General features: G+C 36.2%; 1 protein-coding gene across 3 annotated transcripts; it reads right to left on the reverse strand.

Annotated features, from left to right (window-relative positions):
• Nucleotides 1-11052: 11052 nt before the first annotated feature.
• LOC125823414 (general negative regulator of transcription subunit 3) lies at nt 11053-44699 on the reverse strand. Of its 3 annotated transcripts, none has more exons than XM_049502794.1 (17): nt 44549-44699; nt 44341-44472; nt 41921-42058; nt 39556-39606; nt 36422-36511; nt 36191-36337; nt 35837-35947; nt 32921-32989; nt 26378-26546; nt 25800-26281; nt 25067-25237; nt 23313-23421; nt 18986-19131; nt 12712-12996; nt 12501-12635; nt 12236-12414; nt 11053-11359 (listed from the first exon to the last, which is right to left on the reverse strand). In XM_049502794.1, exons 1-17 carry the CDS (start codon nt 44639-44641, stop codon nt 11293-11295), a joined length of 2574 nt encoding a protein of 857 aa, XP_049358751.1. In that variant the 5' UTR covers nt 44642-44699; the 3' UTR covers nt 11053-11292. The 3 variants fall into 3 exon arrangements, with proteins under 3 accessions (XP_049358751.1, XP_049358752.1, XP_049358753.1); XM_049502795.1 differs by having other exon boundaries at nt 12712-12990; nt 44549-44698; XM_049502796.1 differs by having other exon boundaries at nt 25800-26267; nt 26376-26546; nt 44549-44698.
• Nucleotides 44700-72089: the final 27390 nt, after the last annotated feature.

The following is a 72089-nucleotide window of genomic DNA, read 5'->3' on the forward strand; positions in this document are numbered from 1 at the left end:
GAAGCCAATTTTGGAGAAATATTATCGTATTAGCTGCCTCAGCCCAAAAACTTTTCGGCAACTCTTTTCATACAACATGCACCGCGATATCTCCATTATATATCTGTTTCTCCTTTCACTAACTCCATTTTGTTGTAGATTATATGGAGCAGTAAGCTGATGAGTAATACTCGTTTTCTCACAAACGTGTTAAATTCTTCAGAATTATACTCTTTTCCATTGTCAGACCGCAAGGATTGGATTCTGCAACTACTTTGATTTTCTACCATCTTTTTGAACTTCAAGAAAATTCCAGCCACTTCTGATTGAATCTTGTATAATCGTCAATGAATATAACATAGTATAGACTACCATTAAGGGATGTTGTTCTTTGAGGTCCTGCAACATCTCTGTGAATCAGTTGCAACCTTTGAGAAGTTCGCCATAGTGCTTTAGGAAATGACTTCCTATTCTGCTTACCAAATTGACAAGCTTGACAACTTAGTGAGTGATCAACTAGAGTTGGTAGTCCTCTTGTCATAGCTTCCTTCTTCAGCAACAATAGTGCTTGTAGATGACAATGGCCAACTCTCTTGTGCCAGGTTTCTATTACACTTGCCTTCATGGAATAAGCCAATTGCTCTTTCTCTGTTGTATCAAAGGAAAAACTCCTTCCTCTCATCCTCACCCTTAAAATTTCATTTCCAGTAGTGTCACTGATTTGACAGTGATGATCTTCAAAGAAAACTGTGAATCCTTTTCCATAAGATGTCCTACGCTTAGCAAATCCACCTCTGAAGTTTTCTCGGTGCCAGTGCTCGTTTTGATATCTATAGTTCCAATTCCTTTGAGAGGAAGGTGATCTCTATTTCCTATCCGAACCATGGAAATTTCAGTGGGCTTCAACTACTTGAATAAACTCTCGTCATGATTAATGTGGTTAGTGCAACCACTGTCAATTAACCAAGAATTTGTTGTGCTCTTACTTGAAAATCATGTTGCAACAAAAAGATGATCCTTTTATTTTTGATCAGTAACTTGAGCGTTTCCTTCTTACGGCAGGGCCTTATTCTTGCAAATCACTGCTTCGTGTCCAAGCTTATTGCATTTCTTGCATTTAGCATCAGGTCTCCTCCAACACTTGAATGGTGGGTGGCCTTTTCTTCCATAGTGGTGACAAAAGGGATAACTTTTCTTCACACTTCCTCCCTTACTTTTGTTGTTGGCAGGTGTTTCTCCTTCACACACAGTTTGATTTTTTTTCTTTCTTCTAAATTTTGTTAACCTGATACTTACTGACAAGAGCCCCTTCTAGGTAACTTCCTATCTCTTGAGTCTTCTTTGCTTTTGAGCTTTCAGGGAATTGAGCAACTCTGTCAAACTAATCTTTGACAAATCCTTAGTATTTTATAAGGTCGTAATTTTTGCTTCATACCTTTCAGGAACTGTTACAAGAATCTTCTCAACAATTCTTGAGTCTGAAAATGTAGAGCCGAGTAGCCTCACCTTATTTGCAATATTTAGAAGTCTGTGTGAATATTCCTTCACTGTTTCAGATTCCTTCATTTTTTGCAATTCAAACTCCCTAATTAAGTTTAAAACTTGCATACCTTTTATTCTCTTATATCCAAAATATTATTACTTGAGATAATCCCATACTTCTTTAGCAGTTTTTAGAGACATTATTCGCGTGAAAACTGTTGATGATACAGTAGAAAATAAACATGCCTTGGCCTTGTTTTTCTTGTGTGCTTTAATCTGAGCAATGGTAGGATTATTTGGTAGGGCTTAAATATTGTAATCCTCTTCCACAACTTCCCAGAGGTCCAAAGCATCCAAGTACGTCTCCATTCGTACTGCCAAAATATGATAATTATCTCCATCAAAGACTGGTGTAGCAATTGGTGAGAAACTTGCTTCAGCATCCATGGCTTCTCCAACTCGATCACAGATCCCTTAAGATGAAAGCTCTGATACCAACTATAAGTTTTAATAAGACTGATGGTTGATAACACAATGAAGACAATGTCTAGTTTGCTACAAAAAGGAAAGCAGGAGAATACAAGGAACTAAAAGTGAAGATGACTGAGAGAAAAACTTATGCAAAGAGTTCTTAATTCTGTAAAAAAAAAAATCAAAAATACATAAACATATAATTAAAGAAACTTATATAGATCATGGTCCTATTTTTAAGTCATGGTTCTAACCATGGTAATTAAGTACCCCTAAAGTTATTGAAAATAGAAATACATAAAACTTAGAAATAGACACTGCAATCCTAAAACAACTAACTAAAACACTCTGATTCGTGTTACATATACCAAAGCATCACACAACTTGTTGCTTGGACGTCTTCAAGTTCATGAAAATGGAGTGGTGCCATCTATTTTGTATTAATGCATGAGGTTTATGAAAGATGATGAAGTAGTCAAGAATGATGCAACCATCAATCATTTCACCGAGATGGAGTCATACTTTGCAGATGCAAAATTATATTTAGATTTGGGAAGATAAAATATGGAGAAACCCATACAAGCCGACTCAATTGATGTTGATTCAGAAGAAGAGAGTGAAGTTTAATGGACCACTATGAAGATGTCTAAGAAGAAAATAGAAGAGGTCTCCATTAAGCCTACACCATCTAAAGGAGACATACAGACAAATATTAATAATGAGTAATCAGATTTTTGCTACATTGCATGTGAGCATTGGAAAAAGGGACAATTCCTGCTAGAGGAATGTACTCAATAAGTTCACCCTCTAAGGCAAGAAATGAAACACTCAACATTCCAAGATTTAAAGGAGAAAATGATTGTCCTAGTTGCACAAATCTTATATATCACTTTTGAGTCTTCGAAAGGCAATATTAAGATAAAAAGGCACTTTGATCAATAGGTCTTCACACTATTTGAAAAATCAGGTTACAACTTCTCAAATCTAGCAAGGCTGGGAGATCTCAAACATGAAATCACAGGTGAAAACATACATGAGCTTACAGAATCCTAGATGAGAATGAGGAAGCAAGGGAATTATGTTGTCATTCTTACGTTTGGATTAGGATTCGTCTTGATAGTGACTCTTGGAATATAATGACTTCATCATACCACACCTCATTACAAAAGACAAAAAAAAGTTGATGATAAGGAAACACAACAACAAACTCCAGTGTTTGAGTGCGTAGGAAGATTGACACCTCATGTCTCTATATTTGAAAGACTGTAATGCAAAGACGAAAGTAAATCTTCCAAACAGATAGAAGGAGGTGTCTTCATGATGTTCATATCGATCTATTAAGTGCCTATGCATATAGCATTGGGTAGACCTCATACAATAATTTTTCTAGCTTTACCATATCTTTTGTTTCATTTCTTCTGGAATAATAACAAAAAATAATATTATGGATCTACTATAAGAAAATTCAATGGGTAATCTCATCATTCAATATGTATTCTTGAAAACTCAAAAACCTCGATCTTTGATCGCTTAGGAACCAAAACGAAATCATTATCAGAGAAGAAGTTATTGGAGAATGAAATACAATATTTTTGTGAAAAGATTGATAACATAGATTTGTAGTACTTTCCCATCAATTATAAAGAGGAAGGTTGTAAATTGTAATATCAATCATGACAAATGGTTTGTTGAAGGTGAAAACAAGTACTATTATTTTAACCAACTAGTTTCATGGAGAAATAAAGGAGGAGCAAAAAGAAGCCATCACAGCTTTCAAAGGAGGTCTAAGGAAAATTCAGACTTGTGCAAACATCCTATCTCATAACAATGAGAGATAGTCCATGCCTTGATGATAAGGATGATGATGTTGAAGTGGCTCTCCTTCAACTAGAATATGACATACAACTTATTGTAGATGAACAGAAGGAACTAAATGTCGACACTCTATAATATCCACACCCAACCTTTATTAGAACATGTTTTACACCTCAGGAAGAAAGGAAATACTTCAAGCTATTGGACGAGTACAAAGATGTCTTCGCTTGGTCTATAACATCTCATAAATTCTACTCTAAGGATTCAACCCATTCTTCTTAAGTATATAAGCTTGAACCGAGTGATTTCGTATATGTACATGTGTTTTAAGGTCCATTCCAAAGAGTGGAAAGTGCATCAGAAGTGGTTTAGGATAATAAGAGACCTCTAGTACTAAGTCAAGTTCATAGTGTTCCTACCGACTAAGTTTTTACATTAGTTCATGCAAAGGTAAACTTCAAACGAACATATCTCTCAATATATAAAGAGTTAGGTGGTCCATGACCTATCAAATTAAAGGTCTATGAGCCTGAACGCCACCAAGATTGCATCAATATGAGTCTAGAGTAAAAAGTTATGACAATTTTATAAAAGACACCCGCAACAGAGTTTTTAGATTCCAATTTTTACGAGTAAAATTTATGGGTCGTAAATTGAAGTATGGGCTGTAAATGGAGCTCGTGAAATCAAGCTTCAGAAGCTGATTTTTTAACCTGATTTCTACGGACCCAATATGATGGTCATGGACCAATCTATGGACCAAAGATTGAGCCTATAAATGAAGTCTTGAATCTTGTTTTACTTGCCTGATTTTTACGGATACAAACTATTGTCTGTAAACCAGACATGAGCCATAATTAGGGGTTATGGGATGAACTTCTGAGGCTTAGATTTTAAGTCAGAATTCCACAAACGAAATCCATGGGCCGTAGATGAGACCACCGTCCGTAGATTTCCCTCGTGGCATGTTCCAATAGATTTTTAATTGGAGTTATTTCAGTATTTTCCCATTTTTCGTTAGCCTAAACCTCAATGTTTTAGTACCTGATTGGGGATTCAATCGTAGTATTACATCTGAATACTCTCATATCTTTCTCCCCAAGCCAAGAATATAAAAAAACGAACCTAAGGTTTCAAATTTGTCAATCAATCTTTCTTCAAGAACTCTTGTTCTCCCAAGTAAGTAAGACTATTATAGTGAGATATTAAGTTCTTCCTACATCTACAATTTCAACTAGCAAGATCAAAACTAGGGTTTTCCCCCAAAGTTCTATATGTTCGAACTTCTCCCTATATTCCTATTTCTTATCCTTGATTTCATTTTAGGAATTTCATTACTTTATATTATTAATGATCGTTGAAAACCCTTTAGCTAGGATTTATTTGAAAATCTTGACATACTATCTCATCTGCATTGTTTTCATGAGTAAAGTGAATTCCAAGTCTTAAAGCATTATTTCAAAAAGAGTTTCAAGAAAGTATGAATATTTTCAAGTGCATTATTTGCATAAAGAAAAGTATAATTATCTCTAAAGAAAGTGTATCTTAGTTTCAAGAAAGTACTATAAATTTTTCATAAAATTATAGTCTTTTAAAGCAAGTTCAGTGCAATTACTGTAACACCTCGCTATTTGAAAGAGCTAGAATTAGAAAGAACCATTTTTGGAAAGAATAAAAATCTGAAATTTGGCCAAGTTATGTTAAGTATGAGTTTTGGGTAAACTTCAAATTACCATAACTTTCAGTACATGATGAGTTAGGTGGCAAATGAGATATTAAATGAAAGGTCTTGGAATTATATTTCCAACACTACCGAGTTTGCTAATTTTTTAGCTCGTATGAGGGAGATATGATCATTTGAAGTCGGGTTGTCTAGATATGGAAAGTTACCAGAATTTAAGAGGGGTATTTTGGTCTTTTCCTTACCTAATTAAGTTATTTCATTTTTAGTAATTAAGTAGGGGTCTAAACTGAATTGGTTCAGTTTACGCACTCAAATTCACGCTAGGGTTTTAGAGAAAGAACTCAAGAGGAGAAAAGGAGAAGAAAAGGTCAAGATTCGTCAAGTTCTTGAAGGTTTCGTTGTGGATTTCGCCAAGGGTTGATCCCTAAGAGGTATGTGAGTTCACATAGCATTGGATTCGTTCCCACGCGCCAAATATGTTTATTTCAGCGTGAATTCGTCCTAAAAAGTTGAAAGTTTGAGTGTTCTTGATGTGTGTTCTAGAATTGCTTTCGTTCTTGAATTGGGATGAGATTAATGAGTTTCTTGAGATAATTGTGTCGATTAGTAGAGTTGTTTTGAGTTAGATTCTTGTGTACATGTTTTGGGTATCTGAATCTAAAGAGAAATTGAGAAAAAGAATCCAATGTAATCGAATTAAGATCAGAAAATGAGTTGAAAAATTCATCAGGAATGCATGGGGAAAGGTTGGCACGGCGCGCCCCAGATGCGCCAGAGTGGCTGGGGCAGCGAGCCAGTAGTGTGCCATTTAGTAGCCTCTGAACTTTGGGGCTGACGCCCCGCACCAGCAGTGCGCCCAGGACGTCTGCCCGTACCCATTTTTTGTCGTTTAGCCCGTTTGAGTCCTTCTAAAGTGTACTAACACTTCCTATCGATTCTAACTATTCTAAATGACTTCTAAACATCTATAAATCATCCAGAAATATGAATCATAACCTTGAATCCATAAATTCAAATTCAAGGAAAGTTTAGAGCCAAGTCTAGAGAGTTCTTAAAGCCCTTTCAAGAAGTCATTTGCAAATGTTTTAAACTTGTTTTAAGACTTGAGTTTTGAGTTGAGTAAGAGTAACATATGAAGTTCATTTTCTTCAAAAGAGTATATGGGAATTAAGTATTCCCAAAGAGTAAATATTTTCACATTTAAGCAAGAGAGGAAACACCGATTTCCAAAAGAGCCTTTGAGATAGTTTTTGAGTAATTATCTCAAACTACAAAAAGAGTTATGTTTTTAAACATATGAGCTAGTTACATTTTGGGAGTAGTATTGAGCACTGATTTGGGGACAAGTTTAGGTCAGATAATTCAAAGTCTCCATAAACCATGTGACCAGCATGGGTAGAAAAGGGTCATACTTTTTAGATGATTCCTTAGTGTTTTTTAGCATAGACTAGTGATCCACTTAGTAGTTAGGTTATATACCCCCGGTAAGGTATAGGACGGACCTGGCAACATGAGGCAAAACAATGTATCATCACATAGCTCATAATGATTGTTGTCGGTTAGAGAAACTCCCACAGAGATATTTTTGTATTCTTATATATACAGAGTTATTTGTATTTTCATATACAAACAGAGTTTAAATTGTATCTTTGCATACAAAAGAAGTTACTATTGTATTTTATTCAGTACATAGAGCTATTATCCATATGTTTTAAAAGTTTTTCTTTATATTGCATTTATATTACTGTTTTTTATTGAAATTAGTTGAGTTGAGTTGAGACCAAGTATGGTCCTTCAGTTCCTTTCAAGCTTATGTCTTGTTTTAGAATTTCCCTCGCATGCTCGTACATTCAATGTATTAATGCTATTTGTCCTGCATCTTTTATGATGCAGATACAGGTAACCAGGATTAGCATCCAGCGCTTCGTTGATCCAGTTGAGCTTCAGAGTTGTTGGTGAGCCTCCTTGCTTCCGGAGGATCCCCTTTTTTATTACTTTATCATTTTAGTTCATTAGGATGTCGTGGGTCTTGTCTCGACGTCCATCTTAGTTATTAGAGGCTTCATAGATAGTTAGTGATTGCTATAGTTCATGAGTCTTTTCCATTTCAGCATTTATGTTGAGACTTGAGTTGTCATTTTGGCTAGTTGAATGTTTCTTTTAAGAAATTCTAAGTTTATTGTATGAGTTTATCTTTTTAGACTGTTTTTTTGTCATTTAAGTCTTCCGCTGAGAGTTAAGTCAGGCCAAGGGTTCGCTTGGGGCCAGCAATGGTTCTCGAGTACCAGTCTCGCCTAGGATGTAGGCTCGGGCGTAACAATTATAAAGAGACATTTTGATTATTAACTCAAGACAGAGATTATTAGCTTTCCTGCAAAGTGAGACTTTTATCCTAAATGGGACATTATACCAGTTATTGAGAATTATTGCATTATTTTGGGAGCAGTATTGAGCATCGAGTTGGGTAGAGTTAGGTAATCTAAACGTCATAATTGTACTGCCAGTATATGATGGGATCATGTCATTGATTAGGGCGACTCCTCATAAAGCTCCTAGTAAGGGCTCAAAGATCCACTAGTTAGGTTTGTCTTTTACCCTAACAAGGTATAAAATGGTTGTGACAATGTGGTCAAGACGTTGTATCATCATGAGCTCGCGTGATGGTTATCACGAGCTCACGTGATGGTTAACATTTAGAGAAATTCCCCGAGAAAAGTAAATTACATTATTTTCAGTATTTGCTACTATTACATACATATTCAGTTTTAAAGCTTGGTTGTTAAAGTACATATGCATGCTTTACTTTTTAGTTGACTATTTTACAATCTACCTTCATACTTACTCTTTCTATTCAATTTTAGCAGTTGTTTCATTCATCTATTTTACATACCATACATTCCATGTACTGACATCATTTGGCACTACATCTTTAAATGATGCAGATTCAGGTTATAAGGTGATGCATTTTGGTCTAAAGAATGTTAGTGCTGCCTACCAATATTTTCGGAGAATGTTGGTGCCACCTACCAGCGTGCCATCTATTTTTCTTTTGTAATATGACCATATATAACATATTAAATAAAAAAACATATTTTTTAAAAATATTTGATGATGAACAGATAAATAATCAGCAGAAACATGAACGAGTTGACAGATTATATTTTATGGGCTAATTTTACCACATCTATACATGATCAAGGCAGTCAATTAATAGGCTTAATTAGCTAGCAATGTCAATGACATGTAAATACTTCAAGACATACATAAAGTTGGTTTTTATGCACAATAATATCAAAACATAAAGTCAATTAAATAACAAAGTATAGTCGACTCTTCATACACCAATCCATAGTTTTGTTACAACTTTTACACGATTTGTTAGATATCAGAACATCAAGGACAGGAATAAGCATGATAAGCATATCTCAAAATTGGATATATTTCTTTAATTGGAAATGTTCAATGGCGTAGCCACAATTTTCGTAAAGGTTGTTCAACCTTCAAAAGAAAAACTAAAATATTAATGAATGAATGCAATCGAAATTAAATCAAACTACACACTCGGATTTAACTAAATCATAAAAATAATTATTATAGAACTAACAATTGTATAAACCAAACTAGGGTATACGTTGACAAGAAATTATTCTAGCAAAGCATAATTTGAATATGTTATTCCAACCATGCGTGAGAAGGTTTCAAATATTTAAATATTTTAATAATTTTCTTAGTTAGAAATGATATTAGATATGTCTTATTTTACAAAATATACTATGAAATAAAATTTATCATTCATTATCAGATTAATATAAAACTAAAATTATCCAATATTTAAGAAAAATATTTCTCTATTGAAGTTTCAAGATACTGTAGTTAGAATAATATTTACAAGACATAATAGATTACAAAAATATAAAATATAGAGAGACCGATGTGTAATTATCACCAATACCATAAATTTACAAATAATAAAAAGATACTTTTTAGTTTGCACCTAATTTTGTTATGTCTATAAAATAATATTTTTATGGAAAAGTTAAATAGCAATAGTATCGTTCTCTTAACTTAAATTTTAGAGTCCTTGCTACTATAACTCAATGAGCCTTTAATAAGAATAATGATGTATGAAAAAATTATTCTATTAAGGAAAATTAAAAAAATGTAAAGGAGGAGAAGATATTTTAATGATAAAATTAATCAATAAAAGTAAAATTATTCAATAATTTGACATATTGGCCTTAGGATGTGATAGAATGTTTGTCATTGGTCTGTTAAGCAAGATGGGGTTTATCTTTTTAGTGCTTATCAATGTGTTGTACATTACAATTAGGCATGGGAAATAACTCATTTGTGTTGTCTAAATTAGTGTAATTGTAACAACACTTTCTTCTCTGTATTTAATTGCTTATCAAATCATTTTTTAAAAAACGGAACAGAGCATGAAAGAACTTGGCAGGGCAGGTGGAGAAGGGAAAATTCTTTAAATAATGCTAAATAGGGTAAAGCAAGACGAGTCAAAACTTAGTAGGTCAAGATCTGCACCATACTAACTCGTTCGGTTGTCATTCCTAAGCTCAACCTTAGAGTTAATGATTTCCATGGGAACCAAATTCCCGTGCTTTGGAAGCTTTAACGTCTTTAGATCGTTGTGCTAACTCTCTCTATAATGTCAAGGTGTGCAAAATTAAATATTTATCTAACATAAATAATATTTGACCTATATTTACAATATAATTTATGGGGAAGAGTGTTTTACTGACCCTGGCCACATACAAAAGCTTCTTATATTTGTTTTCAAGTATTCTCTTCAACCAATGTGATGGTTAAAGGGCATGAGTTCCATCATTATGTGGTTAAACCATGTGATGTTAATTTCCTTATATCCCACTTTATATTCTAAGGCTCTCTATTAGGATTGATGCAAGTATTGGAGTGGTTGAAAGTATTCTTGTTTCTACAAAGCTAAATATGTCAAAGACCAAAACTTATTCAGAAAAAAGATGCATTACAGATAATTCTAAGACCTTTCTACCAATTATTTGTTGAAAGAAAAATCAAATCGAAAAATAATACAACATATGCACTATACCTAGTTATTATCATCCTAAAACAGCAATTGGACAGAGTAAATCCAATGTATTGGTTCGCATTTGCTAACTTGTATGGTTTCAAAGCCTCTGATAAAAAATTGTACCAACAATCAATAGTATTGCTTAAGGCTCAAGTGACATGAAGTTCATGCATCTGCATATTTCAACCACTCAACACTTGTATTTAAAAATGGCTATAGACTAATTGACAGATTATAATTTGAATAATCTGCTCGTGCAGAGACTAAATGTGTATTGGAAACGTTGAGACTGACAATGGCACTAATTTTCCACTTTATGTGGCACTATGTTCATAAGCAACTTCCAATATTTGCAACAATCTAATTTCAACTTTCTATTTTACCCACTAATGACGTGCTTTTATGGCTAGGGAAATCTCACTGCATGGTAAAAACGACAAGTTTCTAAAGTTTTCCTTCTTAATCAAACGCCACCACATGAATTGAAAGGGAGAGGAGGGGGTGCATTTCTGAACCAAAATATGCTAACAAGAGATTAGCAGTGCCTCTGTTGACAGAATGTTTCTATTTTTCTAACGAATTTATAACAGCATGAAGAGAGGTGTGTAATCTGATACTAACTGAAATTTGAATCCTGATATCTCTGCTGGTTCTTTTAAATGAAGGCGTCTAAAGCATCAAACTAAACACGCCTTGGAAAGATATAAACTACAGTACAAACCATGTAATTTAGACGGCCAAAAGAAAATAGGGCAGATAGAAAAATAAATGTTATAGGTATAAACAAATTCTATACAATGAGCTCATCTTCAAGAAAATTGTACTCAAATGTGAACTCCTGCTTGATCCTCTGGCACCTGAGCACAAGTACAACGATGAACTCAAAGTCATGAAATCAGTTGAAACCACATTCACGTATGCATTTTACATAAATAGAGGAAATATCAAGTAAACCAAATCGCCCGGTCCCATAAGTATTCTCCTAATCTATAGGTCATTTTTTTTCCTTCACCAAGGTGCAAGGGAGCGCGGAGGGGGAGGGGGGGACCAGCTTCCTTGCGAGTCATGCCGAACTCCTAAATTACTGTGTTGAACTTCCCAAACCAAACTCGAGGAGTCTGTTTCAAACCATAGAGTGGCCGATGCAATCGACATACCGGGCTACTAGATTCATCTCGAGCAACAAAACCAAGTGATTGCTCTCTATAAACATCCTTCTCAAGGCTAAGTTGCACAAACTCTTCACTTTCGATGCCGCATCCGTGTTGGATTCTCCAAAAATACACTACTTTTGGAGAATCCGACAAGCACCTGTTGACATTTTGGAAGAGTTCGAGCAACATAGTCTCAAGGTCACCATGGAGAAAAACATTTGTAACGTCCAATTCATAAAGAGGTCAATGGTCAACAGTAGTCATGGATAGAGAAAGATGGACAAATGTCATTTTAGCCAAGGGAGATAAGGTATCACAGTAATCACGCCCAAATATCTTAGAATACCCATTAGCAACAAGGGGAGCCTTAAGCCGTAGCATAGCCTTGTTATTTTTCCTTAGTAAATCAAATGGAAAATATAACACATCTTACCTCCATTAAAACAAACAAACCAAATATAGACAGTAGCATAGGCTTGTTATTTTTAATTCCCATAAAAGTCGGTCAATTGAATATCAAAACAGAAGCATTTTGGAACACAGTAATCAAATCAAACAAAGTATTATATAGTGGCGTACCATCCATGTTGTTCATCATTGGCAATGTGGAAATCAAAGTAGACATATGTTCCCTGTTCAAAGTCATCAGTGGCAACAGTTGGCTCCTCATGCCGCTGAAACCATGTGTTATACTTTCTGTGATACCTCCAAGACTGTTTCTTCAACTCCTTAGCAGCCAGGTACTGCTGATAAGTATTCTGCAAAGGGTAATCAAAGAACAAGATAAATATGATCTCTAAGATTGAGAAAGGCCATCAAAAACCAACGCCAATTACAGTTGCACCTGTTGGTAGTAAAATGCAAAGAACAGAGTGTCAGTGCCATAGTTATCAGCTCCAAGTCTTTCCCAGAAGCCAGGATTATTGACAATGGGAGCCTGTACTTGGGGATAGCTTGAAGGGGTAACTGCAGGGTGCCTCTGAAGCAATGGCAAAAGATAAGTTCATATTAATTTATTTACCAAGTAGCACAGTGGATGAAGTATTGAAGTTTACCGGTGTATAGCTCTTTGCTCGTTCAGAATCTTTGGCCAGAGGAAGTTTGTGAAAGGCAGATTCAAGCATCTGCAAGTTATATAATTGGTCATGCATTCCTGAAGAATTTGCAGAGGACGCACTCAGGCTATCACCAATTGCTCCAAGGTCAGCAACACTCCTTCGACCAATAACCCCAAGACTTCCAGATGACTGACTGGATTGCAAAGGTTGCCCAGGAGATAGATCTGTATCCCTTGGCCTAGGGGATGCTTCAGCAACAGAGCCAGTGACTCCTCCCTGCATCTAAGAATCTTTTACAAGTGACTAACAGACTACTAATTTGGCTTACAGAAAGAAGAAAAAAGTAAAATAAAAACAAGACGGAAATGGGTGCATCAATGTAATTTAAATAAAGATCAGTTGAGTCGGTGCTCTTTAAAACAACCTAATTAGCATCAAATCCGAGACATACTTCATCCTAGCAATCCTAATTGCTTATCAATCTCATGTCATTAACCATATCCTTTACCATGCCCCCATTGCTTGTCTAATCTCAAGCCAAACACATTGAGGAGAAAAAGGAGAGAGCGAGAGAGAGAGATCAGAATCCTCAACTTCCTATCAATCACTTGAACTCCCTATTCTAAATCCTCAATCATATTCCTCCTTTCATTCCCTCATCCACCCTAAGGAAAGAAGCTTATCTATCTGTTAGGGAACACTCAACCACCTAAATTATACTTTTGGCTTCTAACAATGACCTTTTCACAATGAATTATCCTTTCACAACCATCCAATTAAAAGACGATGGACCCATGGAGCCAAACCAGTTCTACTAGATGTCAATTGGGAGTTCTTGCTGAAAATCCTTAACAGACATGGGTTCTGGTAACAAATGGGTAAACTGGATAAGATTTTGCATTTCTAATGTTAAATTCTCAGTACTGAATAATGGTGGGCCTAAAGGTATTTTTCAATCTCAAAGGGGGCTTAGACGAGGTGATCCTTTGTCACCTTTTCATTCTTGATAGTCATGGAAGGAATTAATCATATGATTAAGGTCGCACAGTTGAATGGTTGGATCAAAGGCTTTGGATCTCAACCAAGTGCCATTGAAGGAATGGAAATATCTCATATTTTGTATGGCCAATGACTCTAGTATTTTGTGAAGCTGATGTGGTACATATCAGACATCTCAGAGCCATCCTAACTATTTTTGAAGTTTTGACAGGGTTACATGTTAACTGGCAAAAAAGTCTCCTTTATTTGATCAATGATGCTCCAAATTTTCTATCTCTGGCAGGTACCATTGGCTGTCAGGTGGGAGCTCTTCCTACAATTTATTTGGGGATGCCTTTGGGGGCTAAAAACTGTTCTATCGAAATCTGGAATGAGGTTATAGAAAGGTGTGACAAAAAATTGTCAAGGTGGAAATCCCAGTATCTTTCTCTAGGTTGGGGGATTAACTCTCATTAATTCAGTTTTAGATGTTCTTCCTACTTACATAATGTCTATCTTTCCATTACTCAAAGGGGTCAAGAAAAATGACAGATTGAGAAGAGACTTTCTTTGGCAAGGCAAGAAAGAGAAGAAAAGCAATAATCTAGTTGAATGGGAGGCGATAACCTTGACCAAGAAACATGGTGGTTTGGGCATAAAGAACCTGAGTCTGCATAATAGAAGTCTGCTACAAAAATGGCATTGGAGGTTCAATAATGAGGACAGTGCACTGTGGAGGAAATTCATATCCCAGAAATATGGAATGTTGAACCTGTGGACCACAAATGATGTGAATAGTCCCTATGGTAGTAGTGTGTGGAGAACCATCATAAACCAATGGCAAAATTACTGGAAAATGTGTAGATTATTGTGGGACATGGAAGAAAAACTGATTTTGAGCTGATCACTGGATTGGGTGGAGTAATCTCAAGTCTATGTTTCCAATTTTTTATCCTAGAAGTCTCCAACAGCATGAAATGATCAACCAAATGTGGAGTCAACTAGGGTGGAATATAATCTTTACAAGAGCTCTTAATGACTGGGAAGTAGCGAGTTTCATCACACTACATCAAATATTGGGAACTTTCGGTGGATGCACTGAATCTACAGACAGACTCAGATGGAAACTAAACAGTAAAGGGGCCTTCTCAGTAAAGTCAGTGTATTGGCAGTTGAAGCAAAGAGGTCCTGTAAAGGAGAAATGGCCTTGGAAACAAGCCTGGAAAGTAAATCCCTATGAAGGTGTCATTGTTTGTCTAGTTGGCAATTAGGAAAGCTTGCCTAACTCTAGATAAGCTTCAAAGAAGAGGTCTTCAGATTTGTTCAAGGTGTCTTTTGTGTGAACAAGAGGGTGAAAACAATGAAGACTTAATCCTACACTGCAGGACAGCTATCAATCTGTGGCACATGCTCTTTCGTATTTTGGGAATAACTTGGGTAACCTAGTTCTATTTTGGCACTGCTGAACAATTGGTGGAGTATTGGAAATAGAGGTGGGGAGGACTGGTGGAAGATCATTCCTACTTGCATTTGGTGGACAGTGTGGAAATAAAGAAATGGTAGACATTTTAAAGCCCCAGCAGTTCTATCTAGAAACTTAGAATGAATTATCTTAGCTTGTCCTTTTTTGGTTTAAATAAAATATGTGTATAGGGTTCTGGGCAGGGGGGATTAAGCACTCTTTCGATGCTTGTAAAGTTTCCAACTTAGCACCTTTTTCTGGTGTGGCTAAGCTTCTTCTTTTTTTGGAATTGGTAACTTCATATACTTCCCACAAACAGTACATAGGTTGTACTGAAAACTATATTTACAAAGTTACTTCAAAATCCTGCTAACTCCTACCCAAATTGAATCTAGAACATCAATTATGGATATAGTGTCATTTGAATATGTTTAGTTACACCAAAAACATAGTAACAAAAGGCAGTGTAGCTTAATCTTTTGCATACTATTCTCTATGCTATCAAAACATCTAGCATTCACCAGATACAAGCACAGACAGTTCTCCATCTATCTCTGTTTTTTGCTTGAACACTAGCTTCCTCCCAGCTCTGGATTTTACTGAATACAACTATTACTTGTCTCAGAAAAAAAGTTCTACTAACTCATTCAGCACTAAACTACTTTTGCCTATTGATTCCAAAACATACCACTTCCAGAACTTCAAATTTTACTCGAGCTGCTCAGTCAAACTTGAGTAGTAGACAATTAATATACAGAAAAGGGTCAAATATATCCCTATACTATCAGATATAGTCTAAATATACCCCTCATTTATACTTTCAATTCAAATATACCTCTTGTGTTCTACTTTAGGTTCAAATCTACCCCTCCCATTATACTTTGGCACAAATTTAACTTTAAGGGAGGGACAGGTGTCAAGATGAAGATCAGAATCAAATGACCCGCCCCCAATTTTAAATACCCAATTTTTTTTTAAAAAACTAATCATTAAACCCGATACGTCCTAGTCTCTTTACTTTTCATCTTCTTTTTCTCTTTTCATTACCCAAAGTTTCTACTTAGACAGGGACACCCTATGTCACCTTTTTTGTCCCTACTAACTATGGAGGGTTTGAACCACATGTTCAGAACAACAAAGGTAAATGGCTGGATAAAAGGGTTAAGTGCTCAAATAGGGAGAGGTGATGATCTGGAAATCACACATCTTTTCTATGCAGATGATGCCCTGGTTTTTTGTGAAGCAGAAGTGGCACAAATCAGACACTTGAGAGCAATCCTTACAATATTTGAGGGCATTTCAGGGCTTCATGTTAACTGGTCGAAAAGTTTCCTCTTCCCAATTAATCAGGTAGACAATCTACAAAGTCTAGCTGAGAATCTGGGATGTCAGATAGCCTCTCTGCCCATGAAGTACCCAGGTTTGCCTCTGGGGGCCAAAAACAAGGAGTTGGAGGTATGGAATGAGGTGATGGAGAGATGTGAGAAAAGACTCTCAAGATGGAAAAGTCAGTACCTATCACTGGGGGTAGGTTGACTCTCATCAAGTCAGTTTTAGATGGGTTACCTACCTACATGATGAGTCTATTTCCAATACCCAAGAGCATTGTGAAGAAAATCAACAGAATGAGAAGATCCTTCATTTGGCAAGGGAAAAAAGAAAAGAAAGGCTACAACCTGGTGAAATGGGAGACACTCACTTTGAGCAGAAAACAAGGTGGCCTTGGCATGAGAAATCTTAGCATCAAGAATAATTGCTTGCTACAAAAATGGCTATGGAGATTTTGTACTGAAGATGGAGCCCTATGGAGAAGATTCATAGCAGGGAAATATGGCTTGTTTAGGCAATGGACTACTGAGGAGGTGATGGGATCGTTTGGATGCTATGTGTGGAAGACCATCAGAAGGTTGTGGCCACAGTTCAATAACAATATTTATATTATGTGGGCAATGGTCTGAAAACAGATTTCTGGAATGAAATCTGGAAAGGGGATGATAGCCTGAGGAACTTATTTCCAAACCTCTACACCTTGAGCTTACAAAGATCTGCTACTGTTGCTCAAGTATGGAGCCAACAAGGGTGGAGCTTAGTGTTCAGGAGGGCTTTGAATGACTGGGAAATTGAGGATGTGGCCAGGCTACTAGAGGTGCTAAACACCCCTCCAGCCATATCTCAAAGAAAGGATAAACCAATTTGGAAGTTACATAGCAAAGGAATGTTCACAGTCAAATCCTGCTACTGGAGGATAAATGTCAATCAGTCAGTGACTAAAAAATGGCCTTGGAAGCTAGTGTGGAAGACAAGAAGCCCATTAAAAGTAGCATGTTTTGTCTGGTTGGTCATAAGAAAAACTTGCCTTACACATGAGGCATTACAAAAAAGGGGGATGCAGTTTTGCTCAAGATGCTTTATGTGTGAGCAGAAACCAAAAGTAAATAATCATTTGTTCATTCACTGTAAAGCAGCTTCAAAATTGTGGAATATGTTTTCGTGTATACTAGGCGTTAGCTGGGTGATGCCAAAGACAACCATGGAGCTCCTTAATAGCTGGACGAGAATTGGCAACAGAGGGAAAAGTGAAGATTGGTGGAAGACTATTCCAGCCTGTATATGGTGGACTCTATGGAAAGAAAGGAATGCTAGGTGTTTTGAAGGACAAAATCATAGTTTTCAGAAGATAGAAATGAAATGCTTAAGTCTTTTATTTTTTTGGTGTAAGCAAGAGTTGGTAGGGGAAAGCATAGAGATGGTCGATTTTAAAGGAAACTTGTAATTCTGTATGGCTTTTTGAGGGTGTGCCCACCACCCTGTCGGATGTAAGTTTCCAATTCATCATCCCTTGGATGATGAATTTTTTGTGAATACAAAGTTACCCTTATCTCAAAAAAAAAAAAAAACTTGCTCTTTCATGGGTATTTTGATTTTCCTCTTCAACTTGTTGAACTTGTCATCAATAAATAGAAATACAGTCCCCTTAGATGAATATCATTCTTTAATAGGTTCTATGAGGTCTTCTGTTGTGGCACCCCGCACCCCCTTTGTTCTGAACGTGTGAATTATATGTATGGGTACCTTTCTTGTAGGCCAATTAATTTAATTTATATGTAGCTTCTTTGGATGTGGCTCATTTTATATTTTTGGGTTTGCAAATTGTTTTCTAATGGCAAGCTGCAATCAGCTGATAGCTACAGTTTCAGTTATATTTCTGATGTTTTGTTCATTTATTAGTGCTTGAATGTAAATGCTGCCAATATTTTAAAAAAAATTGAAGAAAAAACTGAAATCCATCAGGAAAGAACAAAATTTGAAGCTTTGGGTATTGAAAAGAGGAAGAAGATGAAAAGAAAACAAAATAGGGCAGGTCGGGTTAAACGGGTGGGTTTCTTCAAAAAATTGGAATATAAAATTGGGGACGGATCATTTGATTCTGAGCTTAACATGTGTCCATTAAAGTTAAGGACAAATTTGTGTCAAAGTATAATGGGAGGGGTATATTTTAACCAGAAGTATGACGAGAAGGGTATATTTGAACCGAAATAGTGAGGGTATATTTGAATTAGTACTGATAGTATAGGCGTATATTTGACCCTTTTACAATTAATCTATTAGACAACCACATTCTCTCAAGTGAATAATAGGCCTCTAAGATATGTTATTCTGAATCACTAATAACAAATTATTTGAAACAATATTAAAAATACAGTAAGTTGGGAATTAACATGTCCATCAACTAAAATTAAATATCCATCTTCCACTCTATCAACAATCACATGGGATAAAGTTAATCAATTTAATATTGGAAGCCAGATCAGTGAAGGATATTTAACTCACTGGGGTATCTAATCCATATGAAGCCTTCATATCATCCTCATTCAAAAGATTTTTCCCGAGCCCAGCATTTACAGAAGAATCGGCAGAAGAATCCTCAGGCAAAATCTGTTGTTGCTGCAACTCTTCAGCTTTTGAGTGGCCTACATCTGCGACCATTGTATTTATAAAAGCATTTTAAGCGTTCATGAATCATGTATCAAAGAACATTATAGAACTATCTTTTGCTTCAAATGCCACAGAAGATACAACTTTTTCTTTGATTCTTTTCAGTTGTCCATTAGGTACAGAATATCACCATTACAAGTTGAGCTATTTCCTTTTATTAGTAACCTCACTCCAACTACAATTTTCAAGAAAATAGACCACTTCGATCATCTCCTCCCTCCACACAGTCCCATTCCTAGGGCTCTGCAACTGTCAATCAGTCAATTGATGGTGAAGAAAATACAGTCCGCCTCTCCTACTTCATCCAAAATTAACAATGATTTTATTCTCCTAATTGGCAAAGCAAAAGAATTGGACAACAAATCTAATACTCCCTCCACTTCAATTTGTTTGGCCTAATTTGACTTGGCACGTAGTTTAAGAAAATAAAGAAGACTTTTGCATCTTGTGGTCTTAGATTAAATATGTCAAACATATCAAAATGTCCTTTAATCTTGTGGTCATAAACATGTAAGGTGGAAAGTCGGAATTAAAAAGCTGCTATAAAAGGAAAGTCATTCTTTTTTAAACGGACGAAAACGGAAGTATGTCAAACAAAAAGGGAAAGAGACATTCTTTTCTAAACGGACTAAAAAAGGAAGTATATCAAACAAATTGAAACGGAGGGAGTAGTTAAAAGGCAAAAGAAGCATCCCCTACGAAAAAAATTATGATCTTAGTTCATTAAACCATCACAAGCAACTAATATTATCTTATTAAAAGTACCATCTCAAGTAACTAGCAAATGCAAACCCTAGCATCCCCATCTTCAAAGAGACATCAAATATCTTCCTAGAGACGAACACAAGAAACTAGCAAATGCAAGCCCTAGCATTCCCATCTCCTCAGTGACAATAAATATCGCCCTAGAGACTAGCTTTTCCATCTCCTTTCTCCTACCCAACTTCCCCAGCTGACCAACCACCCCTTCCCCTCCCACCCAGAAACAACAAAAAAACATTGGACTGGGATTTAAGAACCAGAGAAAAAAGGAAAAGAAAATAAGCAAATCAATCATCTCAGTGCAAGAGCTGGTGGCATTGTCACCCAATAGGTAAGGTGGAGGTAACAATGTTATCTAATCCACTACACATCGTGCAAGTTGCTTTGATGATATGAAGATCAACTGGTGTTTATCTTAAGAACTTCATGACACAATCCAAATAGCAGGTGGAATTTGAATTAACTAGTGTTTATCTAGTAAATCCTAATACTTGATATATACGAAAGGTGGAGTATGCCTAATACGGCTGTTATGGGATTTACTCAAGAGAAAGTGAGTTCAAAGCATCTTGATTCCTCTTACTAGTTCCAAACTCTACTCAGGTGCCAGATCTATTATTTGTCAACAAAATGCCTAGTTCTTCAATTAATACAGCAAATGAGATGAATGGATAATGTCAGTGTGGCTAGCAAGAGGACGAGAGGGGATAGCTCCACCCCAAATGGAGATGTATCAAGAGGGAAACTCTAGCAAGAGCAATCTCTAATCCCCAACTGCCGAATGAATTTTACAGAATTTTCATAATTCCATTACACAGTTACAGTTTCAGGAATTCTTATAATTTCATTCACAGGTAACTCAGGTACCACCACGTACCTAAATATACAAAAGGAAATAAAAAGGGAAGAAAAGGACACATAATTTCGTGAAATCAAAGGTTCACATAAGTTTTATTGTTAAGACCAACAAATATTAGAGGTTGGGGAGAAACCTTTGCTTCCAAGTACTATTGTTAAGGTCTGCATGATTGTTTAAGTCGGCATCTCACATAGGTTTTATTGTTAAAACCAACAAATAAATATTGGAGGTTGGGAGAAACCTTTGCTTCCAAGTACTATTGTTAAGGTCTGCATGATTGTTGAAGTCGGCATCTCATACAGATATGTATCATTCTGTCACCTCTCATGTACATATACTTGAGTTGAGGACACACTGATATACCCAAAACAAATAATTTATCCATACTTGAAACAAAGTTGTGACGCCCTAAATAATTTCTCATGAAATATGTTAACTGTTATTGCTTATCTTAAGAAAATAGACTTTGGCCCTAACTCAACCTCAATAGACTTGGGGCATAACTCAACCCCAAAGTTAGCACATGAAGGGAAGACGGTCCAAGACCATATAAGAAAAGAACGACCCAAAGCCAGCCCTTACCATACTGTTGGCATTGCTAATTGTTCTGCCACAGAGTAAGCTTTCCCAAATATGACAGATGCGGAAGTGGCTAAAGAAAGGAAGAAAGCTGTTGGACAAGAGTATAAACGAGGGTATTTAGTATTTTGAGAATTGACAATATTGAAAGAAAGGGTCAAGGGTAGTAAACTTTTTTAGGTGTTGCTCTACTAAAGTAATCGACCTAACCATCAATTCCTTTAATCAAGGTTATCACTCCTTGTGGACTTCATTATCCATACTTTTTTTACTTTATTTTTCTAGACATGTAAGTCAGCCAAGCAAATCCTTTGGAATGTCCATTAAAGGTGATTTGGGGAGAGGATTTCCAACATTCACCATCAAGAGGGGCACTAAAAACACTCTGCTCTAGGATGACAAACCTCCACTCCAGAAGGGTAGGTTCCATACCAACAAAACCTCTTCTCTCAGAATCCGCTCATCTCACTCCAGAAGGGTAGGTTTCATTTTATTTACGATCAAAAAATTATTTCAATATCATCCCTCAACCAATGTGGGACACTTAACACCGCGCCAAAGCTGAGGACTGAACATTTGGATCGTGAACAACATAACATGGTATCCCAGCGTTGGATAAACTAAAAATTGAGTTAAGTCTCACACTGATACTATACCATGATCAAAAAATGGGTCATGGGCCTAACTCAACCCCAAAGGTTAGCTAGCTCATGAGGTGAGAAATTCCCTAAACCATATATGGAAAGATAACAACCTCACACTCTCAAATAAGGGAAGTTAACAACCTGCTGATATCTCTTAAGTTTATATCAGTATCCCCCAAAAAGACATTTCATTCACTTTAAATTAAATTTCAGCAATTTATTCAACGTGAACATTGGCTTTTTAACATACGAATATGCGCATGCATCAACTTTGACAGATTTTCTAGTATTGATAGTAAGTAACGACACAACTATTTATATTCATATATCAACTCTTGGCAACTAACAATATAATGAAAATCCAAAGACGTGTCAAACTCTATAAATAAGAACCTTCAGGAAAATCAGACTAAAAGCAATCTTCACATGTATTCTCCACATTACTATCATCGGCTCACTTCCCCTTTCTCCAAGGAACATAATTAAGAGGTTTAAACAAAGAACTATGGTTACTTTCAGTTACCTATTTCAAAAAGAACTATGGTTACTTTCCAAAGACGTGTCAAATCTCTATAAATAAGAACCTTCAGGAAAATCAGACTAAAAGCAATCTTCACATGTATTCTCCACATTACTATCATCGGCTCACTTCCCTTTCTCCAAGGAACATAATTAAGAGGTTTAAACAAAGAAATATGGTTACTTGATAAACTAATACTAGTGTGTTTCTTATTATAAAGAAGGTAGGAAAAGATAACAGCAAATATCAAACTGGAAGAAGAAAAGAACAAAATAAAGATGTATAGAGGAGGTAGAGCAACTAGTAGATATGTTAGGATCTTTGTAATTAGCCTTCCTTGCCCCTCTATGTACGAAATTTTGGAGGTCACCAGCATAGCCTTAATGCTGAGGAATACAACATTACTAATTTCAAAAAAAAAAAAGAACAAAATAAAGAATTCAAAATGGAAGGCAGAGAAAAGAAACAGTAGGTACAAAGATGGACTTCCTGCATGACTTTCATCATCTTTGAGACAACTAAAACAAATACAAGATAAAAGATTACTTATCTAAAACCAATTAAAGAATAGATCAATTTAAATTTACACATAAAAAAAAGGAAAGCCTCTTTTTTTCTTTTTCTTTTTTTGAGAAGGAAAGCCTCTTGTTTTTTATAAAGAAGCAGGAAACGAATGAAACCAACAAACCGGACAAGCCTCGCATATTAAATTTGTTACAACTCAGCCCAGGCCAAACGGGCTCAATACAGAAGGCAATCATATGACAGAAATTGACGCCAAAAGTTGTGCACTCAAACCTGGTTGTTGCTGCAAAGATGCAGATGAGGCAATGTTGTTAATACCAACTGCTTGGGCCCCAACTCCCAGTCCAAGTTGAGGAGTAACAGAGGAGCTTTGAGAATTGAACTGAAACAATAGAATCAGGTAAGAGCACATAAAAAAACCAAGCATCCAGCATACAAGTATGAAGGAAACCGATGCAACATGAAATAAAGTGTGATAAGCCCAAAAACAGAAGCAGACTCTCGAGTTCGTACCCAACTCACTATATTCCCTTTAATTCTCAAAAAAAAAAAAACTCACTATATTTCCTCTTTCTGGTTAAATGGATTTTATCATCCTCTTACGGTACCAGACCAGTGTTATCAAAGGCGCGCTTAAGCCCTGAAGCGAGGCTCAAAACATGTTGAGCGCTTCGCCTCGCTTTGCCTCGCTTTATGTGCGCTTCAGTGTTGTCATCAAGGTTCTAGGGCAAACTTTTCCTTGCCAATGAGCCTCTTATGAAGAAGTGACACTAAATAATTGATATTTCACTTTATCATTAAAAAAATTCAATTTCTTTGGTCATAAATGTGTCATTCATGTTTATAATTATTAGTCTTGGACTAAACTTATATATTTGAATTTTTTTCTCCCTTTGCGTCTTTTTTCATTAAAGCCCACGCTTTATTTGCGCTTTGCGCTTAAAGCCCCCACAGACCTTAGAGCTTTTTTGCGCTTTTCGCCTTTGATAACACTGTACCAGACTAGAAAATTATTACAGTGTTAAACAATGCAATAACATTGATATTCTCAACTGATGTAGAACCTATGGAATGAAATCTAGAAGATACCTTTTTCATGTATACAAGGGGTATGACAGTAGCAGTACTTCTGTTTTCAACATTAAAGATTTTTTGTCATATATTAACAAGTCCACTGAATCTAAAAGCAATACTTACGCCCCAATTGTTTTCACAAAATGGAGGTCTGAATCAAAACGATTCAGACCTTAAACCAATAAGTGCATTTGTTTTATTTAGATTTAACCACTCTAGGGGTCTGAATGTATCGGAATCATTCAAATTCTGAACGTAGTCTTAATATTATTAAGAGGTCATTAATAGATTTTTTACAGAGATGAGTATTCACCACAAATCTATCCACAACCACCCTCAGGCAGCCACAGACACTGCCAACCAGCTGCCAGTACCAACCCCACTTCCACCATCACTGCCAACGACAGCCACCGCCTACCACAACTGATCACTACCATACCAACCAGCTCCACCGCAACCACCAATACCATTGTCAACCGCCACCACTCGACCAGACAACTAACACTTACAACAACATACCCAGTGACAGACTGACAGACAACTATCACCTTGCGGCATAATAAATTAATAATTTTAGATATAATATATAATTATTTATTTGAATTTTATAATTATTATTGTTTTGACAAAAATAAATTATCAAACATGTAGTTATTGAGAAAACAAACAGTCCCACTCATTCTGCATACAAATCCAAACACACATCTTACTAATATGCATTCAGATTCAGACGTCATTATCTTAATTAAAACTAACGACCCTTTAACAAAGGAAAAGTTCACAAAAAAGACAAGGGAGTCGACGACAACAGAGGTGCACAGTGAAAAAGGGTGTGCTAAAAATTTTAAGGAAAATATGGCATTGAAGTAACAAAAGATCATGTAATGAAGGGAAACAAGGTAATCCAACTAACTCAAAAGAAACAAATATCATGCACAACCATTAAACAATACCTGTGGCAAAAGTGGATTCTGTTGCTGGGACGAGAACTGCTTAAGGTTTCCACCACTAAATGGAGGTACGCCAAGAAGATTACTCTGACCTTGCTGCTGTACTTGCTGAAATTTTTGCAAAAACTTCTCCCTCTGGTCAGGTGCAATTTCAGTTCTTCCACGGAATTGTCCCTGAAATCCCAAGAAACAAATTGAAATGGAACGATACCTGTTGAAGCAGTTGAATACATAGTAGTCTAGGAAAAAAGGTAGAAACCTTAGGAAAAGATTAAATCACAGTAATAGCACACACACCCCAAAGTATGTTATCAAAACAAAAAGGGAACAAAAACTTTAAACACGCTTGAGATCATGCCATGACATATCCTTCTGAATTCTTAAAGCAGTCCATATATTGAGTCAGATTGTCTTCGTGACAGGCTGCCACCACCCCGCATCAATTTAGGCAAAAAGAATTACATTTCAATATGGATGAGGTGCTCATAGTTTTTAAAATATAAGTATATAACACTCTCCAATTGCATAAGAATAAAGATATAGAATGAAAGCATGTTTCAACTAGTAAAGAAGATAGCAAGGTCGAACAGTTTTTAAGGATATGTGAGCATTTAAAAACATATTTGAGAGGCTAATTACTTTTATTTTAAACTTGCAGCATGTGATAGTACATAAACAGGTACACATTTAAGTGGTGATCACAGAGCTCGCATAAATGATAACATGGAAAGCATACCGCTTCATTTTGATTCTGAAAGGAACTACCAGGCCTCCATTGCATACCAGGACCAACAGAAGGAGAGAAAACTCTACCAGTCATGACCGTAGCATCACCGAGATTTGCCCCATCAGCAACACCAATTCCATCTGTAGCCTTAGCTGCTTGTGACATCATCATTCTGTTAGCCAGAGGCGATACCAAAGGCTGTCCCATGCTGCTACTTCCAAGCCTCTCCTCTGAAACTAAGATATTTCTCTTTGTAACTTCAGAAGCAGAAGGAATAGCTCCTAGACCTCCATTGCCAGTAACCGAACCAGTAGAACCAAGCGCAATACTAGCCACGGGTTGGTTAGATAGAGCACCTCTACTAACACCCCTTAAAGCAGTTTCACTAAGGGCAGGGGAAGGCTTTCGAGCTGGGAAACTTGTCAAATCGTCTTCTTTTATTGCATTTGACATACTAGTTGGAGATAAAGCAGCAGCAGCAGCAGCAGCACCTGCATGTTCCAAGAAACCACATCCAGAAGTTCAGCAGACAAATAAACAAACTAGTTGATGTATCAGAATCTTTTGAGTAGAAGCATGGTTAGTACCCTGGGTTGCATGACTCCCAGCAGGCGTTGTCGGAGCAGAAGTAGCAACTGCACTACTTTTAGGAGGTGGGGTCCTAACAACTGTTTCGGAGCTACTGTCCTGTGATGCTACTTCATCAGACTGATCCTGAACACTAGCAGCTTGCTGTGCTAAAGATGTTACAGCCACCTGGAAAGCAAACCATCAATTAGTTCTCTACATTGGTAAGAAAAGGAATCCTGCAAACTTGGCAAGAATGGGTCTTAAACTTGCTGCCTACTAATTAAACAAGAAAATAAACTGTATTGACTTAACAACAGAAATGTTGGAAAAGGTGAATAATAGTGTTTTCAAGGAATTCAACAGTTGCGTCAAAGAGCTATGGTGAGCAAGGGAAAGAGGGAAAGAGGGAAAGAGATCCTAGATGATAATATTTGTGTTGGTGGTTTAGATGGTCAGTTTGAGGAATTGGCATCATAAGAATCAATATACACATGCTACACCTCCCCACAAAACTTTGAGAAGTAGAAGACTGAGTTGCTCACACTCTTCACTTTCGGTGCCGCACCCCCATCAACACGACGTGGGTGAGTATGGGATCAGAATTGGATCTGGTCAACTGATTTTGGGTACTTGGACCGAAATTGACTGAGAAAATCAGGATAAAAGCTAAAGGTGAAATGGAAGAAAATGGAATACCTAGCATATAGAAATTGTGAGAAATATAGGAAAAGAATATTATTGAATTGTTGCTGTGTCTACATTATTACATTGAGACCCTATTTATAGACACTAGAATACAATCCTTTACTAAGTAGGATACTATTTAGTATTCCTATTCCTATTTGTATTCCTATTCCTATTCTAAATAGGATTGTATAAACCTATTCCTATTCTAATAAGATTGTATAAACCAATTCCTATTCTAATAGGATTGTATAAACATATTCATGTTCTAACACTCCCCCTCAAGCTAGTGCATACAATTCATGTATCTAGCTTGTTACAGATGTAATTAATACGAGGACTGATGAGGGGCTTGGTGAGATATCTGCAAGTTGATCACTCGACTTCACAAAATTGACAGTCAATCTCAATGTGCTTGTCTTCTCATTAAATACTGGATTTGATGCATATTGCCGTTAAAACACAGAGTGATAAAATTACAGTGTTGAACTTCCCAAACCAAACAAGTGATAAAATTACAGTGTTGAACTTTCCAAACCAAACTTGCAAAGACTGTTTCAGACCATAGAGTGACTCACATAATCGACATGACCATAGAGTGACTCACATAATTGACATGAAAGTCTACTAAACTCCCCCTGAGCAACAAAGCGCTCAAAATCTAGTATAAAGTATATGGATCATGTTGGAATCAATAGATGAGTCGATATTAAACAAGAAAGTCACGGAAATATTGGCCAGAACATGCTCATACACCGGAGTATTAGATTTGATGGCTGAACGTGGTCACAATCTAAGAAATAAAATTATACGGGTAGGGTCGGAATGATGGCACGACCCAACTAGAAAATAGAAATTATATAGGAAAGGTCGGATTGATGGCACGACCCTATTGAAAAAGAGAAATAATATGGGTAGGGTCGGAATGATGGCACAACCCTACGTAAATTAGATTTGAGGAGTCACCGGAAAGACGAATGGAACTATGCAAATCAAATCTGAGGAGTCACCAAAAAGACACGGTGCTATGCAACTCAGATATGAGAAGTAGTTCGGAAAAATCCACGGTACTACACAAATTAAATATGAAAAGTAGTCCGGAGAGATGCACGGTGCTACGCAAATAAGATATGCAAAAAAACAGGTAGTCACCGAAAGGATGGCACGGTGCTACACATATAAGATATTAAAAAGTAGTCACGGGAATGATGGCACGGTGCTACACAAATCAGGTATGAGAAAGTAGTCACCGGAATGATGGCACAGTGCTACAAAAATTAATTATGAAAAAGTAGTCACTGGAATGATGGCACGGTGCTACACAAATTAATTATGAAAAAGTAGTCACCGAAAAGATGGCACGGTGCTACACAAATTAAACATGAAAAATAGTCACCGAAAAGATGACACGGTGCTACAAATTTTGTTAGCATAATTGTTGGTCGGACGAGTGACATATATGGGTAATAGCCCCCCGCCGACAACGGAAACTCTTTGATTCTCTACCAAGATCGTAGAGACTTTGATACCATATGAGAAATATAGGAAAAGAATATTATTGAATTGTTGTTGTGTCTACATTATTACATTGAGACCCTATTTATAGACACTAGAGTACAATTCTTTACTAAGTAGGATACTATTTAGTATTCCTATTTCTATTCTAAATAGGATTGTATTAACCTATTCATATTCTAATAAGATTGTATAAACCAATTCCTATCCTTTTCTTTTTTTTTCTTTTTTTTTTGAAATAGTTAACCAATTCTTATTCTAATAGGATTGTATAAACCTATTCATTTTCTAACAGAAATATTTATCTCAGTCCTTTTCCTTATATCTCCTTCTGGGATTCTCCTCAGAATACCTTGTTAGTTTTCAAAAATAGGGTTAAGGTCTGTGTACATCCTACTACCCTCCCCTGGGTATGTTGTTGTTGTTGTAATACCTTGTTAGTTTCCACATAATGTCTCATAATTTAAATATAAGCTCAATTTTTAGATGCTTGAATTACTTTTAGTCGAATCCCCACACTCATATCCCTACCTAAATCCATACCCCGAATCTTAAATTTAAATCATCAAGAATTCGACCTCTAAATTCACACCCTTTTTAGACACCCACCCCTTGTCCGAGTAACCTAGGTAGAAGATGTTACAAACACTAGGAAAGCAAAAAATCAATTAGTTCTCTATATTGATAATGCAGGTAAGCAAAAGGAACCCTATAAATTTGGAAAGAACGTGTCTCGAACTTTACTGCCAAACCAAGAAAATAAAGTGTATTGTGTTAACATGAGAAAGGTGAATAATGGTGTCTTCGAAGACAATTTAACAGTTGCATCAAAGAGCTATTGTGAAAAAGGGAAAGAGGGCTAGAGATCCTAGAGCTAAAATATTTGTGTATTGGGGGTTTTGAATGGTCGGTGAGGAATCGTTAAAACCAGTTTCAACAAAAAAAAGGGTCCATTCAAGGAATCGGTATCATAAGAAGCAACATACACATGCTACACCTTCTCACAAAACATTTGAGAAGTTGATGTTCCTCCCTGGGAAATTGTCTCTTAATACATTCCCATACTTAAAACCATATAAATTTTTCCATCTATACTAGCCTTGGTGGACAGTTACCTGGTACTCGTTGTCAGTGGGAGGTGTCAGGTATCCCGTGGAATTAGTCGAGGTGTGTGTTAGCTTACCCGAACATCACAGTTATAAATATATCAATTTTCCAAAAAACATGAACTTTTTACATTGGGTTTTAGTGTCTTCAGCAATGAATTCGAGGACACACATCTTCATGATATAAAAAGACAGGCATTATATTTCCTTGAAACGTTTGTCTATTCTCAGAAGTACAAAAGGGAAAAATATTTGTTGTTAGACTTGAGAGTCACTTCAACCATAAATAGTAAGATGTAGGATGCATATCATTCTCTTTCACAAGGTAGTAGGATGCATATCATTAACTGCAATATATAAAACAAGATAAGAGCATATATCTTACGTACCTACGCGAGAATATTTGTCTTTAGGCTTCAGTTTTTCTTCAAACGTGAATGGTTGGAAGAATATCATCACAATATTATAGAAGGATGAACTTTTTAGCAAGCTTTTACTTTAGGTGTATCCACAATGTACCCAAGGATATAGGGGATATTACCCTATTTTTAGATAGTTTATAAGGGACATAGGTGATAGTTTTTGTTTCGGCTGTCCCTTCATACTTTTGATGTAACTACATAGGAGCACACTATTGTTGTACTCCTTTTGTTTATAATACCAGTTAACCTTCTCAAAAAAAAAAATTAAATGAACGACAAAGGAGCCACCTCTTTGAAAATATTTGCAACCCTTCTCATGGTACAAAAGTAATAATATTTAAATCACATAATTTAGAAATCATGGAGTTTTATAATAAGCGATAAAAGAAACTGAACTAAAGAACAACCCAGATGAAGGAGATGAATATCATGTGGACATGCTCGAGAGAAGACATTCACCATTTCACACTGCATTGTCAAGCTGCAACCCAGTTGTGTAAAGTTTTGAGCTGATTAGGCATACATACAGGTGCACAATGTGAACAATGTGAATGTCAGGAATATAGATGCTAAACAGCTGGGCCACTAGAAGGAGGAGAGGAAACGCAGGACATGGAATGTAGATATATTTTCTCTCGTATGGGTTCTTTGGAAGGAGAGGAACGGGACCTTTTTTGGTAAGGAATAGAAAAGCTTTTGAAGGGGTGGAAAATATTTCATACATTTGAAGTTAACTTCCTATTTTTAGTTAATTTCCCTAAGTTGCTTGAACTAGGGTGCAGGTGTCCAATACATGTGCGGGTCCTGCTGAGCTAGAGGTTGGATCCTTCGTGATTTGAATTACAAAATTCGGGTTTACAAATCAAAGTATGGATTCAGCTAAACATCGAGTTATAAAATATGCCTAAATTATGATGGGCTATTTGAGAGGAAAAGAATGCACGAATCTTTGAGAGCAAGACTGAGTATGTATTTATTATTCAGTACAAATGCATCTCCTAATATATTTTGGTGTAACATGGCTATGGCAAATGATACAGAGAAGTCATGATAGACTTTTTGAGTTCATTGCACATTCAGCAATGATATAGACATGTAAATATCTTTAAAGCAGTATTATCAAAAGCAAAAAGCGCAAAAAAGTTCTAAGGTCTATTGAAGTTTTAAGCGCAAAGCGCAAATAAAGTGTGAGTTTTAATGGAAAAAGGCCAAAGGGAGAAAAAAAAGTACAAATATATATGTTTATAGTTGAACACTAATAGTTTATAATCATGAATGTCAAATATATGAACAAAGAAATTGAAATATAATTAGGATAAAGTGAAATATCAATTGTTTATTGTTGTCTCTTCAGAAAAGGTTCATTGGCAAGGAAAAGTATGCCTTAGAACCTTGATGACGATATTGAAGCACACATAGAACGACGTGAAGAGCTCAACATGTGTTGCGCCTCCCTTCCAAGGCTTAAGTGCACTTTAAGCGCGTCTTTGATAACACTACTTTAAAGCACCTTCTAGTTGCATACTGTTTAGTACAAATATGTTTTGACGATAAAAAAACATGGCAATTATGATTTCACCCTAGCCTTTGTTTTGATTTTAGGAATCATTGTATTTTTCTCGAATTAGTCGATCAATTTTGGTCCAAGTATCCAAAGTTGTTTGACCATATCCGGTACGGATCCCACACCCATATCGTGTCGACATGGATGCAGCACCAAAAGTGAAGAATCCAAGTAACTTAGTTTTATACTACTTGTACATGGAATTCTAATCAATAAAATTATTGCTTTCTCAAAATGATCCTCCCTTTAGATGAAAGAGATCAAACTTTTAAAAACTCTATATAAGTTCTTTGACCAGGAAAGAAAACTCTATAAGAGAAGGTACATCAATTGTTGAGCTTCTGAAAAGTTCAATGCATTAACAGTATGTACCATCTATTTTCAGTTTTTGAATTGAAATATTTGCTAATATGTTATTGCTATTGAGAATCTGATTATTTACATATGCAATTAAATATTTTAACTTTCTCGTATTAATTGGTATCGCATTTCAAAAAGGCAAGCGCCTCGCCGCTCGCCTCGCCAAGGTGAGGCAGACCCTTGTCGCCTTTTATCGCCTTTCGCTGTCCAAAACACCGCATTAACTAAGATTTGTGGTGCCAGAAACAAGCAACAAGTTGTACGAATTGATACATCTAATGTTGTCAGTAACTACTTTTCCAGTAGCTACTCGGTGGAGAAAGAGCCTAGATGATGCAAGAAACTTTCATGAAAAAAAGGACGCCCTATCTCTTAACAATGGGAAGTGGTTAAGCAGCTTTTCTTTCACGTTGTATTAGCCTGAAATAAGCTCTTCAACAGATGCATCATTTTCTTTCAAACCCTTTTTCATGATAAATAAATGACTCATCATATTTTAATTAAACGAACAGAGACAGATAGAATACGAATTATTTTTGAAAAATCTGATCTCCACTTACGATTCAAAGATTAATAGAAGAATTGTGCTCATAATCCACCAATTATATTGGAAAATTTTCCAAAGGACATCCATTGCCCTAAGCATCTAACGAAACAACACTTCCAAGCAGTGAATGACAAAATTGGAACAAATGCAGAAGAGCAATATCAATTCAAAAATGCATACAAAAACAAAACAATGAGTACCAAGTACACTACTGTACACGAAAAAAATTATTGTATCAAGCTTTAAGAAAATAGCAACAAGTCAGAACTATATTTCTATCATTCCAAATAAACACCGGCCAGCCCTAGTAGCATTGGAAGAAAAGATGTGCAACAGACTATGGAAAGAGAAGTGAACCATACCAATGCTTGAGCAGGTGGAGAGGCCAGAGAAGTTTTCACACTCAAAACCGCACTGGGAACAGTGACACCCTGGAAAACCAAAAAGAAGTTACAGCTTCTGCAAAGGCTGTATGGCCCATCCCTACATAGATGGGCAAAGAGTTTCTTTCCTCTACTTGAATACCAAAAGATACTAGTAAAAGGAACTGCTACTTGCATAAACCACAATTACGTCTCTAGCCAAATAACTCGTGGTTGCCAAGGTGAATCACCTATATCTATTTCACTCTATTCGGTCTCAACTCATTCCAGTAGTGGTAAAATATTTGTCTTGAAGGTTATCCAAACCTCACACTTATCTATACTCAGACCTAATAACAACAACTAAGCCAAAATCCCAGGTAGTCGGAATAGCTTATATAGAACCTTTGCTTATATTGTGTAATGTTCTTAGTTAAGTTCCTATTTATTTCAAGAGATTTAAGGAGACAATTTCCATCCATGTAATTTAGGCCTACCTCGTCACTTCCCTCATTTTTTTTATTAAAGGTTAAGTGTCTGAAGAACCTAGTCACTTTCCTTTTTAATAATAGAAAAGGCAAGCTTTAGGGATTTAGAGCTCCAACTTAGTCCTAGAGGGTGTTTGGATTGGCTTAAAAGTTGGTCAAACCTACTTTTAAGTCAGTTTTTGACTACTGGAAGTGTTTGGCAAATATAAAAAATAACTTAAAATAAGTCAAAAATGACTTAAAATAAGTTGTGAAGTGTTTCGCAAGGTAAAAAATGACTTAAAATAAGTCAAAAATGACTTAAAATAAGTCTGAAACCAAAAGTAGGTCTCCCCCTACTTTTTATTTTTTGACTTAAAAGTCATTTCAGATTTGACTTTTTTATTTTTGACTTAAAAGCTACTTTTTTAAGCCAACCCAAACGGGCTCTTAGAGTTTTGATCTATGTTGCCAGATCCTTCAAAATCTTTTCTGAACTCATGTCATCCAACACAATTTGGGTATGGTGTGGGATCTGCACTGGATTTAGTCAACCTATCTTGGGTGCATTTGACTAAACCCATTCCCAAGAAATATAGAATAATTGTGTATTTGGTTTGAATTTGGTTTATATCATATATAGCACATAAAGTGCTAGAACACTTTGCTTTTGTACAAGATACCTTATAAATAAAATATTTAAGTGTTTACACCGAATTTAAATTTTACCACAAATACTTGATACTTTTTGTGCTCTAGTTAGTAAAAACACAATTATTTCTACCACATACTTTTTGCTTTCGAGTCACTTACAAAGCTCAAGAAGCATAAATAGAGAATGATAACCAATTTTTTACACAGAAAACAATTATTTTTCTCAATTCAAATTTATTTTTGAGAAATAATTCAAACTATTATATTAGCAATTTGCAATTACGTACACATTTTTCATTTAACTCAATTAATAGAAATGGATTTAAATCACCTTTTAATAGGAAAAAAAAGTTGTTTTTCAAAATTTTTAAATAATTAATAGTATCTTAGCACTGGTATCCACACTCGAATCCATATCCTCAAATCTTAAAATTCACCCGATGGAGAATCCGAACTTCTGATCCACACTCGTATCAGATACAAAACTTTGGTGTATTGTAATATTTATATTTATAAAAAGTGGACAATTTTATTCCAAATCTATAAATATGATAGAAGATGTTGAAGTCTTGTTAAGCTTGACGAATTGATCACGTGAGAAATAAAAAGCATTATTGTTCCATTGAAATCCTCAGCTTGCTATCAACCACAAAACCCTCAACCCATGTAGATCTACATATCACAAACAAAAACCCTATATGCAAAATCTTCACTTGAGCCAGTAGAAATTCCTAATATACGTCCACACAAATAGTAAATTTACATACACAGAAAAGGCATTGGGCCTCATAGTGACAAACGGTGGCAATTGGGCAAGTTGGTTAAAATTTGGACAGATCATAATGGGTCAAGGCAATAAACTGGTCAAGACCAAACCTAACGCAAATTTGTTTCGGTCAAAATGGGTCGATACCCAACTCAACCCAATTTTTACTAAGTTTTAATTATTTTATTTGTTCTTTTAAATATTTTAGTACCTAATAAAAAAAAATATTTATTATGGCCATTTATAACATATCAAATTTTTAAAATGAGTCAATTTGGATTACAAATCAACCCAATTTTTAATGGGTTGAAACGGGTTGAGCTAATAAACGGCTTGATTTTGCCACCCTTAGGACCAACCAATGCCTAATTCAATTGGGAACTGCCAATTAAAAAGACAGCAAAAATCTTCAGGTTAACAGATTCAAAGCAATTCATGAGTAGGATCACATCATATCCGCTTCTTATACCTATCAATTCACATTCCATGTTTCCCAGAATTTAGCAGATTGGAAATCTCATGCTCACCCTAGAAGTAAACACCCAATCTTCAAAACAAAAATCCAGCAAATCAAGAAAACTCACACAAACAGTATATGCACAGCTGATCAACGTCTTTGATAACCAAGCACAACAATGGTAAATCGCCCGACTTTGGACTGATTAAGGGGCTAAAATGCTAGCAATGATACAGAGTTCTCTGTTTCTCACTTCTCTCTATCAGGCTAATTTGAGTGCTTCTTACATTTGTTTTGCTTTTTTCACCATAACAGGTAACATCTCTTTTGTGGTTTCCTTTAGTTTTAGGGTTTTGGCCTAAATATTAAGAAGAATTGTGTTCAGGAATGGTATGCATTAAAGATCAAAAGGTTCCTACACCCATACATTAGAATTAAGAAAATGACCACAAATTTATTTTGGTATAGCGAAAGAGACAAATATATCAGTCAAAACATAAAAGATGAACAATAAATGAATAATTTAAGTAGAAAAAGAAATTAGAAGAAATGATGATTTGGATGTATATTACCTTGACAAGAGCAGGTGGAACGACGGTAACCAGATCTTCAAGAGACTCCACCTTATCTAGTGGTAAAGTGCTGTAGAGCTCATCAACATCACTGAATTCATCAAAATCCTCCTGCAAAAATACAGCAGTCCAAGCAAATGGTAATATTACATGCCAAAAAGATATCATTACTTCAAGAGCAATCCTAAGAACACATCAGAAGTGAATAAACAGAAACAAGTGAAGAGAAAGAGATAGCAACCTAGCAGCTTCAGAATTCCATTAAATTAAGAGGTTAGAGTGATAATTATATTTAATTTCTTCACAATAACCTACACCAGACACATGAGGAATAAATTGTACAGAATAGTATACCTGATTTCTTTCCACGTAATCGTCGAGGAAATCCTTGACATCGTTAACTTGCTCAGGACTCAATTCATCATTATCCAGTAATCTTAAAATTAACTCTAACTTCATTATATGAGCCTTGTGCCGAGCAATGGATGTTTCCAAATGTACCTAGAGAAAACATAAAAGAAGTGACCTTTAATCAATCACGATAAGCCAAATGCACAATACACACTTAATTTTACATCCTCTTACCAATCTTGGGGGCCTCTGCTTCCCTTTTTTAACTGAGAGTCCTTCCAATTCAGCCTCGAAATTGTCAATTTGACTTTCAAGCTCCCCAACCTGCCCCAAAACAATTTCGAAAGTTATTAGAGCACCAAGACAAAACTATCAGAATTCCAAGAAACTAGGAGTTCGAGAAAAGTGTTGGAGGATAGTTAAATGTTAGTTGATGGAGACCTTTGAGAAATTCCAAGAAATAAGAGTTCGAGAAAAGTCATAATGCCTCGTTATTACTGCTATGCCAATGAAGGAAGGAGCAACGAATATATAGAATTTTAGACCTATTAGTCTGGTAGGAAACATTTTCAAGATTATCTCTAAGCAACATATGATCACATGAATTGAGAATTCTTAGTCATGGAATGTCTTAATAGGATGGTTCAGACTTCGCAACTGGATTGGGTAAAGGACTTCAATGTAGAAGTTAGAGGACAAGGAGCAATGATGATCTATCTCTTGCTTTATGCCACTCTCATTCTGGTTGCGGTGTTGGACAAATACTACATTTTTTTTATTTTACTTTATTTTTTTGGTGAAGTAATTTAACTGTATTAGAAAGGCATCAAAGAGATGCAATGGTTACAACTAAAAACAATCTTATTGCTCTTTGAGGCAATATCAAGTCTAAACATAAATTATGGACTTAGATTTTTCTGCAAATGAGGCGTACAACATTCAATAGTTTTCAGATTCGCCAGGATGGAAGTAGGCCAATCACCAACTAAATATTTACCTTAGGTGTCTATCACCACGAATACAGTTTTGGGAAGGGGTAACAGATATGTGTGAAAAGTGATGGGAATATTGGAAATTACTTGCTTTTGGGAGGAAGGCAGGTTCTAAACAATATGTCATGCCTAAATTATGTACCAGTTAACAATACCAAACAAAGTGGTCTAACCAAGGATGGTTCATTCCCTTTAGGAGAAATCTCAGTGATTGTGAAATTGGAGATATCTTGAGCCTGTTGGGTCTTCTTAACTCTCTATCGTCATTGAACTCTCTTCAAGATTCCCTATCTTGGAAACACAAAAATAGTGGAATCTTTTATGTGAAAAATTATTCTACAATCCTGACAATCAGTACTCTCGCTCATATCTTTTGGCCATGGAAGTCAATTTGGAAGAATAAAGCTCCTTACAAAGTTAAATATTTTCCTGGATAGTGGCACATAGAAAATGTCTCTCTGGAAAATCTTAAAAAGAGAGGCATTACTCTTTGCAACAGATGTGCTCTATGTGAAGAGGAGGCAGAAGATGTCAACCATTTATTTCTCCATTGCAGCTTCTCTCAACAGATTTGGCATTTCTGTTTTAATGTTCTGGGTATCCAATGGTGCATGCCTAAAGATAGAGTGGAATTTTTGCTGTCCTGGCATTAGATTGGACCTTACAAAATCTTCCAAAGATGTCTGCAAAATCATTCCTAGGGTGGTAATGGTGGGTCATATGGAGAGAAAGAAATGTGAAGAGTTTTTGAAAACTACAAGGACAAGTTACTAATCTAAAGATCAAGTGTATAGTTTGCCTAGCCTCTGGTGCAACAATACTACAGCATATGTTTTAGAGCCGGAAGTTATTATTGACTTTCTTAGTTCTTTACATATTGTAAAGTTCTCCTAGAGATGTACTTTTGCCCCAGCATTTCCTTAATGCTGGCTTGCTTCACATCAATATAATTCTTTACGGAGAAGAGAACTGATAAACTAAGGAGGGATCTTTTGTAACAAGGAACAATGATAAGGTTGTTCAAACAGGTTAAGTGGGAAATGGCGATTACCAGTAGGAAGGAAGATGGATTGGGAGTTTGAAATCTAAGGGCACACAGCACCAGTTTCCTTATGAAGTAGTTATGAAGATTTTGCAAGGAAAAGGCACTACGAGGCAAGTGATTGAGGGAAGTACAGATAGAAGGCATTCAATGTTTTGAAGTAGCAACCCAAGGCAGCTGTACAGAGTTGACAATTGGAAATAAACCAGAAACTTATGGATTATGTTAGGAGAACACATTTACACCAAAATAGGTGATACTAAAACTTTATTTTTTTTAAATAAATATGCTTAGTGCATACACCCCTTAAAGATCAGTTCCATACCATTTTCAGCACAGTAAATAATAATGATGCCTCAGTGAAAGATTATTCGTCGACTCAAGGATGGAACATTCCCCTTACAAGAAGATGCAATGATCCAGAATGGAGGAAATGAGGAGTTTCCTAAAGATGACAGATAGCTTCCAAAGATACCAATTAGAACCAAATAGGATAGTACGAAAGGTACGTAAGGATGGTTTTATCCCAGTGAAGTATGAGTATCAAGTTTTGTCTCAAAGTAGACAACATGAACAAATATGGCCATGAAAATTGTATGGAGAAACAAAGCACCTTATAAAGTAAAAGTGTTTCTATGGCTAGTGGGCAAGAAAAGCTTGCTTGATCCATCACAGTTTATAAAGAAGAGGTACGACTTTTTGCAACAGAAGTGTAATGTGTGAAGATTATGAAGATGTGAAATTCAACCAAGATCTGGTACATTTTTTATTTTGCTTGAAGTCAAATAGTGCATGCCAGAATCTCCAAAAGGCCTATCACAATGTTGGAATAGAGGAGGGCTTCAAAAAGGTGACAAAATGTTGTGGAACACTATACTAGCGCCTATATGGTTGACTGTGTGGAAGAAAGAAATCAGAGATACTTGAAAGGCAAAAGAGATATTATTTGTACCTCACAGCATAGATGGTTAACTCTCCTTAGCCAGTTTGCCTTTTGGCATCAAATAAAAACGTACGGAAGTAGATAGGATGGTTAATTTCCTCAATTCTTTTGACATGTAGCTACTATACGAAGATGCATATTGTTGGGGTTGTACTCACTACTACTCACCCATTGCACCCTGGTGCTATTTTTTAATAAAAAATCTTACTTATTAAATTATGAGTCTTTACCCTTGGAAGACAAACAGATGAAAAGAGAAGTTGCTCTACGTCTACCCTTGGAAGATAAACGCATGGAAAGAGACCCAATTAGGTGTAAATATCTCACAATGATACATGTAAGGAAAAATTTTGACCAATAGAATCTTTGAAAAAAAAATGATTACTCATACCACATTATTCAACCAATCTCTTGTCTCTGACTTAGCCTTCTCCTTTGGATCCTGATAAATTTGGAACAACAAATTGAAACAAAAAGTCAGAACAATACATTTACAACCAAAATGGTCCAATGCCATCAAATGAGAAGCTGACAGCCTGACACTGGACCCATACATGGACTAAAATATATTGGACAAAGCATATGGTAGAACTAAAATTGCAAGAAGAAGCATCAGTTTAACCTCCGTTTCAATAAGCTCTCATTAATGGATGATAAAAGACATCATTGATGTGATTAACTGTTCTTGAGAATAATAGAAAAATTGATGAACTATTGTGAAAATAGTACAAGCCTAGTCCAGAAAAAGCAGTAATGTTAGGTGGAAGTATTTTATTTTTTTTGACAATAGTACTGTTTATGTTAGGTGGAAGTATTAGGCCTCATTTGTTCTTTGAATCTAAATACACATCTAAATATCAAGATGTACAGTAAGATTTAGATGTTTGAATCAGAATACTTTAGATGTTTGAATCAGAATACAGATCTGAAAATTAAGATTTGAACACTAAATAATTAAGATTGTTTGTTTTCTCAATATCTAAATATATAATTCAAACAAATTACTAAATTAATTTAATACTATATCAATAAAATATTTTAAAAAAAAATTATATGGCAGTTGGAGGTGGTTATGGCTGTGGGTGTTAATTTTTTTTTTTGAAACTGGTAAGATTGTATTCTTCAGCATTAAGGGCATGCTGGTCACCACCAAAAAGTGTCAGTTACAAGCTTCCTGTCAAATCTACAATCTGGTCTGTATCTACTATACACAACTGTTTACACCAAAAAAGTAAGGATACTATACAATTCCATTTGACCTTGTGAATGGAATTGGATCTATTTTCAAAACATCTACCATTCCTTTCCTTGTGAATGGCTGTGGGTGTTAATTGGGGATTGTGTTAGGTGATGGCGATGGTTGTGGGTGGTAGCTAGTGGTGATGGTGGCTGACATTAGTGATTAACAATGGTAGTTGGTGGTGGCAACTAATAATTAAAGTGAATGATAGTGATAGCTAATGGTGGTGGTGAATGATGACGGTGGTTGGCGACGCATAGTGGTTGTTGATGGTGATGACTCTTGGTAGTGATTGGTGGTTGTAATGGTGGTTAATTGTGATGATTTTAAACAGTTGCTAATGGTAGTGAAGGACGACTATGGTAATTGGGGGCGGTGATGGTTGTGACTAAGGATGGTAGTTGTGGGTGGTGGGAAGTGGTAGTTGAAAATGGAGGTCAGTGGTGACAGTTAGTTCTGATAGTGAATAGAGTTGAATTGTCATCTTTGTAGAAATTCTTTTTTTTTTTGAGAATTGGTAAACATTGTATTCTTCAGCATTAAGGATATGCTGGGGACCTTTAAAAAATTCAGAAAAGAACAACATGCATAATACTTACAAGGATCCTAAGAGTTCTAAAAGTTGATCTGAATCCTCTAATCCCATCTCTTTACACCAAAAATATAGAGATACAATGCAATTCCATTTAACCTTGTGAATGGAATTGGATATATCTTCAAAATTCCTACTTTTCCTCTCCTTCCACACTGTCCACCAAATGCAATGTGGAATCAAATTCCACCAAGTCTTCTGTCTCTTGCTACCTCCTCTCCTGATCCAACAACTAAGTAAATCAGCTGTATGTTCGGGCATAGTCCATTTCACTTCTAAATAGTTGAGAAACATGGACCATATTTGTGTTGTGAAAGTACAATGTAAGAATAGGTGACTGTTAGTTTCCCCCGTCTTTCCACATAAAGAGCACCACGGAAATATGATCTTTCTTTTCTTCCTCAAGACTTCATGTGTCAAGCATGCCTTTCTAATGACCAGCCAAGTAAAGCATTTAACTTTTGTTGGTGCTGCAGTCCTCCAGATATTTGTAGAAATTCTTGAATAAACATCTTAATGATATTAAACTTTGTAATAGATTAATTATTTGGATCTTCAGACTGATTAGTGGTTGTAAAAAAAATTAAAAAAAACTTATCAACTGAGGCCTGAATGATTAACATTCGGACTTTCATTATGTTCCAACAAATGAGGCCTTAGTCCTCAAATTTCCTCTTTAATGATTAATCCTTTCACTGAGAAAATACCATTTCTATAGATCTTTCTCTAAGAAAAAATTAGTATTAGGCTTCAAAATGTGCATATCTAGGAATGTGGACAATACTCGAAATAGTTAGCCACTTCCTAAGAATTTCTTTCAGATGGTAACTATTAACTTCTAGCAAGGAAACAAAAAAACACAAACCGAAATAAAATATCCAGATCTAGAAACTGGTGACCTCAAAATTGCAGAGCAACGCTTACCGTCTTAGGCTGTTGGCCCAAGCCTTCTTTTGAAAATGCTTTGGTCTTAGTTTCTTTCTCACAGATTTTGAATCGTTCCATTTCACGCTCAATAAGCTTACGAGCATCCATCAATGCTTGCTCATATGACGCACTTACCTATGTCAATAAGTAAAATCAGAAGAGGTCAAATAAATTTCCATGGTTTTGTTGACGAAAAACAAAAAGAAAAATCTATGATCACACAAAAGGCAAATGAATGCATTGATGCAAAAAGGGTAGCCACCAACTCAAAAGTCAGAACTAAGAAAATTCAACCACTTTCTATTGTCTGGCGGAAAGCCATTACTTTATTCAAACTAATGCCAATAAGTCATTACTAACCTACCAAAAAAAAAAGGCATAGCTATATACTATAGTCTATACGATAGTGTATCAGTAGAAGTTCATATCATCAAATAAAACTTTGTTCAAAATATGAATCCATCTTCATCATATATAACTTCAACAGTTCAACTCTAATCTTAAGATCCATAATCATTTAAGGCATCTAATATGGAGAGGAAGTACAACTTGAAAAATAAACACACAGCTAAAACCTCTCTAAGAGTCATTCACATACTAATTATGCCAACATGTCCCAGAAAATTAGTAATAGTTCCATTTCAATTGTCTATACAGAACATTTTCACTTTTGGTAAAAAAAAAAAAGAGAGGGGAATCTACGAGGGTCTGTGGCCCATGATCCGGAACTAGGCAGATAATGGGGCTGCCCCTCTACCTTCTCCACTTAAATACCATGCTTTTGTCTGCAACAAGGATGAAACATTTTTACTTTCTTACTTTCTCCTAAGTCAATCTAGTTCCCTTCAGTGGTAGCATTTTATTCTATGGTAGCATTTTCTCTTCTTGTCCTTCTCCTTTCTCCATCAATTCTGCCTACTACTGTACTACACACCTCTTGCCACTTCCTTCCCACCCAGACAACTGCACCACTTCCCCTATCCTTCTAAAGAGGCAGCATATAATAGGTAGATTTAATTTGCCCATGAATTTGATTAAACAAACGCCTGTAGAACAATCAACAATTACATGCGACATGCTCTCTCTTAAACCATCTCAACCAACATAACAAACTCATGTATCGCTCAAATATGGAAATAAAACAGAAATAAACACCTAATGTCTAACAGGGGCTTCAATTAAATGGGAAGCAATTCCAGTTAGTAGGAAAGAGTAGTGGGCCAGAAGATCCCATGCCAAGGTAGAAACTAAAGGTTGACCCTGTGATGCAGTCCTTGAAATTTTCAAGTAAAAACAAGTTTAAAGATCACCTAAACTTGGAAACTATAAAGAGGATCACTCAAACTTCAGAGGCTGACAAATAGGATCATAATCGGCACTATTTCTAAAACAGCTGACACGATATACAGTAGTAGGCTATGACCAAGCTTTTCATACAGGCCAGCCTGTGGACAGTATCTTCTCACATGCAGTCAGGCCTTATTCTTTTACTAAGATCAAGAACAGCAAAACTGAATGATCACAACAGTCTAGGTTTCTCAAGTAGCTTATACTTGCTGAACGTTTTAGCTTTAACTTGGTTCTCCTAGACTTTTGTAATCTTATCTGGAGACTTCTATACATTTTTTTCTTTCATTATAGTTCATGTATATCTTTTCCTTAGAACAATAAATAAGTCCGGATCATTCTATTATTTAATTTTTTTTATGACAAGGGAGACCCGCAGCCGCTACCCTTTGGGTGCGCACAAGATAAAGCCCCCGCTGCTCGCAAACCACATAGGAAAGGTAACCCGCACTAGGGGTCATTCTATTATTTTGATGTCAATCAACTTAAATAAAGAAATTTATAGACACTTGCAGATCTCGATTGGTTGTGACTAAGTTATCATTTTTCTATAACCATGGAGCGCGGTCCAGCTTATGCGCACCTCCACTAATTCAATGAGGTACCTCCACTAGCACAGGTAGCCGTAATTCTCTCCACCAAAACTTGGACAGATTCAAAAGAATCACCTAATATTTTTGCTCCGTTCTGGATTTGAACCTGAAGAGCTCATGGTTCTCACCTTACTTCAGTGAATTGGATGTGTTGTTACTAAGTACTCTTATCAATGACGGGCTAAATGCTTGACACCATACATGCAGAGAATTGGTTTTTTAATGAGTAAAAGTAATCCAAACATTTCTAGACGAAACACTTTGTTGATCTGGAACTGCACACGTTATAATGGCATGCTATGTGAAAATTGAGAGAACATGAATCACTGACTGGCGATTCTATTAATATGATAGTAAGTCTTACAACCCGGTGTCATGCAATAAGAAATGAATACAGAACATTCTAGTATAGTGTACTACAAGAAAAAAATTGAATTGTCACCAAAACAACATAATTTAAAACAAGTAAAATTTTACCTTTTTATCTTTGATTTCGCTCGATTGAATCCATGTTTTGATTTGGTCTCTATACCTCTGAAGCTTTTTTATCTCCTTTTTCAAATCCGCTTCAAATTTTTCCTTCTGGTTGGCATTATCCGTATCATAAACCTGAAGAAACAGGGAAACGAATAGTCAATAAAAGAAAAATCCTTCAAATGTAGGCTACTGAAACGGAAAAAGGAACCTTGTTCCATATGCTATCGAAGACATCAACGCCTTCCTGAACTTTCTTCAGAACTCGATCTATTTCACCCTGTAGCTTTCGACTCGCTCCCATTGCAACTCAGTGAAGAAGACACCGATGATTGATCAGATAAAACCCAGTAGGGTTTTCGTTTTATCAAACACTAGAGATGAGTAAAGTAATTCGATTAGTTATATCTCGTTTTTGGTTTTTAGGGCTTTAGATTTGGGGATTCATGCTCATTGCAGAAATAAAATTCCTTTTTTCACTTATATATTTCTCATTTTAAATAAGCAAGTATAATTTCAGATACCTCCTTATTTAGGCTAGTGTTGTTTGTGATATTATTTTTACCTTTTTAATTTTGATTTTTTTTAACAAAACTTTTAATTTATTTATTGTTTTAATTAATTTATCCTTGCTAATGTATTTTTTTAATTAATTTTATAAACCAGGACATTAAAGTTAATACTTAAATTGATAAAATTATGAAAAACATTTTCAATTCTTCACTATATTAAACAAAAAGTAATTATAGGGTAAAATATTTTAAATTGAGATAGACTGTTAATATAGAGACTTTGGGAAAGGCGGAATAACTGGGATGACTTTATGAGAAATTGAGACCGGGCACATTCTATAGACCCGTTTAGCAACAATCAAATCACCGATAGGTGTAGAGACTGAGAAAGATTCTAAAGGATTTCGAGACTGACATCAAACTTTATAGCCACATAAAGAGTCACAAAAGACAATGTTTATCAAGCACCTGGATCAAGCAATGCATAAACATCAAATTGAAAGACGCATAACATACCAATGGCCACATCTGGAGAATCTTCATGATCCTGACGAGTCTGAAGAGCATATAACTTGTCCTGACGCTGAATAACACCAGAACCAAAAGAAGCAACTTGTTGAGTCGGGCGACCAGAAGAAGCACTAGGTTGAGCCTGACGACCATATCTACCATTTCTAGCAAGCAAAGGGCAGTCCCTCAATTTGCCAGTCTTACCACAAACATAACAACCATCAGTATTGGCTAAGCATCTCCCGGATGACTCTTGCCATATTTTTTACAAGTGGAGAATATAGATCCACTAGAACCACCTCATTGAGGCTTAGGGATAGACACCCTATCCTTGTTGAACCTCTGAACCGGAGCACTAGATGAAGTTGGATCAGAGAACTTCTGTCGAAACTAAGAATAACCACTTCCATCGGACCTCGAGTCAGAGAAATCACAACTATTTATTATTACCCTCTTGGTCTCTCTAGCCCTCTCCTTAAATTTTTCCTTCTCGATTTGTTGAGCATGACTCATCAACCTTGAGATGTCCATCGGTACCGGCTAAGCATCTCCCAGATGACTCTTGCCACACTTTTGACAAGTGGAGAATGTAGATCCATTAGAAACACCTCCTTGAGGCTTAGGGTTAGACACCCTATCCTTGTTGAACCTCTGAACCGGAGCACTAGATGAATTTGGATCAGAGAACTTCTGACGAAACTGAGAATGATCACTTCCATCGGACCTCAAGTGTGAGAGAAATCACAACTATCTATTCTTACCTTCTTGGTCTCTCTAGCCCTCTCCTTAAATATTTCCTCCTCGATTTGTTGAGCATGAGTCATCAACCTTGAGATATCCATCTCATTTATCAACATAGTGGTTCTACACTTCTTGACTACCATTTTGGAAATACCCAAAACAAACTTACTCATACGAGCTCTATAATTGGCAACCATTGCCGAAGCATACTTGGATAATTGAGTAAACTTCAAAGAGTACTCTTTCACGCTCATATTACCTTGCCTTAGGTTTATAAATTCTTGCACTTTAGCCTCCCTCATCTGAAGGGGAAAGAACCGATTAAGAAATGCCTCTTTGAACTTGTCTTAATCCAATGGACCTGCATCAATAGCGTTTTTATCCTTCCACTAAGTAAACCACACTTGAGAAACCCCTTTCAATTGATAACCAACCAAGTCACCTTTTCCACCGAAGTCACTTCTATAATGTCCACAATCTTTTTGGATTCCCTCAACAAACTTTTATGGATCCTCACCCACTTTCAAATCATAAAATATATTTCAAAGGATTCATCCTTATGAAGTCTTGAAACCTTGTTGTCGGCGTACCCATATTTAGATTCATGGGAGCTACCACCTCTCTATTAGTTTGTGCGGTCATGACTTAGGCCAACACTTGGAAGCTGTTCTATGCTCGTAATTTTGAACCCCGCCCATCTGAACGTTGGAATTAACTCGTAATTTTGAAATAAAACTAAGACTTCCTAACATATTAGTAATGGTTTTTATGAGATATTTTAATTGCACATAGTTCATATGTTAAGTGTTAAAGTTAAGAAAGTTGTGAAATAAATGTCGGCAAAAGATATTGTAAATGTCGTTAAGGAATTCTCTAAACTTTTAGGTCAAATATCTAAGAAACTTTTTCCTAATATATAAGGAGTTGGAATTCCCATGACCTATCAAATCTAAGGTCCACGGGTCTAGTTTTCAACAAACTAAACAATTTGTTCACATGACTTCATATTAGAGAGATATGCAGGTTTTTATGAGACTGCATAAGCATGCACCTTGAAGTAAGTCCCCCCTAGCTCTAAGTCAGTGGTCTTTATAAATGATCACATGTTTCGTATTTTATTCATTAAGAACGGATGAAAACCTAGAAAACTCATAAACCCACCTTCCAAATACACCTTGGTTGCTTAGATTCTCAACTCGAAAGTTCAACAGAAGTTGCTCTACATCGCGAGCTCATTCTTATGGTATAATTTTCTTACCGATTTAGGCTTCATTTGTTGCTTCTGCAAGGAGGCTGATTATTAGCTCTTTTTTTCAAACATTTTGGTTGAAGTAATCTTATTTTATAACCCTCCTTCATTATTCCATGTCCTAAGTGTTGATTTTATAGAATATTCGAGCCATGTGGTGGTGTGTTTGATATTGTGGTTGTGGGAAACCCATTTTATCTTATTTAGTTTGGATATTATTGTTTCTATTGATGGTTTTAAGGTATTGGGGGGGGGAGTTGGTGTGATTCTTATTGGAGTCACGTACAATGATTGTTGTATTGAACAGTGAGAGTATGCCTAGTTATGTTTCCTCAGGACTCGTCACTCATTATAGATGTTATTGGAATATCTTTAATGGATTTAGCTGTTATTTATTGTTTTTATTGGCCTCATTTTATCCTTTGAACTTGGATAGTCAAAAGTGCTACATTAACATCTTATCGATTAGTCATGGCTCGTTCTTGCAACCTTGTCGATTTTCATGTAGTTGCATTAATTTTGGTTGTCCAAGCTTCATAAAGACATCTTTTGGACTTTGGTTGAAAGGTATGTTAAGGCGATTATTACAATTCTGGCATGATCTTGTTGGCCTAAGCTTGTTATGGCCTATATATAGTTATTGTATGACTTATTGCCTTATCCTATTGAGTTAGCTACCACCATATGATTAATGTCTATCAAGAACACTCTACTCCTTGCTTAATGTCATAAAAAAGCATGTTATAATTGTGTTCTGATCAATTATAATTACATGTTATTGTTGTGATGTTATATCGCCTGGTTGTCGCCTATGAGTTTGTTTTAGCCATAGTAAACACGGTCACATCAAGGTTCTTGAGCAAACAGATTTATTATTATATTGTGCCTACGGGTCAGGTAGACTGTGCCTTCAAGCCTGGTAGACCGTACCTATGAGACAAGCATATTGTACCTATGCAGAAATATATATGTATTGTACTATAGAGCCTCATACTTGCATTGATTCATGACACATATACATTTAGACAATTCAAATATAATTATCATTAAGATCCAGGTAAGGGGGATAATACAGGTATTTAGTGATTATTTGTGCTCATTAAAACTTATAGTGATTGTGTGATATTTGTGCCTGTCGGGCTTATGGGGACAGGCCAGGTTATTGTTTGTAATGTGTTTATATTATCTTATTGTAGGGAGATAAGGTTTTGTACTTGTGCTTCACCCCTTCCCCTTTTGTTTAGTACTTATACTTCAGTTTCATATTTCAGTTTGCCTTGCATGCTAGGTATATCATTTTTATATTGACACCCCTTGCTTGGGGGCCGTTGTATTCATGCCTACAGATTCTGAGTGATGACTACACAAACCTGTCAAGTAGCACATTTGCCTATCCAAGTGATTAGTTGACTTCTTTTGTCTAGGGGTTGCCAAATTCCTTGAGTTTTGCTTGTTTTGATACTTATAGATTTTGGGTAAGTCAGGGCCCTATCCCATCCAAGTATTGTATTTATAGTCTTGAAAACTAGTGTGTCGGTTTTTTTAGCCACGTTGTTAGTGTTGTTTGTTGGTTTCCTAATGTTTGATAGTTGTTGAGATATTAGTTAGATAGATACTTGTTTTTAGATTTTGTATAAAGATCATAGTGGTTTTGATGTCCCAAATAGTGTTTATGCTTTCCTAGATACCATGATGGCCTCAAAGGACCAAACAGGCTATGTGCGAGTTAGTTATTGTTGGGTGTAGTTGTTTTCTTTGTAGAGCTATTGACAGGAGTCCTACCGGTCAAGGGCTTATTTTTAAGCCAAGATATACTTGTTTGTTTTCTTGACTTTGTGTGTCTTATTTTTATTCCTATATTATTTATTTTGAGATTTATCTTATTAGGATGTTTCGAACTCAATTATGCTTAGATTGTGCCCATTTCTTGGGGGTACAAGTTCCTTGAGCTTATTGTAATCTTTTGAATTTTGTAATTCCACGCGCAGTTCTCAAGGTCTTATTTTGACCCGATTTTTATGTCTAAATCTTTTTTTATAGCAATTTGGGTATCAATTTGCTTATGTTGATGTCTACATCACTAATTTGTTAGTGTTGCGTCGTTTTGAGGTTGCTCGGAAGGTGAAACCTCCCGAATAGTGATTTGAATGTGATTTCGACCTTAAGATGGGTTACTATTTTTTCTTTAGACTTGGCTTAGTTAGACTCTATATAAAATAAGTTGTATGATCGTTAGAAAGGTTGTAGCATTTGAAAGTCAAATGCTACAAACCCATCTGATCATTCTGGTAAAGTCAACACCGGAGCGAAAGTAAGTCTATTTTTCAATTCTTGGAAACACTTCTCACACGCTTCAGACCATATAGAATTAACTTTCTCTTGGGTCAATGCTATCAATGGATAGGAAATCGAAGACAACCCTTCAATGAACCTTCTATAGTAACAGGCCAAACCTTAGAAACTTTGAATATCCAAAGGGGATAGAGATCTAGGCCAACTCTTAACTACATCTGTTTTCCTAGGATCTACCTCAATACCCTTAACGGAAATAATGTGACCAAGAAAAGCCACATATCTTAACCAAAATTCACATTTACTAAACTTTGCAGAGAGTTGTTGGTCCTTGAGGGATTGCAACACAATCCTCAAATGATCGGCATGCTCATCTTCGCTCCTGGAGTAAATCAAGATGTCATCTATAAACACAATCACAAACATGTCAAGGTATTGTCAAAATACCCTATTCAGCAAATTCATAAATGTGGTCAGAGCATTAGTCAAGTAAAACGACATTATCAAAAATTCATAATGACAATACCGAGTTCGAAAATTCGTCTTCGGAATGTCATCTTTCTTCACCCTCAATTGGTGATAACCCGATCGGAGGTCGATCTTAGAAAATTAACTTGCTCATTGTAGTTAATCAAACAATTCACCTATCCTTAGAAGAGGACATTTTTTCTTAATGGTAACCTTTTTCAATTGCCGGTAGTCAATACACATACGAAGTGAACCATTTTTCTTTCGAAGAAACAAAACTGAAGCCCATGGAGAGATACTCGGTTGGATGAAACCCTTTTACAACAAATATTTCTATTTCTCTTTTAACTCATTAAGTTCTACCGGAGCCATATAATAATGAGGGATATATATAGGTTACATATCTGGGAAGAGGTCAATACCGATCTATTTCCCTTTCGGGAGGAGCACTGGGTAAATCATCGGGAAACACTTTCGGAAACTTATTAACAACGGGGACCAACTTAAGGGTAGGGGTTTCAGAATCCATATCCCTAACCCAAACAAGATGATATATGCAACCCTTAGAAATATTTTCTAGCTTTAAGACAAGAAACAAACTGACCCTTAGGCATATAATTCCCCCTTTTCACTCTACGACTTACTCATTAGGGAATTGGAACTTGACCACTCAGGTCCTAAAATCAACAGAAGCATAACAAAATTAGAGTCAATCCATGCTAAGAATTACATCGAAGTCTAACATATCAAACTCTACAAGATCAACATGAGTGACTCTATGGGGTAAGGAGGCGGGAAAATCTCTGTAGACTCTCTTAGACACAATAGATTCACCAATAGGTGTAGAGAAGGAAAATGGGTCTATTAACACATCCAGAAGAATATCAAACCTCATAGCCACATATGGCATCACAAAAGACAAAGTAGCACAGGGATCAAGCAAACCATAAACATCAAGATAAAAGACTTTCAACATACCCGTAACAACATCGGGAGAACCCTCTTTCTTATGTCAAGTTTGAAGTGCATAAAATCAGTTTTGATTTTGGGAAATTGAACCCGAACCACTAGGCAGAGCTTGTCTACCTTCTCTTCCCTTAGCAGTAAGTGATGGATAGTCCCTTATCTTGTGAACACTCTTACCGCAACCAAAACAACTATCCATACCAGCTAAGCATTTACCTTCATACTTCCTTTCATATCTAGCACAAACAGTCAATGAAGATCCACCATTGTTTCCTTCTATAGGCTTAGGGTTAGGCACCCTATTTTTGTTGAACTTTGGAGATGGAGCATTAGAGGAACCTTGACCGGAGAACCTTTTTCAGAACATAGAACAATAATGTCCATAGACACTGAATGTGAAAAGTCACCATAACCGGTGTTTGCTCTCTTTGCCTCGCTAGAATTTTCCTTAAGTTTCTCCTTTTCAATTTGTTAAGAATAAATCATTAGACGAGAAATATCCATTTCCTTAGTGATCATGGAGGTACGATATTTCTTAACCACTATTTCAGACACACCCAAAATGAACTTGCTCATCCTTACCCTAAAGTCGGCAACCATAGTAGGAGCACACTTAGACAATTGTGTGAACTTCAAGGCATACTCCTTCACACTCATATTCCTTTATAAAGATTAATGAATTCAAGTACCTTTGCCTCCCTCATCTCAAGGGGAAATAACCTATCGAGGAAAGCAACCTTGAACTTTTTCCATTCTTAAGTTGATAAGCAGCTAATTCCTCCTTTTCCACCAGCGTCACTCCCATGATCATCAAAACCTCATCAATAAACTGTTGAGGATTTTTCTCAACCTTCGAACTTTGAAACTTCGGGGGATTCATACTAGTGAAGTCTCTTACTCTAGTTGCCATCGTACCCAAATTTTGGTTCACGGGGACCACAAACTCCCTATTATCTTGGGTCATCATGGCTTGAGCCAACACTTGAAAAGCATCCCTAAACTCCAAATTAGTCACTTTATTGACCAAAGGGTCGGCCTGAACTTGTAGAGCTTCTTGAGGAGCATGAGGAGCTTCTTGTTCCACATTCTCATTCAAATTCTTCCTAACGTATGCTCTTCGAGGGGCCATATCCTGAAAAGCATCGGATAAGGATTAGGAGAAAAATATGTAGAGTTAAACTCTATCGCACGAGTTTAGAATAATGACTGAAGTGGAGTTTCCTGAACATCTTATAGCCTCTTATTCATAAATGTGGCGCGCTTCACACTCATGAACAAGATCTACTGTATGTGGCTTATAAGACATTCTAGGACCTTTCTAAACCTTGTGCTCTGATACCATATTTGTCACGGCCCAAAGTAGACCTCAGGAGTAACATGATGTATAAAACTCCGAGAGGCCATACACAAGTCACTTAGCATACATCATACAAGATAATAGAAGTAAAGAGTTCAAAATATAGCATTTCATACAAAATAGTTTGACAAAATTGGAAGACTAAACATAAGTCTCAAGCCATCTATTACATTACAAGAAAAGTGATTGGGCCGTAACCCATACGTCACATATAAAGTATGAAAATGGAAATGACTTAAAAGCAATAAAAGGCTCTTGGCCCTCTGATCACGAGGACTCCCCAATCTTCAAAAGCTCAAAATGATCAACTAGCCACGAGTATGGGAAACAGGAGCATCAAACCCTACTTTAGTGAAACATCATAGGCACAAGTATGCATTAGTACATGGAATGTACCAAGTATGATAATAATGCATAAGAGCTATGAAATCATGCTAAAATGACTATACATGAAATGTAATGACAAAGCTAAATCATAATATAACATGTTAGAAATCATAAGTCATAAATGTGGTCAATGCAAGCTAAACATCTTATAAAACACTTGTGAGACACTTTACAGAGTAACCTTATTCATTACTGTGGGAAGTTTACCTTTAACAGACATAGATCATGTGAGCTATAACATGGAATTCGGTGTCTATCCCGTACTGAAAAGAGATGTCCTTACTTTCCAAGGTAAGAACTATAAAATTGAGCTAAAGTGGATCCACTTGCTAATGTCTATCTAAGACAAACTATGATGACACATAGTTATGTGACTAACAGATTGTTACTAGAAACCCAACCTCAACTAACGAGAGAGCTTCCATCTCAATATCCTCTCGGTGTTAACTGTCAAGTATAAATCCCACGGAATAATCATTAATCATAGTTTGTCTCATTATCCATAGAAAGACACATTTAGTAACCAATCCAAGCTAGAGTTCATCTAAAGTAACTCCTTAATCCTGATTCATCTTAGGTGAGAAAACCTTTTAACCTTATGAATCCTTTTGTGAGAAAACCCTTTCACAATCATGTTTTAAGTAGTATGTGAGAAATCCTTTCATATCAAAAACAACATCATCGATGCTTTACTCCCAAAGCAACCTTAAATCATTTATATCAATATTATAAAGAAACATACATGTCTTCATATATTCATCTTTCATAGGTTATAAGCTTCATCATATGATCATAGTCTAGAAATCATGTATCATGCATGGGTTCATGTGAATTTAACTTAAAAATATGTAATTACTTCAATTCATGCATAAGAAGATAGAAAATAATCAATTGGATCATAATTGAAAAGAACCCATGAAGATTGAATAAAACCCTAACTTTGATTGGAGAATCTAACTTGTAAAATTGTAGAATTTAGGAACCCAATAGAGGAAAGGATTTCATAAATGAATATTATCATACCTTAGCAATCAATGCCCACAATCAATGGTGAATTGTAGCTTTTCAACCCAAACCCTAGATTTCTCCTTCCTTAGTTCTTGAGGGGATTTAGGGATTTTAGAAGAATGTTTTAGAATGGTTAGATTTTAGTCTTAGGGGACTCATATAGGGATTAGAATTAGGATCAAAATGAACCTAGTTTAGGCATTAATCAATTAGGGAAAAGACTTAAAATCCCTTAAAAATAATTGCCGACTCGACCTACGGTTCAGACCTACAGACTGTAGAACTTTTGGTCAACCGTAGACAAATTACCGGGACCTTAAAAATCACCTATCTTTGATGGAATCCATGTAAGATTCATATGTCATTCTACGGTCCGTCCATGCCAACCGTAGAACCCAACTTTAAGCTTTAAATTTCACCAAGTCTGGGAGTTACCTACGAGTCCTATGTACGACTCATACATATAATGACAGACCATCTCGGTGAACCGTAAAAAGGGTACTTGGACTTGTTTTTGAAAACTTTATTTTCTCCATTCCTATGGTTGCCACCTATGGTCCGTAGATCGGAACCATAGACACAATCTGCAACCCCAAAAATTCATTTTCTCCATTTTCCAAATTCTGAGGTGTTACATTTTGAAGGATGCCTAATATCTTGCTCTCAGAATCACTTGAACCCTCACCTAGAATCTATTTGTTTAGTATAATTTTTTATTAATTAATTGGTTTCTAGTTTTTCCCTTAAATTAGGTGGCGACTTCCTTAAAATTGTTTCATTTTTTAAATTATTTTAAGAATTGAATTAGTTGAATATTTTTTTGAGTCACAATGACGAAGCACCTTTAGGGATGTCAACACTTGGTTGGCCTATGATCGATACTTACTGAATATTTTATATTTTGGTACTCATACTTCACTTCAACATATTTTTCTGTTGCAGCTCCTAGTATGAGCCACCCTCGCTGATTCCAAACCTTCCAAGGCCATTGTTGTTGGATCTTGGTGAGCTTTTGGCGTTTAGAGATTTACTGTTTTCCCTCTGTTGTATTGTCTATGTATTTTGTGTATTGATTAGGAAGAACAATTGTATATCATCCTTCTATACTTAGATTCTCTTATAGCGGTGATACTAGGTATGGGGTTAGATTCTTATGTATCGTTTTGTTTTTCTTTATCATTTTCGAGCCTTTCAGTATATTTTGCATCTCTATATACATATCTATGCTATAGGCTTCACTCCTTGTTTATTTTGCTTCCATGTAGTCTTACTTTAAGTTATTTAACTTATCGCTTGTAGTTTGGTTTTTGACTTGCCTATTGGGGGTTTATGGTAGGCACCATCATGGCTTGATTTCAAATCGTGACACCATTTTAATTTAGGGTAGATCAATAATACAGATGAATACATGTGTTTCCCTTGCTCATTCTATTACGATAATATGGATGTGTACTGGTGTTTCCCTTGCTCACTCTATTCTTTTTCCACCTTCCATTTGCAAATTTTATTCTCAATACTCGCATTTGGTGAGGTATCTTTGAACATTAAGGCTATTAGTTGGAGTTATTGGGATGAGCTACTTGGTTGATCCACATCAATAGATATTACCTTGTTATTTGTGGTTCACACAATGAGGTTTAATATTATAGTTATAAAATAACATTAGCTTAAATATAATTTTTTATCTGACCCCCTCCCAAATAATTCTCTAATACTTATCCTCTGTATCAGTTAAATTTCAACATAAAAAACAATCATGTTTACTGAAAAGCACCCTTGCCTCTTCACCTCTCATTAGTGTCAGTCCTCCTTTTTCCACCATCGTTAGTCCTCTTTCATAAAAAAAAAATATCCTAGAATCCAATCTATACATATCTGAAAACAACTAAAAAACAGAAAAAATTGGAAAAGAGAAGATCATGAATACATTGATTATACGATGAATTCAAAACTTATGTTCAAACTATAATCGAATATATACTTTGTATAATCAATATATTATAAGTGTGTGTGTCTATATATATATATATATATATTATACATCAAAGATAGACTAGCTGTTGACACCCAATTTTGGTATAATATTTTCAAAATTTGTAACTTTTAAATTTTATTTATTCAATAGGTCAAAATACATTTTTTATAAGTTTAAATAAGTTTATTGATATTTATCTTTATTTGTCAAAATTTTAAAAAAATTTATCAATTAATTTTAATTACATTATTTTTTGTCACAGTCGATTGACTACGTTCAAATATTTGTTCATTTTGATTAAATAATTATTGCTATTAAATTGCATTTTTTTACATTTCATTGGTTACGTTCATTATATTTTTTTTTGTTATTCATTTTATTTATTACATCTGCTAACATTCATTTTGATATTTTGCCAGTCTAGAAATTCAGTTAAAGACGGATAAGATTTAATACACAGATATTTTATTAACCAGTGGTTTTACCCTCGGTTTTAAGATAGTGGCATTGTACTAAGGCGGTTTTCATTTTTCTATTTAAAGAATTTCTTGATCATTAAGTTAGGGGTGGTGAAATATTTTTAGATTAGGATTGGGAATTTTCAGATTTTATTCACCAAGGGTTTCATTATTTATTGATTTTCCGGTCACCACCACCCCAGATTTCGGCCAAACTCCGCAAACCCAACCCCCATTTTTGTCTTCCTTTTCCGGTGACAAGGTCACTTCACTAGACCCCCCTTTGTCTACTCTCACTTCGCCATTTCGGGCGAACCTCTGGTGAAATCTCACACCACATAAAAGACCGAAACCCAACTGCCACACAACCCCAAACTCCGACCAAAACAACTCCCATTTCATATCGTTCTTCCAGCCAAATAACATACCCCCACACACATTTTCTTATTTTCCTTTTGCCATTTCCGGCAAGCTCTACTGTAACAACAAACAAATAGCACCAAGCCACCGCCACTTAACAAAGCAGCCACCGTCGACCCCTAATCTCACCTGAAACAACTTTGAAATCATCGGAAAATAAGACCCCAACTTCCTCATCCTTTTTTCAGTAGCGAGAGCCACACTCAAATTAGACCCGTCGGAGCATCACCCGAACCCCTCTTTTGTTTTTCTATTCTTTTTCGACAGCAGCTCCGACGAGGAGCTCAAAGCTCCGATGAACCAGAACTAAATAGTGAAACCAAACCCCTCCCCCTTTGTCTTTTTTTTTTATTTTCGTTTGTTTAGAAGCGATTTTGGCAACAACAATGCCAACTCCGATGAATAACAGTTCAAATCAGCCTCCAGCGAGCTCCAAAGTTCCGAACAACTGGAGAACAACTCAGATCCAACAACCGCTCCAAACTCCGGTGAACGACAACCATGAACTGCAGTGAGGTTATGCAAATCGGCAAACCCATTTCTTGAACCAGCGAATGCCATTAAAAAAACAAGCTTCACCTTCTATGTTGGTAAAAATCTAGATCTAACCCATTAGCTTCATTCTTAATTTGGATTATTACTTATAATTTTTTTATTCTTAATCTTAGTTACGGTTGTCATTTCTATAATTTGGTCTTTGCACATGTTAGTCTTTTGCTTAAATTGATTTAGTTAGTTTTGTTAACTGTTATAGTATTTTTTGTTCTCTATCGTATCTTGGCTCCAATTAGCCATGTTGTTGCTTTTGATTTTGTTCACTTATAGCTTTTTAAGTTAATTGCGGTGCTACATAGTTATCATTTGGACATTGTTACCATTTTGTTGTTATCATTTGGATGTTATTTGAAACAACTTTGACCATGGTTGTCTTCAATAAATTCTATAATGCTCTTTAATTAGTGTTATCAATTTATTATTGTTGTTAAGTTTTAATTCTTTCCTAGCATGTTAGATTTTAATTGTCATTGTTGTTTTGGTTGAATTTTGAATTTTTTTTCATTAATATTCATATTGATTTATGTACCGTACGTTGTCTCCTAATTGAGAAAATTGGCAAGGTCACTGTTTAGATTATTTTGATTCATTTATAATTGTTTTTGTTTGATTATTAATTATGGTTGCTCTTAATGTTATTATCTTATTATTTTTATTATTCATTAGGATTGTAGAATATTTTTGTGTTGACTTACATTTTTCAATAAACTTTAGTTATTTTGTTTGTTATTAATGTTCATTTTTGTTTGTTTGTTTGTTCTTTCAGTAGCCAATTAACATTTGTTGTTGTTGTTTGTCCACTAAAAAAATCTCCCCGTCGGTTTTTGAGGCCTCCCCAATGTTAAAAGACGAAAATTTAGTCTAAGTATATATTTATATATGTTAAAAGGGCCGAGGAAGAAATTACTGTCGATTTTTGTATGTACCGTACGTTGCTATTGCATTTCTTCATTTGCCGAGAGGGCCATTGCATTTTTTCATTTGCCAAGAGGGCTATTACCTTTTTCATTTGGCGAGAGGGCCATTGCATTTTTTTTATTTGACGAGAAGGCCATTGCATTTTTCATTTGCCAAGAAGGCTATTGCACTTTTTCATTTGCTGAGAGGGCCATTGCACTTTTTCATTTCCCAAGAGGGCTATTGCATTTTTTCATTTGCCGAGATGGCCATTGCATTTTTCATTTGCCAAGAGGGTCATTGCACTTTTTCATTGTACCAAGAGGGCTATTACATTTTTTCATTTGCCGAGAGGGACATTGCATTTTTTTATTTGCCAAGAGGGTTATTACACTTTTCATTGCTGAGAGGGTCATTGCATTTTTTTATTTGCCGAGAGGGCCATTATTGCCGAGAGGGGTATTACACTTTTTCATTTTCCGAGAGGACCATTGCCCTTTTTCATTTCCCAAGTGGGCTATTGCATTTTTTCATTTACCGAGAGGGTCATTGCATTTTTCATTTGCCAAGAGGGTCATTGCATTTTTCATTTCCCAAGAGGACCATCACATTTTTATTCGCTGAAAAGGCCATTACATTTAATTCACATCTATACGGAGGTGAATGATGTGCACCCTATCTATTCCATGTCGAAATCAGAGGAGGCTGACATTGAAAGATATTTGCATTTAAGTTGCATTTATTCAGAGGTGAAGGGTGTGCATCCTATCTATTCCACGTCGAAGTCGGAAGAAGCTGGCGTTGAATGATATTTGTATTTAAGTCGCATCTATTCATAGGTGAATGATGTGCACACTATCTATTCCACGTTAAAGTCGAAGGAAACTTGCATTGAAAAATACTTTTAAGCTGCATCTATTCGGAGGTGAAGGATGTGCACCCTATCTATTCCACTTTGAAGTCGAAGGAGACTTACGCTGAAAGATATTTTTAAGCCGCATCTATTCGTAGGGGAAGGATGTGCATCCTATCTATTCCACGTCAACATTGGAGGAGGCTGGAGTTGAAAGATATTTGCATTTAAGTTGCATCTATTCAGAGGTGAAGGAGGTGCACTCTATCTATTCTACGTTGAAGTCGGAGGAGACTTTCATTGAAGGATACTTTTAAGCCGCATCTATTCGGAGGTGAAGGATGTGCACCCTATCTATTCCACGTTGAAGTCGGAACCGACTTGCGTTGAAAGATATTTTTAAGTCGCATCTATTCAGAGGTGAAGGATATGCACCATATCTATTCCACATTGAAGTCGAAGGAGGCTTGGTTGAAATATATTTTTAAGAAGCTTCTATTTGGAGGTGAAGGATGTGCATCATATCAGTTCCACGTTAAAGTCGAAGGAGACTTGCGTTGAAAGATATTTGCATTTTAGTCGCATCTATTCGGAGGTGAAGGATGTGCACCCTATCTATTCCACATTGAAGTAAGATGAGGTTGATGTTAAAAGATATTTGCATTTAAGTCGCATCTATTCGGAGGTGAAGGATGTGCACCCTATTTAATCCACATTGAAGTAGGAGAAGACTGACGTTGAAGGATATTCATATTCTATTACCGGAAGTGGTAGTGTTCACATATATCCTACCGATGGACATATATTTATTTTGCCCAAAGATCCTACCGACGGATCATCTTCATTTGTCGTACCGATGGACAAGCATTCAGATCCTTCCGATGGATCATCCTCATTCGTCCTACCGATGAACATACATTCAGATCCTACCAATGGATCATCCTCATTCATCCTACCGATGGACATGCATTTATATCGTATCGATGGATCATCTTCATTTGTCCTACTGATGGACATGTATTTATATCCTACCTATGAATCATCTTCATTCGTCATATCGTAAGGGATGCTACCTTTTCTTTAATTTTGTCTCTACTAATGAGTTTTATCTTTGTCTTTTCGAGAAAATCAATGTAGATGCATTCTCAATTAGGTCACAGGTGCGGACTACATGAACATTCTGGAAGCAAGTTGAGGATCAACACATTCCAAGCACACTTTTATACGATCAACACATTCCGACCACACTTTTATACGAAGGGCATGTGTTCGGCCAAAATTGGGTTTGTCAATTTTCTTTGTCCATGATTTCTTTCATCAATCATATCCAACGAAAGGGACATCTGTTGACAACCAATTTTGGCCTAACATTTTCAAAATTCTTAACTTTTATGTTTTATTTATTCAATAGTTCAAAATACATTTTTTATAATTTTAAATAAGTTTGTCGATATTTATCCTTATTTTCAAAATTTCAGGATTTTTTATCAGTACATTATTTTTTGTCACAGCCGATTGACTACGTTCAAATATTTGTCAATTTGATTAAATCATTATTTCTATTAAATTGTAAATTTTTACATGCCATTGGTTACGTTCATTATATTTATTTATTTGTTACATCTGTTAATATTCATTTGGATATTTTTCCCAATCTAGAAATTCAGCTAAATACGGATAAGATTTCATACACAGATATTTTATTAACCAATGGTTTTAGCCCACGGTGTTAAGATAGTGGTATTGTACTTAGGCGGTTTTCATTTTTCTCTTTAAAGAATCTCTTGGTCATTAAGTTAGGGGTGGTGAAATATATTTAGATTAGGGTTGAGAATTTTTAGATTTTATTCACCAAAGGTTTTGTAACATCTCGCAATTTGAAATAACTAGGAAGAAACTAATAATTGGAAATAGTCATTTTTGGGAAGAATGAAAATCTGGAAATTTTGTTAAGTTAGAATATGTTGAGTTTTGGCCAACTTCAAACGGCCATAACTTCTAGCTCAGGATGAGTTAGAGGTACTTCCAGACATGGTAGGAAATTTCTTGGAATGATCTTTCCAACGCCGCTGAGTTTGCGGGATTCCGTGTTCGTATGTGTGAGTTATCCCCTTTGGAAGTTGGGCTGTTGGAATAAGAAAAGTCCAATCCGGATTTTTGAAAGGGTAGTTTGGTCTTTTCCTTGCCCAATTATTTTATTTCATTTTTGGTAATTAAGTTAGGATCTAATCAGAATTAGATCAGTTTACGCTTTTACCAAGATATGCTAGGGCTTGGAGAAAAGAGAAAAGAAGAGGAGAAAGGAGAAAGGAGAAGAGAAACAAGATTCGTCAAGATCGTCGAGTTTAGCTTGTGGATTTCGTCGGGGTGATCCCTATAAGGTATGTGAGATCACATAGCGTTGGGTTAGTTCACCCACGCACCAATCATGATTCAATTTCAGCGAAGTTATTAGATTTGAAAGTAAATCCTTGAGTTCTTGATGAAATTCGTTGAATTCTTGCGGGTTGTGTTGATTGGAGTTTTTTTAAGGTTGATTCATGCTATTAGTTGTGTTTTTCGAGTAGAATATGATGTATATTGAGGGTATTGATGATTCTAAGTGTTTGGGGAAATAACCAATTGAGTTTAGAGGGTTTAGAGTTGAAAAACGAAGGAGGAAATTCGTAAAATTCTGGGTAAGGGGGCTGGGGCGCCACGCCTCTAGCTCCCCCCAAAACAGTCTTTGAAGTTTGGGTCTTGGGGGGCCGCGCCAGCCAGAGAGCCCCACCCAGCTCTCTGAAGTTTCAAGGCTGGCGCCCCGCGCCTCTCAGAGCGCCAGGGACACCAGTTCTTCCCATTTGTCCCCCACCTTTTCGTTCTAGTTCCTTAGCAATGTACCAATGTTTTCTAGTTGATTCCAACACTCTTAGGTACATTTAAACATCAGGAAATCATCCATAAAATGAGATCATGAACCTTGAATCTATAATCAAATTCAAGGAAAGTTAAGAACGAAGTCAAGAGAAGTAAGAGTCAAGTCAAGAGAAGTTGTTAGAGTTTCCCAAAAGTCTTTTCCAAATATTTTAACTTTGTTTTAAGACTTAAAGTTCAAGTTGAGTAAAGACTAAAGAGTAAAGTTTGAAGTTCATTCCTTCAAAAGTATATGGGGACTATGTATTTCCAAAGGGTTTAAAGTGTTTTCACATTTAAACAAGAAAGGAAACCTCGATTTCCAAAGAGCCTTCAGACAAGTTTTCAGAAAAGAGTAATCTCTTTCTAAATGAAGCAAGCGAGGAAACTTTGATTTCCAAGATAGCCTTTGAGCTAAGTTTTTGAGCACTAATCTCAAATCACAGAAAGAAGTATGTTTTAAACATAAGAACTAATATCATATTTTTCGGAGTAGTATTGAGCACCGATATGAGGGAGAGTTCAGACAACTCACAACCCCTATAAACCATGTAGCCATCATGGGTAGAAAAGGGTCATACTTTTTAGATGATTCTTTTAGTGCTTTTTAGCATAGACTAGTGGATCCACTTAGTAGTTCAGGTTCTATACCCTCGGCAAGGTATAAGACGGCCCTGGCAGCGTGAGGCAAAACGCTGTATCATCACAATAGTTCTTATGTGATAGTTGTCGGTTAGAGAAACTCCCACAGAAGTAATCGTATTCTTAAATACACATAAGTAATTGTATTCTTAAATATACAGTTTATTGTATTTTTACATACATTTCAGAGTTATATGTATCTTTGCGTACACACAGAGTTCACATCATATTTTAAACAACTTTTCTTTATATTGCACTTGTTTTAAACTGCTTTATATTGAAATGAGTTCAGTTATGTTGAGTTGAGTAAAGCCAGGTAAGTTCTTCAGATTCTTTTCAAGCCTATGTTGTGTTTAGCATTCCAACTCGCATACTCTTACATTCAATGTACATCCAGTTGGCCTGTATCTTATAATTATGCAGACACATGTAACTAAGATCGGCATCCAACACATTGTTGATCCAGTGAACACTCCGGAGTCAGTTGGTGAGCCTCCTTGCATTTTGGATGACTCCTTTTTATTTCTTTCATTTATTTTATTAGTTCATTAGGATGTCGTGAGGTTTGTCCCAACATCCATCTCAGTTGTTTTAGAGGTTTCATAGACAGTCAGATGTTAGTTCTTTAGTCTTTTCATTGTCATTATCTTATGTTAAGACTTGAGTTTCCATTTTGGCCAAGTTGAATGTTTGACGTTTAAGCATTCTCAGTATTTTACTATTTAAGTGAGTATAGTCCTTTTGATCATTATAAATATGCATTGAGTCTTCCGCTGAGTTAAGTAAGCCAGTCCAAGGGTTCCTTTGGGGCCATCAATGGTTCTTGAGTGCCAGCCACGTCCGGGGTGTAGGCTCAGGGCGTGACAAACTTTGTATCAGAGCACAGAGTTCAAGAGTCCTAGGGAGTCTATGAAGCCGTGTCTTTAGAGTCCTAGTTATCGGTGTGAAGTGCGCCACATCTATAATTAGGAGGCTGCAACATTTAGGAAATTCCTTCACTTCTTTCACACTCATTTCGTGCGTCAGAGTTTGATTTCTAAAAAGTTTCCTTCTAATTCGTGCTTGCGCTTATTTTTAGATAATCATGCCTCCACGAAGAGCTGTCTGGGGTCGTCCTGCTAGACGTAATGTTGAGGAATAAGAGTTACCAAATGCACCTGAAGTGCAACCTCAAGGAAAAGTTACCAATGCTGAGTTCAGGGAAGCAATTAGGATGCTAAGTCAAGTTGTGACCAACCAAGATGGGAAACAAAGAAGAGCTACACAGGAAGTGGCTTATATTTCTAGGATCCGAGAGTTCTTAAGGATGAATCCTCTATGTTTCACGGGTTCGAGCACTATTGAGGATCCGGAGAATTTTATTGAGGAACTGAAGAAGGTATTTGAGGTCAAGCATGTTGCCTATACCGAGCGAGTTGAACTAGTTGCATATCAACTGAAGAATGTTGCTAGCACTTGGTTTGATCAGTGGAAAGATGGTAGAGTTGAGGATGCACGACCTGCGAGTTGGGATTGTTTTGAGGAGGCTTTCTTGGGGCGTTTCTTTCCCCGAGAATTGAAAGAGGCTAAGGTACGAGAGTTCCTCACACTAAAGCAAGATTCTTTGAGTGTTCATGACTTTGGGTTGAAGTTCACCCAACTGTCCCGTTATGCTCTGGAAATGGCCGGATAATAGAAGAGTAATGCCAATCGGTCATCCTTCCAATAAAAACAGAAGCGACCTGCTCCATCATCTACTAGTACACCTGCACCTAAGAACAAAGGTGAGTACAATAGTCAGAATTTCAGAGCTAAACCTGCTTATTCTCAGGGTAGCATGGCAGAAGGGGGTAGTAAGCCTCCTGCATGCGCCAAGTGTGGTAGGAACCACTCAGGTACTTATCGTGAGGGCTCCACTAATTGTTTCAAGTGTGGTCAGAATGGTCATTTCATGCGAGAATATCCAAAGAACAAGCAGGGTAATGGTAATGGGGGTAATAAAGCCCAGTCTTCTTCAGTTGCCACCAAACAGAGCTGCACCTAAAGGGGCTACTTCCGGTACTGGCAAAGGAACAAACTGCTTGTATTCTATCAATAGTCACCAAGAGCAAGAGGATTCTCCAGATGTTGTCACTGGTATGATCCAAGTCTTTGACTTTACTGTTTATGATTTGCTAGAGCCAAGAGCGAATTTATCTTTTGTAACTCCATATATTGCTATGAATTTTGATGTTATTCCTGAGCACTTAGTGAACCATTCAGTGTTTCTACACCTGTTGGTGAGTCCATTCTAGTAGAGAGAGTATCGTGATTGTCCCGTTTCCGTAAATCACAAGAGTACCATGGCTGATCTAGTTGAGTTAGACATGGTAGATTTTGATGTCATTCTTGGTATGGACTGGCTTCATGCCTGTTATGCCTCAGTTGATTGTAGAACTCGAGTTGTCAAGTTTTAGTGTCAAAATCAGCCAGTCTTAGAGTGGAAAAGTAGTTCAACAGTGCCTAAGGGTCGTTTCATTTCGTATCTTAAGGCAAGGAATTTAGTTTCTAAGGGGTGTGTCTATCACTTAGTCCAAGTTAATGACTCGAGTGTTGAGATACCTCCTATTCAGTCAGTTTCAGTAGTAAAAGAGTTTCCAAAAGTCTTTCCAGATCATCTACCCGGAGTCCCTCCTAGGAGAGAGATAGACTTCGGTATAGATACTCTCCCAGATACTTGTCCTATATCTATTCCGCCATATAGGATGGCACCAACAGAGTTGAAAGAGTTAAAAGAGCAGTTGAAAGATCTTTTAGAGAAAGGGTTTATTCAACCAAGTGTCTCTCCTTGGGGCGGTCCGGTCTTATTTGTTGGGAAGAAGGTTGGTTCCCTTAGAATGTGTATAGATTATCGCTAGTTAAACAAGGTTACCATCAAGAATAAGTATCCTCTTCTGAGAATTGATGATCTTTTCGATCAGCTTTAGCGTGCTTCTTGTTTTTCAAAAATAGACCTTAGATCTGGCTACCATAAGTTGAAAGTAAGGGAATATTGTATTCCAATGATAGCTTTCAGAACCTGTTATGGTCATTATTAGTTTTTGGTCTTGTCCTTTGGTTTGACCAATGCACCTGCAACCTTCATGGACCTTATGAATAAAGTTTTCAAACCTTATTTAGATATGTTTGTTATCGTCTTCATTAATGACATACTAATATTTTCAAGGAATAAAGAAGATCATGCTAGCCATCTTAGAATAGTTCTTCAGACTTTGAAAGATAAAGAGTTATATGCTAAGTTCTCTAAATGTGAGTTTTGGGTTGAGTCTGTGGCGTTCTTGGGCCACATAGTTTCCGGTGATGGAATTAGAGTTGATACCCAAAAGATTGAGGCAGTGCAAAATTGGCCTAGACCCATATCTCCAACTAATATTAGGAGTTTCTTGGGTTTGGCTGGCTATTATAAAAGGTTTGTAGAGGGGTTCTTATCTATATCGTCTCATTTAACCAAGTTGACTCAGAAAACAGTGAAGTTTCAATGGTCTGAAGCTTGTGAGAAAAGCTTTCAAGAATTGAAAAAAAGAGGTTGACTACTGCCCCAGTATTGACCTTACCAGAATGTACTCAAGGTTTTGTGGTGTATTACGATGCATCTAGAGTTGGTTTGGGTTGCGTGCTAAATGTAGAATATCAAAGTTATAGCTTATGCCTCTAGACAGTTGAAAGTTCATGAGAAGAATTACCCAACCGATGACTTAGAGTTGGCTGCCATAGTATTTGCTTTAAAAATATGGCACCATCATCTTTATGGTGTTCATGTGGATGTGTTTACTGATCACAAGAGCCTTCAGTATGTGTTTACTCAGAAAGAGCTTAATCTCAGACAAAGGAGGTGGTTATAATTACTCAATGATTATGACATGAGTATTTTTTATCACCCCAGATAAGGTTAATTTGTTGCTGATGCCTTGAGCAGGTTGTTTATAGGTAGTACTGCCCATTTTGAGGAAGATAAGAAAGAGTCGACAAAAGAGGTGCATAGACTTGCAAGGCTAGGAGTTAGACTAATAGATTCCACAAAAGTAGGAGTAGTGGTGATGAATGGGGCTAAATCATCATTAGTGTTAGAAGTAAAAGATAAGCAAGACCAAGATCCTTTATTGCTTGAATTAAAGACAAGTGTTCATAAGCAAAAAGTGATGGATTTTGAACAAGGGGAGATAGTGTTTTGAGGTATCAAGGTGGATTATGTGACTGATTTCAAGGGTAATTGGTATGATCACCTACCTCTCATTGAGTTGCTTACAACAATAGTTACCATTCTAGCATCCAGATGGCTCCTTACGAAGCTCTTTATGGGAAAAGATGCAGATCTCCTATTGGATGGTTTGAAGTTAGTGAAGCAAGGTTGATAGGACCAGATTTGGTTCATCAAGTTATGGAGAAGGTGAAAGTGATTCAAGAGAGTTTGAAAACGGCGTAGAGTCGTCAGAAATCCTACACTGATGTTAGGAGATGGGAGTTAGAGTTTGAAGTAGATGATTGGGTATATCTTAAAATTTCACCCATGAAAGGTGTTATGAGGTTCGGTAAAAAGGGGAAGCTTAGTCCCCGGTATATTGGACCTTATCAAACATCCTAGAAGATTGACAATGTAGCTTATGAGTTGGAGCTACCCCAAGAGTTAGTAGAGGTTCATTCGGTATTTCACGTTTCCATGTTGAAGAGGTGCATGGGCGATCCTTCATTTATCATACCAACTGAAGATATTGGAATCAAAGATAGCTTATCTTATGAGGAGATTCCTGTTCAGATTCTAGATCGCCAAGTTCGCAAGTTGAGAACAAAAGAGGTAGCATCAGTCAAAGTCCTTTGGAGGAACCAATTTGTTGAAGAAGCTACTTGATAAGCTGAGGAGGATATGAAGAAGAGATATCCACATCTCTTCGAATCCGGAGAAGTTCTGAGTTAAGGTACTAATCCTTTCTTAGTATTTATTTATAAGTTGGAATGTTGTTTTGCATTTGCTTGTGAGTGCTTGAACTGAATGTTGCATATTACACGCTTAGCCTAGTAAGAGTAATCTCATTCGAGATCAAATGTTTCCAAGGGGGAGATATTGTAACATCTCGCAATTTAAAATAACTAGGAAAAAGCTAATAATTGAAAATAGTCATTTTTGGAAAGAATGAAAATCTGAAAATTTTGTTAAGTTAGAATAAGTTGAGTTTTGGCCAACTTCAAATGGCCATAACTTCTATCTAGGATGAGTTAGAGATACTTCCAGAAATGGTAGGAAATCTCTTGGAATGATCTTTCCAACGCCGCTGAGTTTTTGGGATTTCTAGTTCGTATGAGTGAGTTATGCCGTTTGGAAGTTGGGTTGTTGGAATAAGGAAAGTCCAATCCGTATTTTTGAAAGGGTAGTTTGGTCTTTTCCTTGGCAATTATTTTATTTCGTTTTTGGTAATTAAGTTAGGGTCTAATCAGAATTAGATCAGTTTACTCTTTTACCAAGATACGCTACGGTTTGGAGAAAAGAGAAAAGAAGAGGAGAAAGGAGAAGAGAAGCAAGATTCGTCAAGATTGTCGAGTTTAGCTTGTGAATTTTGTCGGGGGTGATCCCTACAAGGTATGTGAGATCACATAGAGTTGGGTTAGCTCACCCACGCGCCAATCATGATTCAATTTCAGCGAAGTTATTAGATTTGAAAGTAAATCCTTGAGTTCTTGATAAAATTCGTTGAATTTTTGTAGGTTGTGTTGATTGGAGTTTTCTTGAGGTTGATTCATGTTATTAGTTGTGTTTTTTTTAGTAGAATCTGATGTATATTGAGAGTATAGATGATTCTAAGTGTTTGGGGAAAGAACCAATCGAGTTTAGAGGGTTTAGAGTTGAAAAACGAAGGAGGAAATTCGTAAAAATCTAGGTAAGGGGGTTGGGGCACCGCGCCTCTCAGTGCCCCCCATAACAGTCTCTGATGTTTGGGTCTTGCGGGGCCACGCCAGCCAGAGCACCCCACCCAGCTCTCTGAAGTTTCAAGGCTGGCACCCTGTGCTTCTCAGAGCACCAGGGACGCCAGTTCTTCCCATTCGTCTCCCACCTTTTCGTACTAGTTCCTTAGCAATGTACCTATGTTTTCTTGTTGATTCCAACACTCTAAGGTACATTTAAACATCATGAAATCATCCATAGCCATGAGATCATGAAACTTGAATCCATAATCCAATTCAAGGAAAGTTAAGATCAAAGTCAAGAGAAGTAACAGTCAAGTCAAGAGAAGTTCTTAGAGTTTTCCAAAATTCTTTTCCAAATGTTTTAACTTTGTTTTAAGACTTAAAGTTCAAGTTGAGTAAAGATTAAAGAGTAAAGTTTGAAATTCATTTCTTAAATGTATATTGGGACTATGTATTCCCAAAGGGTTTAAAATGTTTTCACATTTAAAGAAGAAAGGAAACCTCTATTTCCAAAGAGCCTTCGGGCAAGTTTTCAGAAAAGAGTAATCTCTTTCTAAATGAAGCAAGAGAGGAAACTTTGATTTCCTAGATGACCTTTGAGCTAACTTTTTGAGAACTAATCTCAAATCACAAAAAGAAGTATGTTTTAAACATAAGAGCTACTATCATATTTTTGGGAATAGTATTGAACACCGATATGGGGGAGATTTCAGACAACTCACAACCCTCATAAACCATGTAGCCATCATGGGTAGAAAAGGGTCATACTTTTTATATGATTTCTTTAGTGTTTTTTTAGCATAGAATAGTGGATCAACTTAGTAGTTCAGGTTCTTTCCCCTTGGCAAGGTATATGAAGGCCCTGTCAGCGAGAGGCAAAATGTTATATCATCACAATAGCTCTTACGTGATGGTTGTCGGTTAGAGAAACTCCCACACAAGTAATTGTATTCTTAAATACACAGTTTATTGTATATTTACATACATTTCAGAGTTATATGTGTCTTTGCATACACACAGAGTTGACATCATGTTTTAAACAACTTTTCTTTATATTGCACTTATTTTAATCTGCTTTATATTGAAATGAGTTCAGTTATGTTGAGTTGAGTTGAGCCATTTAAGTTCTTCAAATTCTTTTCAAGCCTATGTTGTGTTTAGCATTTCAACTCGCATACTCGTACATTCAATGTACTGATGTCAGTTGACCTGCATCTTATTATTATCCAGACACAGGTAACTAAGATCGGCATCCAGTGTATTGTTGATCCAGTTAGCACTCCAGAGTTAGTTGGTGAGTCTCCTTGCATTCCGTAGGACTCCTTTTTATTTCTTTCAGTTATTTTATTAGTTCATTAGGATGTCGTGGGGTTTGTCCCGACATTCATCTCTGCTGGTTTATAGGCTTCATAGATAGTCAGATGTCAGTTCTTTAGTCTTTTCATTGTCATTATCTTATGTTAAGACTTGAGTTTCCATTTTGGCCAAGTTGAATGTTTGACTTTTAAGAATTCTCAGTATTTTACTATTCAAGTGAGTATAGTGCTTTTGATCATTATAAATATGCATAGAGTCTTTCGCTGAGTTAAGTAAGGCAGTCCAAGGGTTCGCTTGGGGCTAACAATGGTTCTTGAGTGCCAGCCACGTCCGGGGTGTAGGCTCAGGGCGTGACAAGTTTCACTTTTCATTGATTTTCTTGTCACCACCACCCTGGATTCCGGCCAAGCTCCGGCAAACCCAACCCCTATTTTTGTCTTCCTTTTCCGGTGACAAGGTCACTCAAAGAGACCCCCCCCCCCCCCTTTGTCCACTCTCACTTCACCATTTCTGGTGAACTTCCGGTAAGAGCTCACACACCTAAAAAGACCGAAACCCAGCCATCACATGACCCCAAACTCTGACCAAAACAACTTCGATTCAAGTCATTTGTCCAATCAAACAACGTACCCCACACCCATTTTCTCATTTTCCTTTGGTCATTTCTGGAAAGCTCTACTGTAACAAAATACAAATAGCACCAAGCCACCACCTTTAAACATAGCAGCCACCGTCGACCCTTAATCTCACCTAGAACAACTCTGAAATCATCGGAAAATAAGACCCCATCTCCCTCATCCTTTTTTCGACAGCGAGAACCACACTTACACCAGACCGCCGAACCATCACCTGAAACCCTCTTTTGTTTTCCCATTTTTTCGACAGCATCTCCGGTAGGAAGCTCAAAGCTCCGACGAACCAAAGCCAAATAGCGAAACCAGACTCCTTCCCTTTTCTCCCTTTTTTAATTTTTCATTTGTTTAGCAGCGATTCCAGCAACAACAACGCCAACGCCGGTGAATAAAAGTTCAAATCATCGTCCAGCGAGCTCCAAAGCTTTGAACAGTTGGAGAACAACTTAGACCCAACAACTGCTCCATAGTCCAATGAATGAAAACCATGAACTCCAGTGAGGTTATGCCAGCAAACCCATTTCTTAAACCACAAATACCAGGAAAAAACAAGCTTCACTTTCAATGTTGGTAAAAATCTAGATCTGACCCATTAGCTTCATTCTTAATTTGTATTATTACTTATAGTTGTTTTATTCTTAATCTTAATTACGGTTGTCTCTTCTATAATTTTTTCTTTGCACATGTTAGTCTTTACTTAAATTGATTTAGTTAGTTTTGTTTGCTACTATTATAGTAGTTTTTGTTCTCTATCGTATCTTGGCTCTAATTAGCCATGTTGTTGCTTTTGATTTTGTTCACATATAGCTTTTTAATTAATTGCGATGCTACGTCGTTATCATTTGGACACAGTTACTACTTTGTTATTATTATTTGGATGTTATTTGAAACAACTTTGACCATGGTTGTCTTCAATAAATTCTATATTGCTCTTTAATTAGTGTTATCAATTTATTATTGTTGTTAGCTTTAATTCTTTCCTAGCATGCTAGATGGTAATTGTCATTGTTGTTTTGGTTGAATTTTGATTTTTTTTCCATTAATTTTCATAATGATTTGTGTACCGTACGTGTTCTCCTAATTGAGAAATATTGGCAAGGTCACTGTTTAGATTATTTTGATTCATTTATAATTGTTTTTATTTGATCATTTGTTATGGTTGCTCTTAATGTTATTATCTTATTATTTTTATTATTTATTAGGATTGTAGAATATTTTTTGTTGACTTACATTTTTCCAGTAAACTTTAGTTATTTTGTTTGTTATTAATGTTCATTTTTGTTTGTTTGTTCTTTTAGTAGCCAATTAGCATTTGTTGTTGTTGTTGTTGTTGTTTTGTCAATAAAAAAAATCTCTCCGTCGATTTTCGAGGCCTATTGGAAATTTAGTTTAAGTTCATATTTATGTTAAAATGGCCGATGAAGAAGTTTCCGTCGATTTTCAAGGCTTCCCATGTTAATAAGATTGGTTTTTATTTTTACACGTACCAGGAGTTGCTTTTATTGAAGCTATTCGAATGAAGTTCTAACTATATTCTTTATTCATTATTTTGTATATATCGATGTTAGGAAAATCTTTGTCCGTGTGTTATAGTATTATTTTATTTTATTACTTGTGTATATTTCATGTTTATTATACTTGTATATTGTTTTTATCTCCTCCTCAATTTGAAAAAATGAATTAAGCCAGGACCCACATTTGTGGA

The sequence above is a fragment of the Solanum verrucosum genome, unplaced genomic scaffold (genome assembly GCF_900185275.1).
Source record: "Solanum verrucosum unplaced genomic scaffold, falcon-dt-bn FXZP01000012.1, whole genome shotgun sequence".
NCBI lineage: Eukaryota > Viridiplantae > Streptophyta > Magnoliopsida > Solanales > Solanaceae > Solanum > Solanum verrucosum.

Coding starts and splice junctions, on each gene's coding strand:
- LOC125823414 (XM_049502794.1), bottom strand. CDS start 44,641: ATGGGAGCGAGTCGAAAGCTACAGGGTGAAATAGATCGAGTTCTGAAG. Junction 42,059..44,340: donor GCGAAATCAAAGATAAAAAG/GTAAAATTTTAC, acceptor TTATTGACATAG/GTAAGTGCGTCATATGAGCA. Junction 19,132..23,312: donor ATCTTTGCAGCAACAACCAG/GTTTGAGTGCAC, acceptor CAATGGTCGCAG/ATGTAGGCCACTCAAAAGCT.